A 72,089-nucleotide genomic window follows, 5' to 3' on the forward strand; every position below is an offset into this window, starting at 1 on the left:
TGCCGAGACAGCAGGAAGTGTAGACAGAGTCAATGGATGGGAGGCTGGTTTGTGTGATGGATTGGGCTACATTCACGAGCTTTTGTAGTTCCTTGCGGTCTTGGGCAGAGCAGGAGCCATAGCAAGCTGTGATACAACCAGAAAGAATGCTTTCTATGGTGCATCTGTAAACGTTGGTGAGAGTCGCAGCTGACATGCCAAATTTCCTTAGTCTTCTGAGAAAGTAGAGGCTTTGGTGGGCTTTCTTAACTATAGTGTCGGCATGGGGGGACCAGGTGACCTGGACACCTAAACACTCGAAGCTCTCGACCCTTTCTACTTCGTAGGCAGGGGCATGTTCTCCTTTATGCTTTCTGAAGCCGATGACAATCTCCTTCATTTTGTTGACATTGAGGGAGAGATTATTGTTGTTGTACAAGTTCACCAGATTCTCTATCTCATTCCTATACTCTGTCTCGTCATTGTTTGAGATCCGACCCAATACAGTGGTGTCGTCAGCAACCTTGAAAATCGTATTGGAGGGGAATTTGGCCACACAGTCTTAGGTGTATAAGGAGTATAGAAGGGGGCTGAGAACACAGCCTTGTGAGGCACCGGCGCTGAGTATGATCGTGGAGGAGGTGTTGTTGCCTATTCTTACTGATTGTGGTCTGTGAGTTAGGAAGTTCAGGATCCAGTCGCTGAGGGAGGAGCCGAGGCCCAGGACATGGAGATTGAAGATGAGTTTTGTGGGAATAATAGTGTTGAAGACTGAGCTGTAGTCAATAAATAGGAGTCTGACATAGGTGTCCTTGTTATTTAGGGGTTCAAAGGTTGAGTGCAGGGCCAGGGAGATGGCATCTGCTGTGGACCTGTTGCGGCAGTAGGCAAACTGTAGTGGATCCAGGTAGTCCGAGAGGCTGGAATTGATTCGTGCCATGACTAGGATCTCCAGAAGAGGCCGAGGTGGATCATCCACTTGTCACTTCCGGCTGAAAGTTGTTGCGAATACTTCAGCCTTATCTTTTGCACTGATGTGCTGGGCTCCCACATCAATGAGGACAGGGATATTTGTGGAGCTTCCTCCTCCAGTGAGTTGTTTAATTGCCCACCATCATTCACGGCTGGGTGTGGCAGGACTATAGAGCTTGGATATCATCAGTTGATTATGGGATTGCTTAGCTCTGTCTATCCCCTGCTGCTTATGCTGTCTGGCACACACGTAATCCTGTGTTATATCTCCACTGGGTGGACACCTCATTTTCAGATTTGCCTGGTGCTTCTCCTGACATACCAGTCTGCACTCTCCATTGAACCAGGGATGTTCCCCTGACTTGGTAAAGTAGAAAGGGGGATATTCCTGTGGGCATCACGGTGGCACAGTGGTTAGCACTGCTGCCTCACATTGCCAGGGACCGGGGTTTGATTCCCGGCTTGGGTCTGTGTGGAGTCTGCATGTTCAAAATTTACATCTTATAAAATTACACTTAGCACATCAGATGTCCAAGTTCCAAGTATCATTTCAAACATTATACAAGTTCAAAGGTATCCCAATGCAGTCTACTGTTTTATACTGTGATAGTTACAAGCACTTATACCACGGATGACTTACTCCACTGTTTCTGTTTATTTGATAGAAATGTCCATCAAATACTTATTTGTCTTACGTGTCTGCGTGAGTTTCCTCCGGGTGCTCCGGTTTCCTCCCACAGTCCAAAGATGTGCGGGTTAGGTGGATTAGCCATCCTAAATTGCCCCTTAGTGTCAGGGGGACTAGCGAGGGTAAATACATGGGGTTATGGGTATAGGGTCTGGGTAGGATTGTGGTCAGTGCAGACTCGATGGGCCGAATGCACTGTCAGATTCTATGATTCTATTTTCTTTTTTTATTCATTCGTGGGACATGGGCGTCGCTGGCTGGCCAGCATTTATTGCCCATCCCTAGTTGTTCAGAGGGCAGTTGAGAGTCAACCACATTGCTGTGGCTGTGGAGTCACATGTAGACCAGACCGGGTAAGGACGGCAGATTTCCTTCCCTAAAGGACATTAGTGAACCAGATGGGTTTTTCCGACAATCGACAATGGTTTCATGATCATTAGTAGACTCTTAATTCCATATGTTTTTTATTGGATTCAAATTCCACCATCTGCCAAGGCAGGATTCGAACCTGGGTCCCGAGAATATTAGCTGAGTTTCTGGATTAATAGTCTAGCGATAATACCAGGAGGCCATCGGCGCTCCTTATGATGCCATCAGACTTCATGGGATCCAGAATCGATGTTGAGAATGCTGGTCTTCACCATTACTGAGACGAGCATTCTGATTCTGGATTTATTAACTGAATTTAAGACTGGGCCTCTGGATTACTGGTCGAGTGACTTTACCACTCAGTTTTGGTTTCGTCTGGGACTTGGTTCTAGTCCTTACTATAGCTTTGATACAAACACGGATAGAGAGGTTACATTCCAGAGTTGAGGTGAGAGTGACTGTCCTTGACATGAAGGCAGCACTGGAGCGAGTGCCATTAAAGGGCCCTGGAAGAACTGAAGTCAATTGAGTAAACTGGTGTGACAATCTGGGTAACAACTTGACTCGAGTTTTCATTGGCCCAAACAATCTCACAGACAGTATAATACTTGTTTTCGTAAATAACTATCGCAAAATTGATTTTGTGTGTCAGAACGAGTTCCTCTGACAGGAACGGGAACGCAGGACTCATAGATCAAGATAAAACAAATAAATGACCAACTCCCAATCTGGACTAGCAGATTTGCCGGTGACCCCATGGCGGCTCAGATGAAGATACATCTGCCACGGAATTGGAGCGGGCGAGGGGCGGACAACGGAAATCTCCATTAACCTTGGACGGGAATTTCCAGTCTCGCTTATGAGGCAGGCCGTAAAATCCCGCCCAACTTGGGAACAATTGCTCCTGATAATGAAGCTTTCGATGTTCCTACTCATGTTTCAAACCGTGTTGTTTCAGATTGTCAATCAGAGTCGGGTGAAGATTTGACTCACGGCTTGTGATAAATAGGCTGAATATCAAACAATCAATCCAGAATGAAAATAAATGGAATTTCTGGCAGGCAGTAGATGGTCATCCGTCAACTGGAGGATAATAGAGTTTAAAGCGTCAATAATTTAGTGTTACCCTGACACTTATAATATTTAACCTATTTGTGGCTTGAACTTTCAATGATGATATTACACATACAATTGGAAAATATTGAGGAGAGGTTACCATGACATTTGTTGAAATTAAGTGCCAGTACTTTGTGGTTCCTAATACTAGTTATCATAGATCCATATTCATTAGCATATTAAAAATGCAACAAGGGGCGGCACGGTAGCACAGCGGTTAGCACTGCTGCTTCACAGCTCCAGGGTCCCAGGTTCGATTCCCGGCTCGGGTCACTGTCTGTGTGGAGTTTGCACATTCTCCTCGTGTCTGCGTGGGTTTCCTCCGGGTGCTCCGGTTTCCTCCCACAGTCCAAAGATGTGCGGGTTAGGTTGATTGGCCATGTTAAATTGCCCCTTAGTGTCCTGGGATGCGTAGGTTAGAGGGATTAGCGGGTAAAATATGTAGGGGTAGGGCCTGGGTGGGATTGTGGTCGGTGCAGACTCGATGGGCCGAATGGCCTCCTTCTGCACTGTAGGGTTTCTATGATTTCTATGATTCTATGAAGTCATTTTGCATGTACTTTTAGTTATCACTTTCGTTATCAAATCATGGACAGCGCAGTCGCATAGTTGTTAGCACTGCTGCCTCACAGTGTCAGGGACCCGGGTTCGATTCCCGGTTTGGGTCACTGTCTGTGTGGAGTTTGCACGTTCTCCCCGTGTCTGCGTGGGTTTCCTCCAGGTGCTCCGGTTTCCTCCCACACTCCAAAGATGTCGGGTTAAGTGCATTGGTCATGCTAAATTGCCCCTCAGTGTCAGGGGGACTAGCTAGGGTAAATGCATAGGGTTATGGGGATAGGACCTGGGTGGGAGTGTGGTCGTGACAGACTCAATGGGCCGAATAGCCTCCTTCTGCACTGTAGGGATTGTAGGATTCTAGAAACAAGAATGCCTTTCTGACCAATTATGAACTCTTATATAAACACAAAATACTGCGGATGCTGGAACCGGAAACAAAAACAGAAAATGCTGGAAAATCTCCGCGGGTCTGACAGCATCTGTGGGGAGAGAATAGAGCCAACGTTTCGAGTCTGGATGACCCTTTGTCGGAGCTCTTATTCTTCGGCAGTCCCTCAGGGTTGAGGATGATTTGCTTCCACTCCGGGGAGGTGGGTTCTGGGGTGGCTGAATAGTCCAATCCTGGAGCCGCGGACTCTGCCACAGGTGGGGCAGGTGGTGTTTGATGAGGTGGGTGGGTGGGAAGCTCTGGATTCTGCGCCCCCTTTCCGCTGTTTACGCTTGGCCTTCGCGTGCTCCACCCGAAGATGCTCAAGGTGGTTGGCGCCTTCATGGATGCTTCTTCTCCAGTTTGTGCATTCTAGGGCAAGCGATTTCCATGTGTCATCGGGGATGTTACACTTCGGGAGGGAGGCTTTCAGAGTGTCCCTGCAGCGTCTCCTCTGCCCTCCTAGTGATTGCTTACCGTTGCAGAGCTCGGAATAGAGCTTTGGCTTCGGGAGTCTTGTGTTCAGCATGCGGACAATGTGGCCAGCCCTTTGCAGCTGCTCTAGGGTGACCAGTGCCTCGAAACTGCGGATATTGCCCTGGGAGAGGACACTCACCCTTATCCTGCCGGTGGATTTGCAGGATTTTCCGGACGCAACATTGGTGATATCTCTCCAGGGATTTAAAGTGTCTGCTGTGTGTATTTCTTTTCCTCATTTTTTAAGGGAACAATCATCACAAAATAATGAACATGGTGTAGCTTTTCTCAGTCACTAAAAGGAGGCAAAGTAGCTGCAAGGGTCACAATTGGCAGATGGAACACAATGTGGAAAAGTGTGAGGTTATGCACTTTGGAAGGAGGAATGGAGGCATAGACTATTTTCTAAATAGGAAAATGCTTAGGAAATCAGAAACACAAAGGAACTTGGGAGACATTGTTCAAGATTCTCTTAAGGTTAATGTGCAGATTCAGTCGGCAGTTAGGAAGGTGATGCGCGATATAACCTCACGAGGCTAGAGGTGCTCGAGGAAATAGAGGCTTTTATTGACTACTACAATAGAGCTACCATATATAATACACGATCCCAGACTGAGGGGTCCCAGACAGAGCAGTGACCTTTATACCTCTCCCAGGAGGCGGAGCCCGACTGGGATGTACCATAATAACTATATTACAGGTAGAACAGCCCAACCCTAACCCCAACAGTAACATGTAGAACAGCCCAACCCTAACCCCAACAGTAACATATATACAGACTCATAGTACTGGCCAGACCCTGGCTCAGCACTACCTGGTGGGAACCAACGATGGTTCACCACAGAAGGCAAATGCAATATTAGCATTCATGTCGAGAGGTCGAGAATACAAGAGCAGGGATGTACTTCTGAGTCTGTATAAAGCTCTGGTCAGACCCTATTTGGAGTATTGTGAGCAGTTTTGGGCTCCATATCTAAGGAAGGATGTGCTGGCCTTGGAAAGGGTCCAGAGGAGGTTCACAAGAATGATCCCTGGAGTGAAGAGCTTGGTGTATGGGGAACGGTTGAGGACTCTGGGTCTGTACTCGTTGGGGTTTAGGAGGATGAGGGGGGATCTTATTGAAACTTACAGGATACTGCGAGGCCTGGATAGAGTGGATGTGGAGAGGATGTTTCCACTAGTGGGAAAAACTAGACCCAGAGGGCACAACCTCAGGCTAAAGGGACAATTCCATTCTCCCAGTTTCTCTGTCTCTATCTATCCTAATGATCCTACCTACCATGATGGACTCCTGACATGCCTTCCTCATCCCTTAACTGAGGGCTCTCTGCTGTCGTGGTTGACAGAGTCCACAACCATCTCCGACCCATTTTCCACATTCCAAAAATGTGCAGATTTAAATGCTAAATTGACCCTAGTGTAAGGGATTAGCAGGGCAAATATGCGGGGTTACTGGAATAGGGCCTGGGTGGGATTGTGGTCAGTGCAGACTCGATGGGCCAAATGCCCTCCTTCTGCACTGTAGGGATTCTATGATTCTATGATTCTTCTCTCTCCCCTTCCCCTCTTTCTCAGTACTGCCATAGTGGTCACCTTCCCCCCCCCCCCCCCCCCCCCCCACCGCCCCTCCCCACCACCACCCCCCCAACAACCTCTGCATCCAGTGGATCATCTTTTGCCATCCACGACATGTTCCAGCATCACGCCACAATCAAACATGTCTTCCCCACTCCTTTCAGAACTCTAAAGGGTCTGTCCCCTCTGTTACAACGCAGGTCACTCCTCAGTAACCCTCAACACCTCCTTCCCACCCCCTGGCACCTTCCCAGACAAACATCTTCCCTTTTACCTCCTCACTCTTCACCATCCAAAGCCACAAACACTGCTTCCAGGTGAGGCAGCAATTTAATGTCTATTTCTTTCTATTTATCATAACGTATTCTCAGCTCACAATGCAGCCTTCTCTCCAATGTGAAGACAAAATGCTGATTAGATAGATAGAATTTCATAGAATCCCTACAGTGCAGAAGAAGGCCATTCGGCCCATCGAGTCTGCACCGACAGCAATCCCACCCAGACCCTATCCCCATAAACCCCCGTATTTACCCTGCTAATCCCCCTCACACTAAGAGGCAATTTAGCGTGGCCTTGGGGACATTTCATTATGTTGAAGGTGTTGACACAGATATAAGTTATTTTTGTTGGTGTTGGTCCCTTGCAGAGTGATCAGTTCCGAGGGTAATGTGATCTGAGATTCCTGAGGCCGTCAGCAACATTTGAACCTATGCTTTTGGAGCAGGAGTAGGCCACTCGGCCCCTCGAGCATCCTCCGCCATTCAATCAGATCATCATAGAAACCATACGGTGCAGAAGGAGGCCATTAAGCCCATCAAGTCTGTACCGACCACAATCCCACCCTCAGCCTATCCCCATAACCTCACACATTAATCTCTCTAACCTCCACAGCTTGAGACACTAAGGGACAATTTAGCATGGCCCATCAACCTAACCCGCGCATCTTTGGAGTGTGGGAGGAAACCGGAGCACCCGGAGGAAACCCATGCAGATACGGGGAGAACGTGCAAACTCCACACAGACAGTGACCCAAGGCTGGAATCGAACCCAGGTCCTGGGTGTTGAGAGGCATCAGTGCTAACCACTGTGCCCCTGTGCCGCTTTTGTCGAACATCTCCATTCAGTCCTCAAGCACAACCCAATGGTGACTTGCCATTTTAACTCTTTACCTTGTTCTAATGTAGACATCTCTGTCCTCAGCCTGTTGCACTTGTGAATACAGCTCAAGGAGCTGTCCCTTATCTCTCGATTACACACTTTATAGCCTTCTGGACATAACTTTGAGTTCAGCGATTTCAGACCATAAACTCTGTCTTGTCTTTCCCTCTTTATTTCAGGATTTTGCTTTTGGATGTGGCTGTTGGTTATTTTGCCATTCACATCCACTGTGGACAAATCTTTTGTGTCCTTACTACAATCATTACCATTTCCTTTGCCTTTTGTACCAGTGTGGTGAACCATAGATGGTTACCACTATGGGTACTTGTACATATGTTACTCTGCTTGCTGTTGGGGTTAGGATTGGGGTGTTCTACCTGTTGGTATTGTTCTGTGGTACACTCTGGTTGGCTCCGCCTTCCTATAGGGGTATAAAGGTCACTGCACTTCCTAGTGACCCTTTAGTCTAGGATTGTATGGTTAAACAGTATGCTCTATTCTTGTTGCTAATAAAAGCCTTTCGTTCCCGAGTACGATCGAGCATCTCGAGTGAATTAATCGCGCATCAACCAGCTAATCAGTTAATCTCATCTTAAACAAACTTTTGTTCTTACCCCCCCCCCCACTTTAATTTGCTTAAATTTAATTGTGTTTTTATCACCGTTCATCTGTGAAGAAAAGGTCCGTGAGCTGGAATTTTAACTCCGTTTCTTTCTCCACAGATGCTGCCTTACCTGCTGAGCACTTCCAGCATTTTCTGTTTTTGTTTCCGATCATAGTAGGATCATATGAGGAACAGTTGAGGCGTCAGGGTCTATACTCAATGGAGTTTAGAAGAATGAGAAGGGGATCTAATTGAAATTTACAGACTACTGAGAGGCCCAGATAGAGTGGACGTGGAGAGGATGTTTCCACTAGTGGGAGAGACTAGAACTCGAGGGCACAACCTCAGAGTGAAGGGACGCGCCTTTAAAACTGAGATCAGGAGGAATTTCTACAGCCAGAGGATGGTGTATAGAACATAGAACAGTACAGCACAGAACAGGCCCTTCGGCCCACGATGTTGTGCCGAGCTTTATCTGAAACCAAGATCAAGCTATCCCACTCCCTATCATCCTGGTGTGCTCCATGTGCCTATCCAATAACCGCTTAAATGTTCCTAAAGTGTCTGACTCCGCTATCACTGCAGGCAGTCCATTCCACACCCCAAACACTCTCTGCGTAAAGAACCTACCTCTGATATCCTTCCTGTATCTCCCACCACGAACCCTATAGTTATGCCCCCTTGTAATAGCTCCATCCACCCGAGGAAATAGTCTTTCAATGTTCACTCTATCTAGCCCCTTCATCATTTTATAAACCTCTATTAAGTCTCCCCTCAGCCTCATCCGCTCCAGAGAGAACAGCCCTAGCTCCCGCAACCTTTCCTCATAAGACCTACCCTCCAAACCAGGCAGCATCCTGGTAAATCTCCTCTGCACTCTTTCCAGCGCTTCCACATCCTTCTTATAGTGAGGTGACCAGAACTGCACACAATACTCCAAATGTGGTCTCACCAAGGTCCTGTACAGTTGCAGCATAACCCCACGGCTCTTAAACTCCAACCCCCTGTTAATAAAAGCTAACATACTATAAGCCTTCTTCACAGCTCTATCCACTTGACTGGCAACCTTTAGAGATCTGTGGATATGGACCCAAGATCTCTCTGTTCCTCTACAGTCTTCAGAACCCTACCTTTGACCCTGTAATGCACATTTAAATTAGTCCTACCAAAATGAATCACCTCACATTTATCAGGGTTAAACTCCATTTGCCATTTTTCAGCCCAGCTTTGCATCCTATCTATGTCTCTTTGCAGCCTACAACAGCCCTCCACCTCATCCACTACTCCACCAATCTTGGTGTCATCAGCAAATTTACTGATCCACCCTTCCTCTAAGTCATTAATAAAAATCACAAAGAGCAGAGGACCAAGCACTGATCCCTGCGGCACTCCGCTAGCAACCTGCCTCCAATCCAAAAATTTTCCATCGACCACCACCCTCTGTCTTCAATCAGACAGCCAGTTACCTATCCAATCGGCCAACTTTCCCTCTATCCCACACCTCCTCACTTTCATCATAAGCCGACCATGGGGGACCTTATCAAACGCCTTACTAAAATCCATGTATATGACATCAACTGCCCTACCTTCATCAACACACTTAGTTACCTCCTCAAAAAATTCTATCAAATTTGTGAGGCACGACATGCCCTTCACGAATCCATGCTGACTATCCCGGATTAATCCGCATCTTTCTAAATGGTCGTAAATCCCATCTCGAAGGACCTTTTCCATCAATTTACCAACCACCGAAGTAAGACTAACCGGTCTATAATTACCAGGGTCATTTCTATTCCCTTTCTTAAACAGAGGAACAACATTCGCCATTCTCCAGTCCTCTGGCACCATCCCCGTGGACAGCGAGGACCCAAAGATCAAAGCCAAAGGCTCTGCAATCTCATCCCTTGCCTCCCAAAGAATCCTAGGATACATTTCATCAGGCCCAGGGGACTTATCGACCTTCAGTTTATTCAAAACTGCCAGGACATCCTCCCTCCGAACATCTATTTCCTCCAGCCTATTAGCCTGTAACACCTTCTCTTCCTCAAAAACATGGCCCCTCTCCTTGGTGAACACTGAAGAAAAGTATTCATTCATCACCTCGCCTACCTCTACTGACTCCATACACAAGTTCCCACTACTGTCCTTGACCGGCTCTAACCTCACCCTGGTCATTCTTTTATTCCTCACATAAGAGTAAAAAGCCTTGGGGTTTTCCTTGATCCGACCCGCCAAGGACTTCTCGTGTCCCCTCCTAGCTCTGCTAAGCCCCTTTTTCAGCTCATTCCTTGCTAACTTGTAACCCTCAATCGAGCCATCTGAACCTTGTTTCCTCATCCCTACATAAGCTTCCCTCTTCCTTTTCACAAGACATTCCACCTCTTCCGTGAACCATGGTTCCCTCACTTGGCCATTTCCTCCCTGCCTGACAGGGACATACCTATCAAGGACATCCAGTATTTGTTCCTTGAAAAGGTTCCACTTTTCATTAGTTCCTTTCCCTGACAGTTTCTGTTCCCAACTTATGCCCCCTAATTCTTGCCTAATCGCATCATAATTACCTCTCCCCCAATTGTAAACCTTGCCCTGCCATACGGCCCTATCCCTCTCCATTGCAATAACAAAAGACACCGAATTGTGGTCACTATCTCCAAAGTGCTCTCCTACAACCAAATCTAACACTTGGCCCGGTTCATTTCCCAGTACCAAATCCAATGTGGCCTCACCTCTTGTCGGCCTATCCACATATTGTGTCAGGAAACCCTCCTGTACACACTGCACAAAAACTGCCCCATCCGAGCTATTTGACCTACAAAGGTTCCAATCAATATTTGGAAAGTTAAAGTCCCCCATGACAATTACCCTGTGACCCCCACACATATCCATAATCTGCTTAGCAATTTCTTTCTCCACATCTCTATTACTATTTGGGGGCCTATAGTAAACTCCTAACAACGTGACCGCTCCTTTCCTATTTCTAACCTCAGCCCATATTACCTCAGTGTGCAGATCCCCCTCGAAGTGCCTTTCCGCAGCCGTTAAACTATCCTTGATTAACAATGCCACTCCTCCACCTCTTTTACCAGCTTCCCTACACTTAGTGAAACATCTATACCCCGGAACGTCCAACAACCATTCCTGTCCTTGTTCTACCCACGTCTCCGTAATGGCCACAACATCGTAGTCCCAAGTACCAATCCACGCCCCTCTGTATCTGTATCTGTGGAACTCATTGCCACAGAGGGCTGTGGAGGCTAGGTCATTGAATGCCTCTAAGTCAGAGATAGATAGCTTAACAGGTAGAAGGTGGGAGAATGGGGGTGAGAATCATATCAGCCATGTTTGAATGGCGGAGCAGATTTGATGGGCCAAATGGCCTAATTCTGCTCCTATATCTTATGGCCTTATAGTAGATGCATTGGTGTTAATTTTCCAAAATTCACAAGATTCTGGAAAGGTTCCATTAGACTGGAAAGTAGCAAATGTAACCTATTAACCTGTAACCTATTAAGGCAGCACAGTGGCACAGTGGTTAGCACTGCTGCTTCACAGTGCTACGGACCCGGGTTCGATTCCCGCTTGGGTCACTGTCTGTGTGGAGTTTCCACATTCTTCTCATATCTGCATGGGTTTCCTTCGGGTGTTCCAATTTCCTCCCACATTCCGAAAGACGTGCTGGTTAGGTGCATTGACCCGAACAGGCGCCGGAGTGTGGTGACTAGGGGATTTTCACAGTAACTTCATTGCAGTGTTAATGTAAGCCTACTTGTGACACAAATCAATAAACTTCAACTATTCAAGAAGGGGAGGAGGCAGAAAACTGTCGGTCAGTTCTTCCGTGCAGGTTGCTGCTTTTCCATTCGCGTTTTAACAATTATTTTCTGGCACATAATCTCAGTTCCTTTAAAGCAAAGTTAAAGTTTATTTTTTAGGCTTACATTAACACTGCAATGAAGTTACTGTGAAAATCCCCTAGTCGCCACACTCCGGCGCCTGTTTGGGTACACTGAGGGAGAATTTATCATGGCCAATGCACCTAACCTGCACATCTTTTGACTGTGGGAAGAAACCGGAGCACCCGGAGGAAACCCACGCAGACACGGGGAGAATGTGCAGACTTCACACAGACAGTGTATTGCTGATTCTACTGTCAATGTCACTGTTTTACTTCTTCAGTTAATTTCTCATTGTCAAGCTTCCTTTCTTCAAGCTCTTATCCCAATTCAATTCTTCACTGGACTGGTTCTTATTTTCTAATTGCTTTTTCATGGAGTTCAGCTTATTTTACATTGTCTCATTAAATTCTCCTTCTGAACTTCATTTTGTAAATTTTTGCAACTTTTGTTCAAGTTTGCTGGCATCTTGTTGCTTTAATGTCTCTTTTAATTCTTTTGGCTGATTCCTCTTCATGTTCAATAGATCCTAGTTTCTTTTGAAGTCTTTAATTTCTTTTATTTATTTATATATTAGTGTCACAAGTAGGCTTACATTAACACTGCAATGAAGTTGCTGTGAAAATCCCCTCGTCGCCACACTCCGGTACCTGTTCGGGTACACTGAGGGAGAATTTAGCTTGGCCAATGCATCTAACCAGCATTTTCTCTGAGGAAAATTCATCATGTTTTTAGGGGACATGTAGATGTCACAAATGGAACCGTCATTTCTACTTCTCTTAATTTCAGCTAAACCATTTGGCTTCACTGTAGGTTGGGTCTGTTTCTGACGAAGTGTTGACTTGTTTCTATTCTGCAATTCTCTCATTACCCTTCATTTGGTCACTCAGTGCCTTTTGATGCCCTCCTGCGAGGGGCTTTTGTTCCTGCCTTTTGGGGTCTTTCAGTGCCATCTTCCGTGAGGTCTTCATTACCCCCTCTGAGGTCTTACGTCGGTCGCCTCTTCCTTGAGGTCTTTGTTACTTATGGACCTTTTTTGCAGAGTTGCCCTCTATCTGGGGTCTTCTCCAATCTTCCTGTCCATTGCCCCCTGTTTTTTCTGGTGGTTGCTGCTTTAAGTGCATTGGCACATTAAATGCATTACCACTTTAAATGCATTACCTCTTTAAGTGCATCACCGCTTTAAGACTGTCAACTTTTTTTAAAAGCTGTTAGCAGCTGCTGACTCTCTCTTTGTGCTTTTCCTGTATTTTTGAAGTTTTGGTTGAATCCCGGTTGCTCCTTTTTGAACCTTTTACAACTTCTCTTCCACTGCCAGAAAGCCCTTCTAATGACCTCTGCAGTTTTTTCTTTGACTGCATGGAGAGTCCGTCCATCCTTCCCTCCCCGATGTGCCGGTTGGCTTCCCCCTGTTGATTTCAACAGGAGATCCAGCATGTTCCATCTGGGGACGTTTTTAAAAAAACTTTTCAACTTCTATTTTTGAAGAATAGTTTGGGGCCTTCTACTCAAAACTTCAGAACTTTGCTGCCTGCAGTCCCTCAGTGCAGGGATCGCTACGCGTACCCCCTCCAGGCTCTGCTCAGATTGGCAGCCTCAGCACCTTCAGTCTCCTGCACTTCTTAAGAACTTGCTGCAGGTCCTTGGGACATTTTTCCCTTTACAGTTTCAACACTGCTCTCTGCCCGCTCCTCTCGTCTTTCCTTCAAAAAACTCTGCAGCGACTCTTCTGTCTTTTTTTTAACTTAACTTCCACTTTTCCTTCAACTCAAAATCAAAGCTCTTACTTCTGAAGATTATTTTCTTCCAATTTTGTTTTCTTTTATACATCTCTAAACTTTTGACTGCATCGGCCAATTCAGTTCATCCTGACTCGAAACGTTGGCTCTATTCTCTCTCCACAGGTGCTAAAAGTAAGGATGATATACTTCACTTATACAGGACTTTGGTGAAACAATGTGGGGCAGGATTTTACAACCTTGCTTGTCCAGAAACTGTAAATTCCTGCCCCAGGTCCATTGTCCGCCCCTCACCTGCTCCGATTCCCATTGCGGGGCAGGATGATAGAATTTCAGCCCACATCTCAAAAATTGCATGCAGTTTTGACCTCCCTCTTAAAGGAAGAATGTAAATGCGTTGGCGGTGGTTTAGAGGACATTTATTGGATGGATATGTGCAATGCGTTGGTTGTCTTATGAGGAAAGGTTGGACAGGCTGAGTTTGTTTCCAATGGAGTGTTTCCACAGTGCCGGAGTTCCAGGTTCAATTCCTACCTTGGGTCACTGTCTGTGCAGAGTCTGTATGTTCTCCCCGTGTCTGCGTGGGTTTCCTCTGGGTGCTCCGGTTTCCTCCCAGAGTACGAAAGACATGTTGATTAGGTGGATTGACGATGATAAATGCCCGGGATTACAGGGATAGAGCAGGAGTTGGGAATGGGCAAGATGCTGTTTCGGAGAGTTAGGGCAGACTCGATGGGCTGAATGACCTCCTTCTGTAGGAATTCTATGGTCCTAAAGGCAGATCACAAAATTCAATTGCCTCCTCCGAGGTGTATGATGATCTGACCTTTAGACCTTCTTCATTTCTACTCACTAGGAAGGCTTATCATCCCTTGGTTTAGTGTGAGCTGCAATTACATTCTCTCCCTTTGTCTTTACCTGATTTTCCTTTAGCTTTTCATGATTGCCTCAGTTAAAAATAAACCAATATTTCTCATTGCATAATTCACATATCATAGAATCATAGATTGTGCAGAAGAAGACCAATTGGCCTATCGGGTGTGCACCGACTCTCTGACAGAGCGTCCTACCCAGGCCTTCTCCCCTGCCCTATCCCTGTAACACAATACATTTAGCATGACCAATCCACCTAACTTAGACATCTTGGGACACTAAGGAACAATTTAGCATGGCCAATCCGCCTAACCTGCAAATCTTTGGCCACTAATGGGGCAATTTAGCATGGCCAATCCACCTAACCTACACATCATGGGAGTGTAGGAAGAAATCGGAACACCCAGAGCAAACACATGCAGAAACGGGGAGAACGTGCAAACTTCACATAGACAGTCATCCAAATCGGGAATCGAACCTGGGTCCATGGCGCTGTGAGGCAGCAGTGCTAACCACCGTGCCATCCTGCTAGCAAGGAGTTAAATTTGTATTTGGAGTGGGGTAATCCCGCTGTATAATTTACCTGGTGTTTAACAGTCCCTACATATAGTAGGTTATTCTCTGCTAGATTCCTGGAGAATTTGTGATTTGCTTTATTAGCCTTCCTCTACAAATGACAGATTAATCAGCAACTTCTCCTTTTTCCTCAGTTCTCCACTTTCCATAAAACGATACTTCCTGTTCTGCAATTAAACTGTGCAATTACCAATCTAGACTTATTGCCCCATTCTCAAAAAAAGAATCGCCTTCTGGCAGATTCCATTATTAAAATCATTTGCTTTCCGCATGTTTTAATGGACTAAGAAAGGGTAATTCAGCGTCTATTATTATTGAAATAAACTGAAGATGGTTAGATGGGCACACTTTATGCTATTTTGCGTTCCAACTAAATTACAGATTTATTTTTTATTATGTAAACATGTAACGTAACTATTTAGCTCTCAGTCTCCTTCCCATATGATAGTTTAAGTTTCTAATGTTCATTTATTAGTGTCACAAGTAGGCTTACATTAACACTGCAGTGAAGTTACCATGAAAATCCCATAGTCACCACACTCCAGCGCCTGTTCGGGTACACTGAGCGAGAATTTAGCATGGCCAATGCACCTAACCAGTTATTCGGACTGTGGGAGTGCACCGGAGGACCCAGAGGAAACCCACGCGGACATGGGGTGAATATGTAGACTCCGCACAGACAGTGGACAAGCCGGGAATCGAACCCAGGTCCCAGGCATTGTGAAGCAGCAGTGCTAACCACTGTGCCACCGTGCCACCCCTATGGCCTCTTTGAGGGAGGGAGTACCGAATTAAAATGCTCGCTGCCACCAAAACGTTCTAACCTGCTGCAATGACTTCAATCAGGCCATTGAGGTTGGCCTATTGGTGCATGAACTCTCTGATTAAGGATCCAACTGATGGGCTAATCAGGGAGTCTTTGCCTTGTATTTAACAGGGAGTGTCGGTTCATCTGACAGCCTGGAGGTAGACTGCTGACTGATAGCACTCTGTGTACTGCTGTTGGAATTGTAAATAAAGGGATTTTGGTGAAGGGACTTCTACCTCTGCAGACTTATTACACCTGCCTGCTGACCTGGCTTACATGAAGTCAGCTTTTGTCAATAGATCCATCAGTTTCGCAAATCCTTTTTTATCTCGACCTGACATTTTGGATGACATTTTCTTGCTTCATTCACTTACCATTCCAGGCCCGATCTGCGGAGCTGAGTTACAGAAAACTAACCGAATGTAGGATAGGTCAACACTGAGGCGATATCATTTGAGAACAAGCTCTTTGATCAAGGGAGCTTTTCTTTGAAGGGAAGCTCAAAGTGACAAGAATCTGAAATTCAGATTAAGGAGGTGCAGAGATCTTTTTGAACTGATGTTTAGTTATAAGCTGGATAATCATAAATTGAGAGTGGGAGGAGAATTATATAAAGCGGGGAGCAATTGGTTTGAATGTCCCTTTTCTGTCCTGTACATAGTATATAATTCCACCTACAATTCTACCCACTTTAAAAGTAAGTTCTATTGTTTCTTCTTCCATTCCCGTGATATCATTCCCTTCACTTTATATTATTGTTATGTGAGTTCCTCAGCTGCCATTTTATAAATTTTTGCCTTTGCCTTTGAGAGCACATTTAAATTCTCCTCGTGTCTGCCTGGGTTTCCTCCGGGTGCTCCGGTTTCCTCCCACAGTCCAAAGATGTGCGGGTTAGATGGATTGGCCATGTTAAATTGCCCCTTAGTGTCCCCATGTGTGTAGGAGGATCAGTCATGGTAAATACATGGGGTTACATGGATAGGGGGTTGGGTAAGGTGCCCTGTCAGAGAGTTGGTGCAGACTCGATGGGCTGAATGGCCTTTTTCTCACTGGAGGATTCTACGAAATCTGAAGACTGTTGGCAATGTTCCTTATTCTCAGTAGGATATTCATTTCATAGAATCTTAGAATCATAGAACACCTACAGTGCAGAAAGAAACCATTCGGTCCATCGAGCCTGCACTGACATCAATCCCACCCAGGCCCTGTCTCCGTGTTTACCCTGCTAGTCCCCCTGACACTAAGGGGCAATTTAGCATGGCCAATCAACCTAACCCGCACATCTTTGGACTGTGGGAGGAAACCGGAGCACCCGGAGGAAACCCACGCAGACACGGGGAGAACGTGCAAACTCCACTCAGACAGTGACCCAAGCCGGGAATCGAACCCGGGTCACTGGCGGTGTGAGGCAGCAGTGACAATCACTGTGCCACCGTGCCGCCCACTGACTTCTACTCTTCTGGAAAATCATGAATGATTGAGTTAATTAGGTAACTAATTAATTTTCTCACATTGTAACAAGATACCTGTGATTCCAAAGGGTCATTTTGGAGAATGGATTTAATTGTCAACTTTCTGTGATCTTCTCAACTGGACGTTGCTGTATGCATCATCGGGTTCTGTTCCAACATTTCCTTTTATTGAACAGTTTTGGATAAGCAATCTGACTTCAGTTTTGGCTTCAACTAAACTGGAGCAAACATGGAGAACTCATTGAGGAAGATTTGACTCAAAACTCTGTTTTTCTCTCCACAGATGCTACCAGATCTGCTGAGTATTTCTTGACTTTCTGCTTTTTAAAATTATATAACTCATTGCTGGAACTTAATGAATGGAACGGTCCCTTAGAATCATAGACTCCCTACAGTGCTGTGGGAGGTCATTTGGCCCAACGAGCCTGCACTGACAACAGTCCCACCCAGGCCATATCCCCGTAACCCCACATATTTAAAGTTTATTTATGAGTCACAAGTTGGCTCACATTCACACTGTAATGAAGTTACTGTGAAAATCCCCTAGTCACCACACTCCGGAGCCTGTTCGGGTACACTGAGGGAGAATTTAACATGGTCAGTTCACCTAACCTACACAACTTTGGAGTGTGGGAGGAAACTGGAGCACCCGGAGGAAACCCACGCAGACATGGGGAGAATGTGCAAACTCCACACAGTCACCCGAGGCCGGAATTGAACCCGGGTCCCTGGCATTGTGAGGCAGCAGTGCTAACCACTGTGCCACCTTCTACTCATGTGGTTTACACACAGAAATGAGTTGCTCCACACTCAGACTGGAATGCAAAGGTAACTCCCAGCTCCTCTTCGGCATGATGTACTCTTTCAACACTTCTGCTTTGCCCCTCATCACCCCCACCTCCAATGTCAGGTGTGAGACCTGCCTTCTTTCTAAGGTTTTTTCTAAGATGAGGGCGTAGAAGGATGGGTTAGTAAATTTGTGGATGACACTAAAGTCGGTGGAGTTGTAGACAGTGCAGAAGGATGTTGCAGGTTACAGAGGGACATAGATAAACTGCAGTGCTGGGCTGAGAGGTGGCAAATGGAGTTCAATGCGGAAAAGTATGAGGTGATTCACTTTGGAAGGAGTAACAGGAATTCAGATACTTGGTAGTGTGGATGAACAGAGAGATCTCAGTGTCCATGTGCATAGATCCCAGGTTGGCACCCAGGTCGATAGGGTTGTTAAGAAGGCGTACGGAGTGTGAGCTTTTATTGGTAGAGGGATTGAGTTTCAGAGCCAGGAGGTCATGTTGCAGCTGTACAAAACTCTGGTGCGGCCGCACTTGGAGTATTGCGTACAGTTCTGGTCATCACATTATAGGAAGGATGTGGATGCATTGGAAAGAGTGCAGAGGAGATTTACCAGGATGTTGCCTGGTATGGTGGGAAGGTCTTATGAGGAAAGGCTGAGGGACTTGAGGTTGTTTTCGTTAGAGAGAAGAAGGTTAAGAGGCGGCTTAATAGAGGCATTCAAGATGATCAGAGGATTGGATAGGGTGGATAGTGAGAGCCTTTTTCCTCGGATGGTGATGGCTAGCACGAGGGGACATAGCTTTAAATTGAGGGGTGACAGATATAGGACAGATGTTAGAGGTAGGTTCTTCACTCAGAGAGTAGTAAGGGTGTGGAATGTCCTGCCTGCAGCAGTAGTGGACTCGCCAACATTAAGGGCATTTAAATGGTCATTGGATAAACATATGGATGATATTGGAATAGTGCTGGTTAGATGGGCTGGTTCCACAGGTCGGCGCAACATCGAGGGCCGAAGGGCCTGTACTGCGCTGTAATGTTCTATGTTCTAAGGTCGAGACCTTTCTTGAGGTCTAGGGGATTTTCACAGTAACTTGCAGTGTTAATGTAAGCCTGCTTGTGATGCTAATAAATAAATTTAAACTTTCTTTCCTATCTCTTGGGCGTTTCCCTTGCTCATCAGGTCAAACTTTCCCGAGGTTTCTAGCTGTCTCAGCCTTGGGCACATATATTTTCTTCCTCTTTCCATCTGTCCATCCCTTCTGCTATCTCCATGCTTGTTCTGTGTATGAAAACCATCTCATGCACTCTCAACCCCACTCCTCTTGTTTCATGTATAAGGACAGCAGTCTTTTTCACTGTGTGTTTCTGTGAGAGGCTTTATTGAACTGACCTTAAGATGTCAGTCCCCCCGAGACTGCCCCATGGCATTGTCACATGACTACAGAAAGCAAGGAGTGTCAGTCAGACTCGTTATAATTCAAAACCCAACACCCACAGTACAGCTGACCACCCAAAGTTCTTTGCTGGTTCCAACGCTAAGTAATGTTATAAATTCTCCCTTGCCTTCAGGTACTGGCCCCATTCTTTCTGAAGCTGCTGTCATAATCCATCCTCAAAAAACCCACTCTTGGCCCATCTGCCCTTGCAAACTATTGCCCAGTTCCCAACATCCATTTTCCTTTTCAAGTTCCTAAAACATATCCAAAGATAGAATAGAATCATAGAACCTCTACAGCACAGAATGAGGCCATTCAACCCATCGAGTCTGCACCGACCACAATCCCATCCAGGCTCTATCCCCGTAACCTCAAGCATTTACCTTAGCTAGTCCCTCTGACACTAAGCAGCAATTTAGCATGGCCAATCCGCCTAACCAGCACATCTTTGGAGTGTGGGAGGAAACCGGAGCACCCGGAAGAAACCCATGCAGACACGGGGAGAACGTGCAAACTCCACACAGACAGTGACCCAAGCCAGGAATTGAACCCGGGTCCCTGGCGCATTGAGGCAGCAGTGCTAACCACTGTGTCAATGTGCCCGTCCCTGCAGGTTAAGTGGGCTGGCCATGCTAAATTGCCCCTTAGTGTCCCAAGATGTGTATGTTAGGGGTAATTAGTGGGGTATATGCATGGGATTACGGAGGTAGGGCCAGTGTAAGATGCTCTGTCGTAGAGTCAGTGCAAACCCGATGAGCCGCATGGCCTCCTTCTTCTGCACAGTAGTGATTTTATGATTCTATCTCCCGTCACCTCCAGAATTCAAGCCCTCTTTTTCTGTTGGTAAACCACATGTGAGTTGCTGCAAGTAGCTTCCAGCCCTTGTCACTGCACTGAAATAATCTGAATCAAAGTCACAATTGATATGGTCTGTGACTGCGACTATGGTTCTTCAACATCTTCTTCACCTCTGTAGTTAAAACCTTTACTGACATCTCTTCAGCGGCAGTGGTTACCATAGAACCATAGAATATTACAGCTCAGAAACAGGCCTTTTGGCCCTTCTTGTCTGTGCCGGACCATTTTTTGCCTCGTCCCACTGACCTGCACTTGGACCATATCCCTCCACACCCCTCTCATCCACGAACCTGTCCAAGTTTTTCTTAAATGTTAAAAGTGACCCCGCATTCACCACTTTATCCGGCAGCTCATTCTACACTCCCACCTCTCTCTGCATGAAGAAGCCCCCCCTAATATTCCCTTTAAACTTTTCTCCTTTCACCCTTAACCCATGCCCTCTGGTTTTTTTCTCCCCTAGCCTCAGTGGAAAAGCTGTGAGTTAGCACTCACAGCTCCGGGGACCTGGGTTCGATTCCCGGCTTGGGTCATTGTCTGTGTGGAGTTTGCACGTTCTCCCCATGTCTGCGTGGGTTTCCTCCGGGTGCTCCGGTTTCTTCCCACAGTCCAAAGGTGTGTGGATTAGATGCATTGGCCATGCTCAAATGTCCTGGGATGCGTTCATTGGAGAGATTAGTGGGGTAAATATGAGGGATTACAGGGATAAAGCCTGGGTGGGATTGTTGTGGGTGCGGACTCAATGGGCTGAATGGCCTCCTTCTGCACTGTAGGGATTCTGTGATTCTATGAATTCAGACAGAGAAAGAAACTGAGATTACATGCCCAAACAAGATTGCTGCAATGTGAATGGAATGATTCTATGATTAACTTTGTTTCTCTGTCCAAGGATGCTGCTTAGCCTTTCTTCTCCTTTATTCTTCCACGGTCATGTCTGTATCACTGGCATTTGTTGCCCACTCCTTATTGCCTTTGAACTGGGTGACTTGCTAGGCCATTTCAGAGGGCAGTTAGGAGTCAATCGGATTGCTGGAGATGTGCTGACGGATTCCCTTCCCTAAAGGACATTAGTGAAGCAGATGGGTTTTTAACAATCAATGATGGTTTTGTGGTCACTGTTACTGAGGCTAGCTTTCAATTTCAGATTTTATTAATTGGCTGAATTCAAATTCCCTTGTCTCCCAATTATTAGTCTGGCCTTCTGGATGACGAGACCAGTGACATTACTGCTCTGTTACCTTCTCCACACATTATCCACTCAACATTTCCAATATTTTCTCGTTTTATATCAAAATACAGTAAAAGGAGTTAACTTCACAGAATTATCATAAAATCTACAGCGCAGAAGGAGGACATTCAGCCCATCGAACCTGCACCGACAACAATCCCACCCACCGACAAACACTCCGTACGCCACCACGCTCCTCATCAATCCTGGCATTTGAATGCCCACCTGAAGATCCAACACGTCCTTTGGCAATGGTCCTTGTTCAGCGAAAGCCATCACTGCAGCTTTCCTGCAAAGAATAATCTGGCCCCGGGTTTGGCTGAAGCACATGACCTTGGAGAGGACATCACTTTTCCTCAGCCTCTCAGCAAGAAGCCGGCAAATCGACGGGTGGTCCGACAGGTAGGTTTCTGGGAGAAATGCAGGTACACGTTCCGGGAGGATGGAGACCTCCAACCCACTGGCCACCTTCGCGAACACTTCCACTTCCACCATCTTTCCAGTTGGGTACATTGAAGACCGTCCTATCCCCATAAACCCATATATTTACCCTGCTAATCCCCCTGACACGAAGAGGCAATTCATGGTGGCCAATCAACCTAACCCGCACATCTTTGGACTGTGGGAGGAAACCGGAGCAACCGGAGGAAACTCACGCAGACACAGGGAGAACGTGCAGACTCCACACAGACAGTGACAGGAATTGAATCAAGGTCCCTGGCTCTGTGAGGCAGCAGTGCCAACTACTGAGCCACCATGCCACCCATTAACTTACATTCTCAACAGCTAGTAGCCTGCAAATAGCTTCTAGAATATTCACAGGAGGGGATAATATTTGAGGAGTCAGTGGAATGATGAATAATGATGGACTGCATGTTTGGAGGTAAAATGCAATGATATTCTTGTGTCTATGACTTGTATTGAACTTTGTCAAGCAGTAAATGATTAATGGGTGATTGGAGGAAGGTGTTTAAAATTGTAGAGGAATGGTGCAGGATGGAAATAGATCAGCCCCAAGCTATGGAAAGCTCTGGGACAAACTGGGCATGAGATCAACAGTAAGAGATTCAGAACAGATCGCTGGAAAAAGGTTTTACAGAGGGTGTGGAATTCTAACAGGGTTAGACAGGGTAGATTCAGAAAGAACGTTCCCAATGGTGGGGGAGTCCAGAAGGGGTAAACCTTTTAGAATTGAGTTGAGGAGAAATTTCTTCACCCCAGAGGGTGGTGAATGTGTGGAATTCACTCCCACAGAATGTAGTTGAGGCCAAAACATTGTCTGATTTCAGGAAGAAATTAGATATAGCTCTTGGGTCTAAAGGAGTGAAGGGATATGGGGGGAAGAGGGGATCAGAATATGGAATTCGATGATCAGCCATGATCAAGGTGAATGACGGAGCAGACTCAAAGGGCCGAATGGCCTACTCCCACTTCTAGTTTCTAAGTTTCTATGTTTCTATGACTATCAGTGTTAGTGATAGGATAGATGTCATGGGTAGAAAATAAAATTGGGCAGCTCATAAAAGGGGGGTTTCCCACCAGGAGGATTAAGTTAAAATTGTTGACCGTATTAATATTTGAGAAAAGGTTAGCGAGGTGGTTATGGAAGAGATATATGGGAGCAGAGCAAACATTGTGAATGACTGACACTTCACTACGGTACTAAGGGACTGTTGCACTGTTGGGGGTGCTGTCTTTTAGGCAAGATGTTAAACCGAGGCCCCATTTGCCCTTCGGTGAACATAGATCTCATGGTATTATCTGAAGAAAAGCAGGAGGTCCTGATCAGCATTTAGCCTTCAATCAAAAACTGAAAGAGGTGATTTGGTTCTTTATTTCATTGATGTTTGTGGTCTGTCTGCAAATTGGCTGCAGTCTTCCCTTTATTAGACTCAATGACAACACTTTGGAAGGACTTCAATGGCTTTGTGGTAAAAAAAGACCAACGTCGCCATAGTTCCAGATGACCAGAGGTTGCTCTCTGCTTTCAGGGGGAGAGCTGACTGGTGGTGATTTAACCTGAGGATCACCACACCTGAGGCGAGGGGATAAGGTTGAGAAGACGAGGCCTTCATGAATAACCTCAGCAGATTCGGGGAATTGGACCCACACTGTTGGTGTCACTCTGCATCATGTATCAGCTGTCCAAGTTAAAGCACTTTGGGCTGTCTTAATGCCAGAAAGTGGATGTAGAAATGCTTAGAACAACAAAGAACAGTACAGCACAAGAACTGGCCCTTCGGCTCTCCAAGCCGGTTAGCTTAACGTCTGTAGTTGGGAAAATGCTGGAATCCATCATTAAAGAAGAAATAGCAGACCATCTGGATAAGAATGGTTCGATTAAGCAGACGCAGCATGGATTCATGAGGGGAAAGTCGTGCTTGACGAACTTGTTGGATTTTTATGAAGATGTGACTAGTGCGGTTGATGGAGGGGAATCGGTGGATGCAGTGTTTTTGGATTTCCAAAAGGCATTTGATAAGGTGCCTCACAAAAGGTTGCTGAAGAAGACTGGGTCACACGGAGTTGGGGGTAGGGTGTTAGTGTGGATTGGGGATTGGCTATCCGACAGGAAGCAGATAGTCGGAACAAATGGGTGCTTTTCTGGTTGGCGGATGGTAACTAGTGGCGTGCCGCAGGGATCGGTACTGGGGCTTCAACCAGTTACCATTTATATAGACGATCTGGAGGAGGGGACTGAATGTAGGGTAACAAAGTTTGCAGACGACACAAAGATAAGTGGAAAAGTGAATCGTGTGGAGGGCGTAGAAGGTCTGCAGAGAGATTCGGACAGGCTGAGTGAGTGGGCGAGGATCTGGCAGATGGAGTATAATGTTGACAAATGCGAGGTTATTCACTTTGGAAAAAATAATAGCAAATTGGATTATTATCTAAATGGAAAGAAATTACAACATGCTGCTGTGCAAAGGGACCTGGGGGTCCTTGTGCATGAGACGCAAAAACCCAGTCTGCAGGTGCAACAGGTGATCAAGAAGGCAAATGGGATGTTGGCCTATATCGCAAGGGGGATAGAATATAAAAGCAGAGATGTCTTGCTGCATCTGTACAGGGCATTGGTGAGGCCGCAGCTGGAATACTATGTGCAGTATTGGTCCCCTTATTTGCGGAAGGATATATTGGCCTTGGAGAGAGTCCAGAGAAGGTTCACCAGGTTGATACCAGAGATGAGGGGTGTTGATTATGAGGAGAGACTGAGCAGATTGGGTTTGTACTCGTTGGAATTTAGAAGGCTGAGGGGGGATCTTATGGAGACCTATAAGATAATGAAGGGGCTGGATAGGGTAGAGGTGGAGAGATTCTTTCCACTTAGAAAGGAAGCTAGAACTAGAGGGCACAGCCTCAAAATAAAGGGGGGTCAGTTTAGGACAGAGTTGAGAAGGAACTTCTTCTCTCAGAGGGTGGTGAATCTCTGGAATTCTCTGCCCACTGAAGTGGTGGAGGCTACCTCGTTGAATATGTTTAAATAACAGATAGATAGATTCCTGATCAGTAAGGGAATTAGGGGTTAAAGGGATCAGGCGGGTAAGTGGAACTGATCCACTTCAGATCAGCCATGATCTTATTGAATGGCGGGGCAGGCTCGAGGGGCTAGATGGCCAACTCCTGCTCCTATTTCTTATGTTCTTATGTTCTTTAGCCTGCGCCGATCATGATGCCTGCCTAAGCGAAAACCATATGCACTTATGGAGTCTGTATCCTTCCAATCCCATCGTATTCATGTATTCATCTAGTTGCCTCTTAAATTCTGCTATCGTACCTGCTCCCACCACTTCCCCGGGCAGCGGGTTCCAGACATTCACCACCCTCTGTGTAAAAAACTTGCCTCGCACATCTCCTCTAAACTTTTCCCCACGCACCTTAAACCTATATCCCCTAGTACTTGACTTTTCTACCCTAGAAAAGAGCCTCTGACTGTCCTCTCTGTCCATGCCCCTCATAATCTTGTAAACCTCTATCAGGTCATCCCTCAACCTCCATCGTCCACAGTGAGAACAAACTGAGTTCCTCCAACCTCTCCTCATAGCTTGTCTGTATGCTGTTCCCTCTTATTATTTAATTTGATTTGATTTGATATATTATTGTCACATGTATTGGGATATAGTGAAAAGTATTGTTTCTTGCATGCTATACAGACAAAACATACTGTTCACAGAGTACATAGGGGAGAAGGAAAGGGGAGGGTATATAATATAGTGTTGCAGTCATAGCTAGGATGTAGAGAAAGATCAACTTCATATAAGGTAGGTCCATTCAAAAGTCTGATGGCAGCAGGGAAGAAGCTGTTTTTGAGTCGGTTGGTACATGATCTCAGACTTTTTTATCTGTTTCCCGAAGGAAGAAGGTGGAAGAAAGTATGTCCAGAATGCGTGGGGTCCTCGATTATGCTGGCTGCTTTCCCAAGGCAGCGGGAAGTGTAGACGGAGTCAATGGATGGGAGGCTAGTTTGCGTGATGGGCTGGGCTTCGTTCGCAACCTTTGTAGTCTCTTGCGGTATTGGTCAGAGCAGGAGCCAGACCAATCTGTGATACATCTAGAAAGGATGCTTTCTATGGTGCATCGGTAAAACGTGGTGAGAGTTGTCGCGGACATGCTGTATTTCTTTCGCCTCCTGAGAAAGTAGAGGCTTTATTAGTCTTATGAGACGTTATAACCTTATGGTGTGGAACTGAGGCTAATTTTCAGTATATTTCTAAACATGCATAAGTATTTGTAAGAAAGTTTGCAACTATGACTCAAGTTTTTAGCACTTTTACTTTCTCTTCAAGGGGAGTAGTCTTGATAGAAATTCTCATTATCGCTAATAATTATATAACCTCCATGCTGACCTACCATATATTAAGTTACGTTGTGAAATTCATTATCAGCAATAATGAGATTTTATGGTTGATTATCTGCAGACAGCAGTCCTATCAGTCTCCCAGCTTCCTTGTCATATATTTCCTGTGATTTCAGATAGTATCTTTGGTATGTTGACCTTTCGCCAATCTGCTGATGTAAAATACAAGAACAAAACTTGTAAAATGTTTGAATCCGATCCTATCTGGAACGTCAGCTCATCTTGTTCAATAAAGTTAAGGTTCTCACTCTATTGACTGCTTATCAGACTTTTCAGATTGCTATCAAAATAATGAGTAGGAAATTTCACGCAGTGTCTTGGCACCAAATGACAAGAGAGAGAAGAAATATTTTCATTTTTATGTTGACTTTTATAAGCTCAGAAGGTCCGAAAGTAGAACTCACCAAGAACTTTGTGGCGTAATCGATTTATAGAATCCCTACAGTGCAGAAGGAGGCCATGCAGCCCATCGAGCCTGCACTGACAACAATCCCACCCAGGCCCTATCCCCCAACCCAATATATTTACCTTGCTAGTCCCCCTGACACTAAGGGGCAATTTTTTAGCATAGCCAAACCACCTAACCTGCAGCAGGGGCTTGATAGGGTAGATGATGAGAGGTTGCTTCCTCTTGTCGGCCTAGGACAAGAGGACATAATCTCAGAGGAAGGGGTTGCCCTTTTAAGACAGAAAGGAGGAGGAATCTCTTCTCTTAGATGGTGGTGAATCTGTGGAATTCTTTACCGCAGAGGCTGGGTCATTAAGTATGTTCAAGGCTGTGTGGTTAAGTATGTTCAATACTCTTGCACCATCCCTGATTTATATCACTCCAATATTGGCAGCTATGCCCTGGCCCTGCCTAACCTCTGGAATTCTCTCCATTAAACCCACTGCCTTGCTACCTCTTGTTTGGTTAAGTCCCTTGAACTGTCTTGGGACACTTTACTCCCTTAAAGATGTTATGTAATGACAGCATGTAGCCTTACTGTTGTTGTTGTGGCTGTTAATGCGCCGAGACTTTCAGGACAAGTGAATCATAGAATCCCTACTGTGCAGAAAGAGACCATTCGGCCCATTGAGTCTGCACTGATCACAATCCCACCCAGGTCCTATTCCCATAGCTCCACGCATTTACCCTAGCTAGTCCCCCTGATACTAAGGAGCAATTTAGCATGGCCAATCCACCTAACCCGCACAACTTTGGAGTGTTGGAGGAAACCGGAGGAAACCCATGCAAACACGGAGAGAATGTGCAAACTCCACACATACAGAGAGTTGGAATAAATGGATGCTTTTCCGGTTGGCAATCATTGACTAGTGGCGTGCCGCAGGGATCGGTGCTGGGGCCTCAACTATTTACCATATACATAGACGATCTGGAGGAGGGGACCGAGTGTAGGCTAACAAAGTTTGCGGATGACACAAAGATGAGTGGGAAAGCGAATTGCGTGGAGGACACAGAGAGTCTGCAGAAAGATTTGGATAGGCTAAGTGAGTGGGCAAGGATCTGGCAGATGGAGTATAATGTTGGTAAATGTGAGGTTATCCACTTTGGAAGGAATAATAGTAAAATGGACTATTGTTTAAACGGTGAAAAATTACAAAACGCTACTGTGCAGAGAGACCTGGGGGTCCTTGTGCATGAATCACAAAAACTCGGTTTGCAGGTGTAGCAGGTGATCAAGAAGGCAAATGGAATGTTGGCCTTTATCGCGAGAGGGATGGAGTATAAAAGCAGGGAGGTCATGCTGCAACTGTATAGGGTACTGGTGAGGCTGCATCTAGAGTACTGTGTACAATTTTGGTCCCCTTATTTAAGAAAGGATATATTAGTTTTGGAGGGAGTACGGAGAAGGTTCACCAGGTTGATTCCGGAGATGAGGGGGTTAGCTTATGAGGAGAGATTGAGTAGACTGGGCCTGTACTCATTGGAGTTTAGAAGGTTGAAGTGAGATCTTATAGAGACATATAAGATAATGAAGGGGCTAGACAGGGTAGAAGCAGCGAGGTTATTTCCACTTACAATGGAAACAAGAACTAGGGCGCATAGCCTCAAAATACGGGGGAGTCAATTTAGAACTGAGTTGAGGGGGAACTTCTTCTCCCAGAGGGTAGTGAATCTTTGGAATTCTCTGCCCAATGAAGCAGTAGAGGCTACCTCGTTAAATGTGTTTAAGTCACAGATAGATAGATTTTTAACCATTAAGGGAATTAAGGGTTATGGAGAGCAGGCGGGTAAATGGAGCTGAACCCACTATCAGATCAGCCATGATCTTATTGAATGGCGGAGCAGGCTTGAGGGGCTAGATGGCCTACTCCTGCTCCTATTTCTTATGTTCTTATGTTCTTACAGTGACCCCAGCTGGGAATCGAACCCAGGTCCCTGACGTTGTGAGGCAGCAGTGCTAACCACTGTGCCACGATGCCACCCCGAAGCATGGAGGAGAGGAAATCTTTCCCCATTTTCCCTGCATTAAAATAAGTGAAAAGTATTGTTCCTTGCGCGTTATACAGACAAAGCATACCATTCAGAGAGAAGGAAAGGAGAGAATGCAGAATGTAGCGTTACACTCACAGCTAGGGTGCAGAGAAAGATCAACTTAATGCAAGGTAGGTCCATTCAAAAGTCTCATGGCAGCAGGGAAGCAACTGTTCTTGAGTCGGTTGGTATGTGATCTCAGACTTTTGTATCTTTTTCCCGATGGAAGAAGGTGGAAGAGAGAATGCCTGGGATGCGTGGGGTCCTTAATTATGCTGGCTGCTTTGCCAAGGCAGTGGGAAGTGTAAACAGTGCCAATGGATGGAGGCTGGTTTGCATGATGCATTGGGCTAAATTCACGACCTTTTGTAGTTCCTTGCGGTCTTGGGCAGAGCAGGAGCCATACCAAGCTGTGATACAACCAGAAAGAATGTTTTCTGTGGTGCATCTGTAAAAGTTGGTGAGAGTCGTAGCTGACATGTCAAATTTCCTTTGTCTTCTGAGAAAATAGAGGCATCGGTGGGTTTTCTTAACTATAGTGTCGGCATGGGGGGAACCAGGATAGGTTGTGGGTGATCTGGACACCTTAAAACCTGAAGCTCTCGACCTTTTCTACTTCGTTCCTGTTGATGTAGACAGGGGCATGTTCTCCTTTACGCTTCCTAAAGTCGATGACAATCTCCTTCATTTTGTTGACATTGGGAGAGAGATTATTGTTGCTGCACCAGTTCACCTGATTCTCTATCTCATCCCTATACTCTGTCTTGTCATTGTTTGAGATCTGTCCACTACGGTGGTGTCGTCAGCAAACTTGAAAATCGAATTGGAGGGGAATTTGGCCGCACAGTCCTGGGTGTATAAGGAGTAAAATAGGGGGCTGAGAACACAGCTTTGTGGGGCACCGGTGTTGAGGATGATCGTGGAGGAGGTGTTGTTGCCTATCCTTACTGATTGTGGTTACTGACTTTCACAGTAACTTCATTACAGTGTTAATGGAAGCCTGCTTGTGACAGTAATAAATAAATAAAATCTTTGGACTGTGGGAGGAAACCCAGTAAGAAGTTTAACAACACCAGGTTAAAGTCCAACAGGTTTATGTGGTAGCAAAAGCCACACAAGCTTTCGGAGCTGCAAGCCCCTTCTTCAGGTGAGTGGGAATTCTGTTCACAAACAGAGTTCCCACTCACCTGAAGAAGGGGCTTGCAGCTCCGAAAGCTTGTGTGGCTTTTGCTACCAAATAAACCTGTTGGACTTTAACCTGGTGTTGTTAAACTTCTTACTGTGTTTACCCCAGTCCAACGCCGGCATCTCCACAGGAGGAAACCCACGCAGACTCGGGGAGAATGTGCAAACTCCACACGGGTGCCAGAATTTTACCACATCGCCTGCCTGAGGCTCACAAGATCCCGCCTGAGGCCAACGGAGAATGCTGTTCTACGAGCTGCGTCTGCCCCGATTTCAGGATAAAACTCCAGCAAGGACCAGTCAGCCAGTTACCCAAACTGGGAATCAAACCTGGGTCCCTGGTGCTGTGAGGCAGCAGTGCCAGCCACTGTGCCACCGTGTCACCCTCAATAATCTGAAGAGAAAAGATTCTCTGGGATGTGGCAGGGGTGTTGGGCCAGATGAACTGCTTTATCAGTGAGCAGGCAGGAACACAATGGGCTGAATGGCCTCCTTCTGTGGTCTAACCGTTTTGCGATTCTATTTATTAATAACCACCCATCTCACAAGCTAACTTTAAATGCCTAGCAGCTTCAAAAATATATATTTTATTCCCAATTATGTACATTTTCATTAGTTCAAGGAACAACTTTAACGCATCTAAATGTATTGTGTAAAGGTTTGGGCAAGAGATGTAGGGATATTTATTGTGTATATACTTATCAAAGTAAGGTGCAGAAAGAAGCACAAAGTAGGCTTCTTAGCTGAGACCATGGGGAACACTTTATTCTCGGTGTGCACTGTCCCACAGTCGCAACCTAGCCTACTTAACCAGGGTCCACCCTGGGAGGCGCGAGTCCCGCCTCAGGGCTCACAATGACCCACACTTTTAAAGGGGCTCCCCAACCCCGCCCCCTTCCCTCCCCCACCCCACCCTGCCTCCAACATACATATATGTCACAATTTTGGAATAGCTTTTTTATGCACCAATGACTTGGGACTCGCTGCCCACAAGGCTGGTGAAATTGGATGGGTCCTTTAGGAAAATAAAGCTGTGGGACAACGGGAAAAGAGTGAGGGAATGGGACAAACTGGATAACTCCACAGAGAGCTAGAATGGACTATATGGGCTGAATGGCCTCCTTCAGTACCACAATAAATCTACGAGGCTGATAAATATTTAGGGACCATGGGCGGGATTTCATGGCCTCGCTCGAGCGAGACCGGAGATTTTCGCCTGAGGTGAACAGACATTTCTGATGTCCGCCCCTCACCCACTCCGATTCCGTGATGGGCGTGGCGGTAGAATTCCGGCGCACATCTCACAACTACTTTCTGCTCATTTAAGTGAAGTTTGAAGTTTATTTATTAGTGTCACAAGTCGGCTTACATTAACACTGCAGTGAAGCTACTGTGAAAATTCCCTCGTTGCCACACTCCGGCCCCTGTTCGGATACACCGAGGGAGAATTTAGCATGGCCAATGCACCTAACCAGCACGTCTTTCGGACTGTGGAAGGAAACCGGGGCACCCGGAGGAAACCCACGCAGACACGGGGAGAATGTGCAAAATCCAAACAGACAGTGACCCAAGCCGGGAATGGAACTCGAGTCCCTGGCGTTGCGAGGCAGCAGTGCTAACCACTGTGCTACCCGTCAAGAGGCCCATTAAAAGAACGTTGTCATTATTGCCGTATAACTGCATGCAGCCACCTCTTACACACCCACCGGTGCAAATAAATCTCACGTTAAGCAGGGCGGATCTGTGCTTTGATTGGTGCTTTGCGTAACTATCTTCTGAATCAATTGAGTCTTCACAGGTTAAATAAACCCATTGCTCTTAATCTGTCATCATTCGCTGAGCAGGCCGCAAGCAACTGGAATAATTATTAACATATTAAAGTTTACAGCCAATTTTCCGTCCTATTTATCAGCTGCCTGGAGCATGTTCCTGAATATTAAAAGATTTTACCGGGTGTCTTCAGGTTAGCACTCTACGCTGGCACAGGATTTTAGCCACAAGATTTCTTGGCTATTCTTTCCTCGATGCAGCGACCGTTTCGCTGCCCTGACTTCACTAGGTTTCATGTCGCTGGATTAGGATGTCTATTGACACTGCTGATGACAGCACCATGTCAGGCAATGGATTGCAGTTAATGAGTCGGAGATGAGCTAAAGCAAGCAAAACATTGACACAGTAAACAGCAAAGCAAACAAAGTCTGTTTGCCAAGTCTTTTTAAATCGAGTCTACACAACTGAGAGAGCAGCAACCTCTCCACCTGAAAGCAGTGCGATACAGAACAATACAGCACAGGAACAGGCCCTTCGGCCCACTATGTTGCGCCAAACATGACGCCAAATTAAACTAATCCCTTCTCCCTACCCTTGGTCGATATCTAAAGTTTATTTATTAGTATCGAAAGTAGGCTTACATTAACACCTCAATGAAGTTGCTGTGAAAATCCCCGAGTTGCCACACTCCGGGGCCTGTTCGGGTACACTGAGGGAGAATAAGGGTCAATGCACCTAACCAGCACATCTTTCAGACTGTGGGAGGAAACTGGAGCACCCGGAGAAAACCCACGCCGACACGGGAAGAAGGTGCAGACTCCGCACAGTGACCCAAGCTGGGAACCGGTCCCTGGCACTGTGAGGCAGCAGTGCTAACCACTGTGCCACCGTGCCACCCTGGAATATCCCTCTATCCCTTGCATATTTATATGCTTATCTAAAAGCTCCTGTTGTATCTGCCTCCACCACCACCCCTGGCAGCGTGTTCCAGACACCTGGCACTCTCTGTGTAAAAAACCTCACATCTCCTTTGAAATTTCCCCCTCTCACCTTATTAGACAATTCAGCTCTGGGAAAAAAGATTCCGTCAACCTTATCTGTGCCTTTCATAATATTATAGATTTCTATCAGGTCTCCCCTCAGCATCCGCCGCTCCAGAGAAAACAACCCGAGTTTGTCCAGCCTCTCCTTATAGCTCACACCCTCTAATCCAGGCAGCATCCTGGTAAACCAGCAAAATACAGTGCATGGTAGAAAATGCCAATAAGGTACTTTAAAAACAGTGCCAGTCAGTTGCCGTGTAGGAACAGGTGTAGGCCATTTAACCCCTCGAGTCTTTGTTGATATTGTGAGGGCAATGGTGGCATAGAGGCAATGTCACTGATCTTTTAATCTAGAGGGTGAGGCTAATGTTCATAGAGTCATAGAATCCCTACAGTGCAGAAGGAGGCCATTCAGCCCATCGGGTCTACACCAACCACAACCCCACCCAGGCCCTATCCCCATAACTCCATGCATTTACCCTGGCTGGTCCCCCGACACCATGGTGAGTGGTAGAAGTTAAAATTCAATGAATAGAAATCTGGAATTAAAAGTTAATCTCAGTGATCATAGAATCCCTACAGTGCAGGAGGAGGCCATTCAGCCCATCGAGTGTGCACTGAATCTCTGATTGAGCATCTTACCCAGCCTTAACCCCATCACACCACACACTCGCTAATGTACACATTTCGGTACACTAAGGGGGAATTTACCATGGCCAAAAAACCTAAAAGAAAAGAGAAGCACGCTGCCAAAGCTTTTCATCTTGCAATCATAGAATCCTATAGTGCAGAATGAAGCCATTCGAGTCTGCACGGACCACAATCCCACCCAGGCACTATTCCCATGACCCCATGCATTTAGCCTTGCTAGTCCCCCTGACACTAAGTGGCAATTTAGCATGGCCAGTCCACCTAACCCTCACACCTTTGGAGTGTGGGAGGAAACTGGAGCACCCGGAGGAAACCCACGCAGACACGGGGAGAATGTGCAAACTCCACAAAGACAGTGACCCAAGCCGGGAATCGAACCCAGGTCCCTGGCGCTGTGAGGTAGCAGTGCTAGTCACTGTGCCACTGTGTCACTCCAGGACTCATCAGGATAAATGCAAGAATGCCAAATTTCAAACAATCACGACAATTTATACTCCAAGAGAAAGGACAAGTCAATTCTGATTGACCAAGGCTGTGGAGAAAGCAACCAGAAATGATATGCTCCCAGAGGGGTCCCGTGTCTGCTTAGCCCTGTTTGCTTCAGTCTATGCAAAGACTTCATTGTAAGATATTTCTGCCTATGCACAATTACATTTAAATGCCAGACTGTAGGTGTTAACTAACTCCACAAAGCTGAACAATTGCAGCTAGCTTGACTACCTGTAGAATGAGAAGGCAAGATGTGTTAGCTAAAAACTGACTGCATTCCTGAAGGGTACACAATGCAGGCAAACAACAGTTTCCCATAACAGCAGCTGCGAGGATTGTTTTTCTAGATGGAGACAGCATGCGAAAAACACTTCCAATAACAAGATAAGGGTTGAAATATATTTTGGATTTTGGAGTGTGTGGTTCCAGTGTTTTTTCAGTGCAGTTCAAGTTCAGTTCAGTTCAGGGCCTGCCTGAGAAGCCAATCCCCAAGTTCGCTTTTTTGCTTCTGTCATGTTAATTCTTTCAGTTTCTCTTCAATAAAAGAAAACCATTTTAAAACTCGTACCAGTGCTGTCCTCTCGTCTCTTCATTCCCAAGCAATTGGATAATTCAAAGAAGGTGCAAAGCTTGGACATATTCCTCTTGTTTGCAGAGAATGGGCACATGAATGTATGTCATTTCTAGGAATAGTAATCCAACCACATTTCAAGCTCAACAGATTATTCTTAAATTGGTTGTTAGTGTAGCTATTAACACACTCAGGGTTGACCAGCAAGTGCCTCTCAATTGCAGAATGACATTGTTTCGGCTTTCATAAGTGCAGGTTGGTTGAGTAAATGTCCGTTGCCTATTATGAACAATAGAGGGAGCAAACTGTTTGATTTGATCATCCAATTGTTGGGATATATGTCCTTCATACTTGGCACTGCGCTGACAGTGAAATTCATTCATAGTGTTGCTCAGTTGTATGGTAGACAGAATGCCATTTTGGGCTGGCAGCAGCAGCTTGTTAGTGGAAGACTTACAGCGCATTTATTTTTATTCATTCGTGGGACATGGGCATCGCTGGCTGGCCAGCATTTATTGCCCATCTTTCATTGCCCATGGAGGGCAGTTGAGAGTCAACCACATTGCTGTGGCTCTGGAGCCACATGTAGGCCAGACCGGCTAAGGACGGCAGATTTCCTTCCCTAAAGGACATTAGTGAACCAGATGGGTTTATACCAACAATCGACAATGGTTTCATGGTCATCAGTAGATTCTTAATTCCAGATATTTTTTATTGAATTCAAATTCCACCATCTGCCCGAGCGGGATTCGAACCCGAACCCCCAGAATGTTAGCTGAGTTTCTGGATGAATCGTCTAGCGATAATACCACAAGGCCATCACCTCCCCCAGATCTATAGATCTACATGTATCCCAATATGTACATTGACCGGTCAAGTTGGGTTTGTGGTAAACAGTATTGGAGAACCGATTGGTGGATTTTTCAATGAGCACATTAAGAAAAGGGAGTGAGTAAGTCTGCTTCATCTCAGAAGATTTGATTTGATTTGATTTATTATTGTCACATGTTTTGGTCCACAGTGAAAAGTATTGTTTCTTACGCGCGAGACAGACAAAGCATACCATTCATAGAATACATGGAGGAGAAGGAAAGGAGAGGATGCAGAATGTTTCAGTTATAGCTAAGGTGTAGAGAAAGATCAACTTAATATAAGGTAGGTCCATTCAAAAGTCTACTGGCAGCAGGGAAGAAACTATTCTTTTGAGTCAGTTGGTACGTGACCTCAGACTTTTGTATCCTTTTCTCGACGGAAGAAGGTGGAAGAAAGTATGTCAGGGCGCGTGGAGTCCTTGATTATGACTAGGATGGGATGAAACATAAGGAATCTTTTAAAAAATTAATTGTGGGATGTGGGCGTCGCTGGCTGGGCCAACATTTATTACCCATTCCTAGTTGCCCTTGAAGGCAAGCATATGGTATGCTTGCCTTTATAGGACGGGGTATAGAGTATAAAAGCTGGAGTCTGATGATGCAGCTGTATAGAACGCTGGTTAGGCCACATTTGGAGTACTGCGTCCAGTTCTGGTCGCCGCACTACCAGAAGGACGTGGAGGCGTTAGAGAGAGTGCAGAGAAGGTTTACCAGGATGTTGCCTGGTATGGAGGGTCTTAGCTATGAGGAGAGATTGGGTAAACTGGGGTTGTTCTCCCTGGAAAGACGGAGAATGAGGGGAGATCTAATAGAGGTGTACAAGATTATGAAGGGGATAGATAGGGTGAACAGTGGGAAGCTTTTTCCCAGGTCGGAGGTGACGATCACGCGGGGTCACGGGCTCAAGGTGAGAGGGACGAAGTATAACTCAGATATCAGAGAGATGTTTTTTACACAGAGGGTGGTGGGGGCCTGGAATGCGCTGCCAAGTAGGGTGGTGGAGGCAGGCACGCTGACATCGTTTAAGACTTACCTGGATAGTCACATGAGCAGCCTGGGAATGGAGGGATACAAACGATTGGTCTAGTTGGACCAAGGAGCGGCACAGGCTTGGAGGGCCGAATGGCCTGTTTCCTGTGCTGTACTGTTCTTTGTTCTTTGTTCTTTGAAAGGTGGTAGTGAGCTGCCTTTTTCAACCGTAGCTGTCCCTGTTGTGTAGGTACACCCACAATGCTGTTAGGGAGTGAATTCCAAGATATTGACCCAGGACAGTGAAGGATATATATTTCTAAGTCAGGATGGTGATTGACTTGGAGGAGAAGTTACAGGTGGTGGTGTTCCCAGGTATCTGCTACCTTTGTCTTACTAGATGGTAGTGGTTGTAGCTTTGGAAGGTTCTGCTTAAGGAGCCATGGTGAATTCTTATAGTGCATCTTTTAGGTGGTACACATGGCTGCCACTGTTCATCAATGGTGGAGGGATTGAATGGGGTGCCAATCAAGTGGGGTTCTTTGTCCTGGATGGTGTCGAGCTTCTTGAGTGTTGTGGGAGGTGCACCCATCCAGGCAATTGGGGAGTATTCCATCACACTCCTGACTTGTGTTGTCTAGATGGTGGACAGGCTTCGGGAGTCAGGGGGCGAGTTATTCTCTGCAGAACTCCCAGCCTCAGAGCTGCTCTTGTGGCCTCAGTATTTATATGGCTGGTCCAGTTCAGTTCCAGGTCAAAGGACAATGTCAGCAATGTGATATCCAGGCACAATCAACACGGGAAATTTCCAGTCACCTGCATTCTCCCCAGGAATAACACTGATGCCGCATTGGAGTATTCCATCACATATACAAACAGAAATACCTCCCACTTGTCGGTAGCAAGCTCCTATTTATTCCACCACTCTAGATAATAATTACACTTCAAAAATTATTCGAGCAGAAGCTTGGATAGTGAAATCGTTGGCTATAATTATCCGGAACTTTCTGATACCAAAGGGCAAAATTAAAATAACTCTGAATAAATACAGTAATAACATTTCCAACTTCAATAAGCCACACTCAGTAATTCATGGCCCTATCTCTGCAAACCAGAAAATATAATGGATTTTCAAGTGCTTCTTCAGTAAGTCAGAATTCTATTTATTTGTGAGACATATTTTCTGCACTGTATATTTTTTATTTATTCATTTACATTTTCATGCAGTCCCTACAGTGCAGAAGGAGCCATTCGGCCCATTGAGTCTGCACAATCCCCTGCAGGCCCTATTCCCGTAACCCCTCACGGCTAATCCCCCTGACCTTAGGGTCACTTTAGAGTGGCCAATCAACCTGAAGCACATGTCTTTTGGACTGTGGGAGGAAACCGGAGCACCCAGAGGAAACCCACGCAGACACGGGGAGAACGTGCAGACTCCACACAGACACTAACAGTGATCTGAGGCCAGAATTGAACCCGGGCCCCTGGCGCTGTGAGGCAGCCGTGTTTAACCACTGTGTCACTGTGCCGCCCGGAATGTGGATATCACTGGCTCGGTCAGAATTTATTGCCCAACGCTCATTGCCCTTCTCAAGGTGGTGATAAGCTGTCATTGTGCACTGCTGTAATCCATGTCGGTACACCCACAGTGCTGTTAGGGAGGGAGTTCCAGGATTTTGACCCAGCGAGTGTGAAGGAACGGCGATATATTTCCAAGTCAGGATGGTGAGTGGCTTGGAGGGGAACCTGCAGGTGACGGTGTTCCCATGTATCTGCTGCCCTTATCCTTTGATGTGGTAGAGCTCGCATGTTTGGAAGGTGTTGTCAAAGGAACCTTGGTGAATTGCTGCAGTGCATCTTTTAGATGGTACGCACTGCTGCTACTGTTCATCAGTAGTGGAGGGAGTGCATGTTTAAGCTGGTGGATGAGCGTCATTCAAATACTTTGTCCTGGATGGTGTCAAGCTTATTGAGTGTTGTTGGAGCTGCACCCATCCAGGCAAGTGGAGAGTTTCCCATCACACTCCTGACTTGTGCCTTGAAGATGGTGAACAAGTTTTTGGGAATCAGGAGGTGAATTACTCGTCACAGGATTCCCAACCTCTGATCTGCTCTTGTAGCCACAGTATTTATATGGCTAGTCCAGTTCAGTTTCTGGTCAATGGTAACCCCCAGGATGTTGATAGTGGGGGATTCAGTAATGGTAATGTAATTGAATGGCAAAGGGAGGTGGTGCATCCATCACTGGCCCATTTTCCATAGATCAAACACACACTCTGCCAAAGCCTGGACCTCTAGTGCTCACTTCCCACCTCCCCTGCAAATCAAGAATCCCAATGTCCTTACCATCCCCACCATTACCCATGCTTCCTCCCTGCCGTGGGATTCCTGGACTTGCCTGGTCCTGGGGCTCAAGTACTTTGACAGGCTGCTTAATTGCTCTGGTTTAGTTTGCTATCCCCTTCTCAACCATGATCTCGATGTAGGAGCCAGGGTGTTGCCACGTCTCGAGGGTGTTGACTATGAGGAGGTGTTGAATAAACCAGGATTGTTTTCACTGGAAAGATGGGGGCTGAGGGGAGGCCTGATAGAGGTCAACAAAATTATGAGGGGCATAGACAGGGTGGATAGTCAGAGGCTTTTTCCCAGGGTGGAAGTGTCAGTTACAAGGGGGCACAGGTTCCAGGTGAGAGGGGGAAAGTTTAAGGGCGATGTGCGGGGGAAGTTTTACATGCAGAGTGTGGTGGGTGCCTGGAACGCGCTGCCAGAGGAAGTGGAGGAAGAGGCACTGTAGCAATATTTAAGAGGCATCTGGATGGATACATGAGTAGGGAGGGAATAAAGGGATATGCACCGAGTCAGAGCAGAAGGCTTTTGTTTAGTTTAGTTAGGGCATCATGATCGACATAGACTTGGAGGGCTGAAGGGCCTGTTCCTGTGCTGTACTTTTCTTTGTTCTTTGTTCTTTGGGCACACCTTCTTTTCCGGACAAGATGGGCAAGCTCTTCAATCTGCAAGAACCTCAAGATTCACACAGAGCTCAAAGAACGTCTATTGAGCAAACCTGTTTGCTGATGACTGTTTTCTCACATCACGGTGGCACAGTGGTTAGCATTGCTGCCTCACAGAGCCAGAGACCCGGGTTCAATTCCCAGCTTGGGTCACTCTTTGTGCGGAGTCTGCACGTTCTCCCTGTGTCTGCGTGGGTTTCCTCCGGGTGCTCCGGTTTCCTCCCACAGTCTGAAAGACGTGTTCTGGTTAGGTGCATTGGCCATGCTAAATTCTCCCTCAGTGTACCCAAACAGGCGCCGGACTGTCAACTCGGGGATTCTCACTGTAACTTCATTGCTGTGTTAATGTAAGCCAACTTGTGACATTAATAAATAAACTTTAAACGTACTCCAGAGGACATCCAAATGCCTTGTTGACCACTTTGCACAAGCGTCAGAATGCTTTGTCTGTACAATAAGCCCTTCCCCTGGCCATGATCTCCAAAACACTATAGTCACAATCAACCATTCCCCTCAGTGGCTCTGCTATCCTGTGAGAATCCTGTCCACCAACACCACACTGGATGATGAAATCATCCATCACCTGGCAAAAGCTAGCGTGGCGTTTCGAAGGCCCACCCACAGGCTTTGGAGAGGGACGGGAAGAATTTGTCGCCAATCAATTATCAAAGTCTACCAGTGGTTCTCATGCCACTATCCTGTGAATCAGAGAATCCATAGAACCCCTACAGTGCAGAATTCAACCATCAAGCCTACACCGACTCTCCAAAGACCATCCTACACAGGCCCATCTCCACTTTATTTCTACAAACCCACGCATTTATTCTGCTTATCCCCCTAACATCTTTGGAACCTGATGTATTTACTCTGCTAGTCCCTCTGACACTAAGGGGCAATTTAGAATGGCCAATTCAACTATCTTGGACATCTGAGACGAAACCAGAGCACCCGGAGGAAACCCATGCAGACACGGGGAGAACGTGCAGACTCTGCACAGACAGTGACCCAAGCACTGTCGAACCCCAGTCCCTGGCACTGTGAGGCAGCAGTGCTAACCACTGTGCCATCATGCCGCTCTGTGAGGCAAGGACAACCTATCAGCATCGTATAAATAAATGAGGTGCATTCAAACTTTGCTAACCTAATGACTTTCTACAAACTCAAATTTGGACGGAAGCAGGACGAAATCTCTGACATCAAAGCTCTTGCGAGATGCCATACAGCTGGTCCAGAGAGCATGCTCATCGGAGCTTAGCTTTGCTAGGCTGGCCACATGGTTTGCACAGAGGTCCCCTCCATACCAAAGGTGCTATCCTATCACCAACTGAGCAGGGGAACCTGGGTCATTCTTAGATATAGGCATTCTGAAAACCAATCTCAGAGCCTGTAGGTGGGACGCGCTACATGGAAGAGCAGGTCAGAAGCTAGGTATACTGCGGCAAGTAACTCACCTCTTGACTTCCCAAAGCCTGGCCACCATCTACAAGGCATAAGTCAGCAGTGTGATGGAATATTCCCCACTTGCCTGGATGGATGCAGCTCCAACAACACTCAAGAAGCTTGATACCATCCAGGATAAAGCAGCCCGCTAGATTGGCACCACATCTACAAACATCCACTCCCTCCACCACCGACACTCAGTAGCAGCAGTGTGTACTATCTATAAGATGCACTGCAGCAATTCACCAAAGATCCTTAGACAGCACCTTCCAAACCCACCACCACTTCCATCTAGGAGGACAAGGGCAGCAGATAAATGGGAACACCACCACCTGCAAACTCCCCTCTAAGCCACTTACCATCCTGACTTGGAAATATATCACCCTTCCTTCACAGTCGCTGGGTCAAAATCCTGGAAATCCCCCCCACAGAACATGGGCTGCAGCGATTCAAGATGGCAGCTCACCACCACCTTCCCAAGGGCAAGTAAGAGTGGGCAATAAATGCTGGCCCAGCTAGCGATGCCCATGTCCCACAAATGAGTACAAAACAAATATAACTCTGGACCAATCCAAATGGAGAAGTCTGGGTTATCAAACAATCTCGACAATTGAGGAAAACAGACTCAGGTCCCTATGGGCCTATGCTATAAAACCAGTGTCTTTAGCCATCACTCTGACACTGACTTCATATCAAGTATCTGCAATCAGATCTGGACACCAAGATTGGGCTTACCACAAATGAGACCACACCAGCCTAAGATGGTGAAGAACCAGTCTCCTTGCTGAACACTCACTCATCAGTGCAAAGAGAAGCCATCATCATGTCACACATTCCAAAAAAATGATATTTAAATACTACTGCTGATTCTGATCTAACAGAACGGCAGTGTTATAATGTTTCTCTTCTATATCAGTTTGCAGACTTGGGCATTCTCCACTGCCCAATGAGTGTAGCTGACAGGTAAAAAATGCCAATTTCTGAAGCAATTTCTGAAGGGAAAAAGTAACAAGGAGCCACAAGGAGCTAAAAGATTGCTGCCTGGATGCCAGTCCGGAAGTGTTAAAAAGCTGAAAATCTGGCATCATGTGAGTTTTTGTTCTGACTAGTTCTGAAGAATGGTGTATGCCTGTGAGATATTGCTTTACATTGGAACAACAGAGAAGGCTAGCTGTTAAGAGTTATACAGTGTCCGGTTTAAATTTTGAAACTGGTAAAAGTTATGCTAATTCTTTTTGTTATATTCTAACTGTGTTGTTAAATAAAATTTGTTTTGATGAAAGCTTCCTAGTGGGTCACTTGAATCATGCCTGGAGTGAAACACATTACGCTCACCCTAATACCAAAATCAAATGTAAAACTTAAAGTCGAGGCTAACTTCACAAAACACCTTGGAATTTCTGGCCTGGGTCTTAACAAGGAAGTGGCCTTGGAAACATTAGATACGTTGGTGGTCATCTTAAAAAATTCTATAGACTCCGGAGCAGTTCCTATAGATTGCAGGTTGACAATGTAACCCCACCATTTTAAAAAGGAGGAAGACAATAAGGGAGAATTGTAGACCAGTTAGCCTGTCATCATAAGAACATAAGAACGAGGAGCAGGAGTCGGCTATTTGGCCCCTCGAGCCTGCTCCGCCATTCAATAAGATCATAGCTGATCTTTTCGTGGACCCAGCTCCACTTACCCGCCCGCTCACCATAACCCTTAATTCCTTTACTGTTCAAAAATTTATCTATCCTTGCCTTGAAAACATTCAATGAGGTAGCCTCAACTGCTTCACTGGGCAGGGAATTCCACAGATTCACAACCCTTTGTGTGAAGAAGTTCCTCCTCAACTCAGTCCTAAATCTGCTCCCCCTTATTTTGAGGTCATCCCCCTAGTTCTAGTTCCATCCGCCAGTGGAAACCACCTCCCTGCTTCTATCTTATCTATTCCATTCATAATTTCATATGTTCCTATAAGGTCGCCCCTCATTCTTCTGAATTCCAATGAGTATAGTCACATATAGTCTGTTCAGTCTCTCCTCATAAGCCAACCTTCTCAACTCCAGAATCAACCTAGTGAACCTCCTCTGCACCCCCTCCAGTGCCATTTTACCCTTTCTCAAGAAAGGAGACCCAAAACTGTGCACAGTACTCCAGGTGTGGCCTCACCAGCACCTTATACAGCTGCAACATAACCTCCCTGTTTTTAAACTCCATCCCTCTAGCAATTCCATTTGCCTTCTTAATTACCTGCTGCGCTTGCAAATCAATTCCTTGTGATTGATCAATAGTGGAGAAGATGCCAGACATGATAACAACATTTGACTTGATTTGATTTGAGCTATTATTTAATGGAATTGGACAAAGCCAGCATGGGTTTATGAAAAGCAAATCATGTTTAACAAATTTACTGGAGATTTTTGAGGATGTAACTAGTAGAATAGATAAGGGAGAACCAGTGGATGTGATGTATTTGGGCTTTCAGAAGGCTTTTAATAAGATCTCTCATAAGAGGTTAGTAAGCAAAATTGAAGCATAGGTTGGGGGTAATTTACTGGTATGGGTCAAGAATTGGTCGAGAGGCAGGAATCACAGTGGGATTGAATGGGTGGCATGGTGGCACAGTGGTTAGCACTGCTGCCTCACAGCTCCAGGGACCTGGGTTCGATTCCCAGCTTGGGTCACTGTCTGTATGGAGTTTGCACATTCTCCCCATGTCTGCATGGGCTTCCTCCGGGTGCTCTGGTTTCCTTCCACATTCCAAAGATGTGCGGATTAGGTGGATTAGCCATGATAAATTGCCCCTTAGTGTCAAGGGGACTAGGAGGGTAAATACGTAGGATTATGGGGTGGGATTGTTGTTGGTGCAGACTCGATGGATTGAATGGCCTTCTTCTGCACTGTTGGGTTTCTGTGATTCTTTTCTTAGTGGCGGGCAGTGACTAGTGGGGTACCGCAGGGATCAGTGCTTGGGCCCCAACTGTTCATGATATATATAAATAATCTATGTGAGAAAACCAAATGTAACATTTCGAAGTTTGTTGATGACTAAAACTGGGCGGAACTGTGAGTTACGAGGAGGATGCAAGGAGATTCAGGGTGATTTAGACAAGGTGAGTGATTGGGCAAACACAAGACAGATGTAGTACAATGTGGCTAAATATAATGTTGTACACTTTCCTGCGAAAAACAGAAAGAAAGAGTATTATTTAAATGGTGATATATTGGGAAGTGTGGATGTACAAGTGGATGTGGGTGTCCTTGCACACCAGTCAATGAAAGTAGAGCGGTAATGAAGCAAGCAATTAGGGAGGCAAATGGTATGTTGGTCTTCATTGCAAGAGGATTTGAATTCAGAAGTAGGAATGCCTCGCTGCAAATATACAGGGCCTTGATGAGGCCACACCTGGAGTATTGAGTGCATACTTGGTCACCCTACCGAAGAAAGGATATACTTGCCAGAGAGTGAGGTTCACTGGGCTGATTCCAGGGTTGGCGGGACTGTCCACTGAGAAGACATTTGTTTGACTCGCCCTGTATTCACTAGAGTTCAGAAGGATGGGAGGAGATCTGTTGAAACATATAAAATTCTAACAGGGCTGGACAGACTAGATGCAGGGAGGATGTTTTCCCTGGTTGAGGAATCTAGAACCAGGGACACAGTCTCAAGATATGGGGTAGATCATTTAGGGCCGAGATGAAGAAACACTTCTTCACTCTAAGGGTTGTGAACCTGTGGAATGCTCTGCCACAGAAAGCTGTGGAGGTCAGGTCACTGAATGTATTCAGGAAAGAGATCGACATATCTTTATTTATCGATATTTTTAGATTTTAATGGCATCAAGGGATATGGGGAGATAGAGGATCAGCCCGTGATCATAATGAATGGTGAAGCAGGCTCGAAGGGTCAAATGGCCTACTCCAGCTCCTAGTTTCTGTCTGGCTAGTTCTCTAATAATTATTCTTAACATCTCAAAGTAAAAGCTTTAGTCAGGGATCTGAGAGATGATTAGATTACCACGGAAAGTATTTAATAATGTTCTCAATTACAATATCTAGATTTTTGTCATTCATTTATGGGACGTGGGCGTTGCTGGCAAGGATGGCATTTATTGCCTATCCCTAATTGTCCTCAAGAAAGCATCACAGCCATCAGAGATGATTGTGTTGCAAATTGTGTTATTGTGTAATAATACTTTGCAGGCAGTAAATGAAGTCTGGCATTACAATTATGTAATGAAAGGACACAGAGGCCCTTGTTATGTAGATGTAAATATGGGGAAATTAAGTGAGTCATCTTATAATTAAACCTTGATGTAACTCTTCATATTTCATTTTGAATTTAGACAGGTGACAGAGGAAGGGGAGCTGGCTGTTTAAAAGGAAAAAACTACATATGGGATGCTAGTGTTATAATCCAGGTCAGAAACTCCAAGGTATTTTATGAAATCAGCCTTGACCATGTGTTTTGAATTTGTATTTGGCGTGGGTAAGCATAAGATAAGTAAGCACTTCAGGTATGATTCAAGTGACCCACTGGGGAGCTTTTATCAAACAAAGTTTATTTGAAGAATACAGTTAGCATATACTAACACAAATAGCAATAACTTTAACCAATTGCAAACAAGAAAAAAATAACCATGATATTGCATAAACTTTAACAGCTAACTATACTGTTCCAATACCAACATTCTTACAAACATACATCCAGTTTCAGTTTAGCACAGAAAATACGTATACTCACATGATGCTGGATTTTGCTTCCCCTTACTGCCCATTTTAGTGACCTCCCTGGTAAAATGCGGCCCAAGTCAACTAGCCTTTAAGAGCTGCTTGTTTCGCTCCTAAACCCCCTAGTTTTTTAACATGTGTCCCCTGTTGATTGGCCCATAGTTAGGCTGGACAAGGTGCTGCAGTGGTTTGCTGTTGCCATCTGCATACTGAAATGTTCAACTAGCAGCGGCCTGAATCTGCTGCCATTGCACCCATCGAACCAGGTTTCCACCAGCTGAGGACATAGGAACATAGGAATTAGGAGCAGAAGCATGCAAATTCAGCCCCTCGAGCCTGCTCTTATGAGGAAAGGTTGAGGGAGCTAGGGCTGTTCTCTCTGGAGCGGAGGAGGCTGAGGGGAGACTTAATAGAGGTTTATAAAATGATGAAGGGGATGGATAGAGTGAACGTTGAAAGACTATTTCCTCGGGTGGATGGAGCTATTACAAGGGGGCATAACTATAGGGTTCATGGTGGGAGATATAGGAAGGATATCAGGTTCTTTACGCAGAGAGTGGTTGGGGTGTGGAATGGACTGCCTGCAGTGATAGTGGAATCAGACACTTTAGGAACATTTAAGCGGTTATTGGATAGGCACATAGAGCACACCAGGATGATAGGGAGTGGGATAGCTTGATCCTGGTTTCAGATAAAGCTCGGCACAACATCATGGGCTGAAGGGCCTGTTCTGTGCTGTACTGTTCTATGTTCTATGCTCTGCCATACAATCAGATCATGGCAGATGTCTCCCTGGCTTCAACTCCACCTCCACCCACCACCTGTTCCGCATATCTCTTTATCCTGTTTTTTTAATTAGGTCCCAAGAATATCTTGGACAAGCCTCACGACCAATGAAGAGGCACCAGTAAAATCTGAGAGCAAAAGAACTTGTTGACTAAGGTCAGGATGGGACAGCCGGAATTTTTTGGGTGATCAGAAAATGGCGATTTAGAAAGTCTGATGGGAAAGATCAATGGGAAAAGAGATCCAGGTGCACAAAGAACCATCTTTTTAAAGATACTCACAAACTGGTTAAATGTACCACCAACAAAGATGATTCATGCTTCAAGAGCAAGATTAACATGGAGGTCCTGATCGCCAATGCCCCCTTAAGGCATGGTACCTGAAGAGAGAGAGAAAGAGAGTCCCTTGTTCCAGAACACAATTTCGAAATTTGCAGATCAGCATAAAGCTTGGAAATGTAGTAAAGAATGGGGAAGATAATGTTAGACTTCAAGAGGACATGGATAGGCTGCTGCAATGGACAAATATGATGTGGAGTTGCCGGTGTTGGACTGGGGTAAACACAGTAAATAGTCTCACAATACCAGGTTAAAGTCCAACAGGTTTATTTGGTAGCATGAGCTTTCGGAGTGCCGCTCCTTCATCAGGTGAGTGCAGGATTTGTTTCACAAACAGGGCATATATAGACACAAACTCAATTTCAAGATAATGGTTGGAATGTGAGTCCTTACAGGTAGTCAAGTCTTTACAGATGCAGACAATGTGAGTGGAGAGAGGGTTAAGCACAGGTTAAAGAGGTGTGAATTGTCTCCAGCTAGGACGGTTAGTGAGATTTTGCAAGCCCAGGCAAATCGTGGGGGTTACAGATAGTGTGACATGAACCCAAGATCCCGGTTGAGGTTGTCCTCATGTGTGTGGAACTTGGCTATCAGTCTCTGCTCAGCGATTCTGCGTTGTCATGTGTCATGAAGGTCGCCTTGGAGAATGCTTACTCGAAGATCAGAGGCTGAATGCCCGTGACTGCTTAAGTGTCCCCCAACAGGAAGAGAACAGTCTTGCCTGGTGATTATTGAGCGGTGTCCATTCATCCGTTGTCATAGCGTCTGCATGGTCTCCCCAATGTACCATGCCTCGGGACAGTCTTTCCTGCAGCGTATCAGGTAGATAACATTGGCCGAGTTGCAGGAGTATGTACCATCTACCTGGTGGATGGTGTCCCACGTGAGATGATGGTATCCGTGTCGATGATCCGACACGTCTTGCAGAGGTTGCTGTGGCAGGGTTGTGTGGTGTCGTGGTCACTGTTCTCCTGAAGGCTGGGTAGTTTGCTGCAGACAATGGTCTGTTTGAGGTTGCGCAGTTGTTTGAAGGCAAATAGTGGGGCTGTGGGGATGGCTTTGGCGAGATGTCCGTCTTCATTGATGGCATGTTAAAGGCTCCGGAGAAGATGTCGTAGCTTCTCCGCTCTGGGGAAGTACTGGACGACGAAGGGTACTCTGCCCACTGTGTCCCGTGTTTGTCTTCTGAGCAGGTCGGTGAGATTTTTCACTGTAGTGCATCACTGGGCAGGGAATTTCACAAATTCACAACCTTTTGTGTGAAGTTCCTCCTCAACTCAGTCCTCAATCTGCTCCCCCTTATTTTGAGGCCATGCCTTCTAGTTCTAGTTTCACCGGTCAGTGAAAACAACTTCCCTGCTTCTGTCTTATCTATTCCTTTCATAATCTTATATGTTTCTCCCCTCGTTCTTCTGAATTCCAATGAGTATAGCCCCAGACTCACCTCATAAGCCAACCCTCTCAACTCCGGAATCAATGAATCTCCTCTGCACCCCCTCCAGTGCCAGTATATCCTTTCTCAAGTAAGGAGACCAAAACTGTACACAGTACTCCAGGTGTGGCCTCACCAGCACCTTATACAGCTGCAACATAACCTCGCTGTTTTTAAACTCCATCCCCCTAGCAATGTAGGACAAAATTCCATTTGCCGCCTTAATTACCTGCTGCACCTGCAAACCAACTCCTTGTGATTCTTGCACAAGGACACCCAGGTCCCTCTGCATAGCAGCATGCTGCAAATTTTTATCATTTAAATAACAGTCCATTTTGCTGTTATTCCTACCAAAATGGATGACCTCACATTTACCAACATTGTACTCCATTTGCCAGACCCTCGCCCACTCACTTAGACTATCTATATCCCTTTGCAGACTTTCAGCATCCTCTGCACACTTTGCTCTGCCACCCACCTTAGTGTCACCTGCGAATTTTGACACACTACACTTGGTCCCCAACTCCAAATCATCTATGTAAATCGTAAACAATTGTGGTCCCAACACTGATCCCTGAGGCACACGACTAGTCACTGATCGCCAACCAGAAAAACACCCATTTACCCCCACTCTTTGCTTTCTGTTAGTTAACCAATCCTCTATCCATGCTAATATATTACCCGTAACACCGTGCACCTTTATCTTATGTAGCAGTCTTTGGTGTGGCACCTTGTCAAATGCCTTCTGGAAATCCAGATACATCACATCCACAGGTTCCCCATTGTCCACTGCACATGTAATGTTCTCAAAGAATTCCACCAAATTAGTCAAACATGACCTGCCCTTCATGAATCCATGCTGCGTCTTACCAATGGGACAATTTAAATCCAGTTGTCTCGCTATTACTTCCTTGATAATAGATTCAAGCATTTTCCCTACTACAAAAGTTAAGCTAACCGGCCTATAGTTACCCGCCTTTTGTCTACCTCCTTTTTTAAACAGTGACGTCACATTTGCTGTTTTCCAATCTGTGGGAACCACCCCAGAGTCCAGCGAATTTTGGTAAATTACCACTGGTGCATTTGCTATTTCCCCACCATCTCTTTTAGTACCCTGGGATGCATTCCATGAGGACCAGGAGACTTGTCTACCTTTAGTCCCATTAGCTTGCCCAACGCTACCTCGTTCGTGATAATGATAGTTTCTAGGTTCTCACCTGCCATAGCCTTCCTGTCATCAATTTTTGGCATGTTATTTGTGTCTTCCACTGTGAAGACCGACACAAAATACCTGTTCAATGCCTCGGCCATTTTCTCATTTCCAGTTATTACATCCCCCTTCTCGTCCTCTAAAGGACCAATGTTTACTTTAGTCACTCTTTTTCATTTTATATCTTTGTAGAAACCTTTGCTATCTTCTTATATTCTGAGCTAGTTTACTCTCATAATCCTTCTTACTTTTCTTTATAGCTTTTTTCATGGCTTTCTGCTGACCTTTAAAGATTTCCCAATCCTCTAGTTTCCCACTAATCTTTGCCACTTTGTATGCATTTTCTTTCAATTTGATACCCTCCTTTATTTCCTTGGATATCCATGGCTGATTATCTCTTCTTCTACAGTCCTTCCTTATCACTGGTATATACTTTTGCTGAGCACTGTGAAAGATCGCTTTGAAAGTTCCTCCTCCTCAATTGTCCCACCGTAAAGTTTTTGCTCCCAATCTACCTTAACCAACGCTTCCCTCATCCCTTTGTAGTCTCCTTTGTTTAAGCACAAGACATTGTCCATGTGACCATGAAACTACGATGTTCTCATTAAAAAAAACATCTGGTTGACTTATTTCTTTTCAGGATGTTCACGAAAGCATGGATTTTAGGGAACTTGGGGAAATACAAATACATAAAATGGACACGATAGGTATAGAGGGATATGGGCCCAATGAGGGCAATTGGGATTAGCCTTGAGGATTTAAAAACAAAAGGGTGGCATGGACAAGTTGGGCCGAACGGCCTGTTTCCATGCTGTAAACCTCTATGACTCTATGAGTCTAGGAAGAAAATCTCCCGGCCTTACTTAGTCTGGCTTATATATGACACCAAAGTCCACAGTATTGTGGTTGATTCTGAGCTTGCATCCTGAAATGGCCCAGCAAGACACCCATTTGTATCCAAACTAGTGGCTTTAAGAAGAGGAAGAGAGATAAAGAGACTTGAGGGGAGAATTTGGAACCTAGAAGCCTGAAGGCAGGGTTGCTCAGCTGGAGGCAAAGGCAGTGGGAGATGGACCAGGAGCCACAGTTGTTGGGCTGGTGGTAGCTATAGAATTTGAGTTAGGAAGGAAGTTGTTTACGAGGGATTTGAATATGAGGAGCCTATGCAGTTCAAGCACAAGGTGGATGAATGGGACTTGTTGCAAGTTAGGATGCAGGCAAATGAAGTTTAGATGAGTTCCAGTTTACGGAAGATGGGAAGTATGCCAGAAGAACATTGGAATAGTTGGGTCTTAGATTAACCAAAGCATGGATGAGGATTGAAGTAACAATGGACTGAGACAGAAGTAGATTATATTACAGAAGTGTATGTGAGCAGCCTTTGGAAAGAATCAGAGATCAGAACCTCAGCTCTGGCTCAAATAAAACATCAGGGTCATGAACATTTTCTGATGGAAGACAATATCTGTCCATTCCCATATTACTGATGGTATCACAGCTTGGTATGGCTCCTGCTATGCCCAAGACAGCAAGAAACTACAAAGGGTTATGAATGCAGCCCACTCCATCACTCAAGTCATCCATTGACTCTGCCTACACTTCCCGCTGCCTCGGCAAAGCAGCCAGCATAATTAAGGACCTCATGCACCCCGGACATTCTCTCTTCCACCTTCTTCCATTGGGAAAATAATACTAAAGTCTGAGGAAACATACCGACCGACTCAAGAACAGCTTCTTCCTTGCTGCCATCAGACTTTTGAATAGACCTACCTTGCACCAAGTTGGTTTTTCTCTACACCCTAAACTGTAACACTACATTCTGCACTCTCTCCTTTCAGTCTATATGAACGGTATGCTTTGTATAGCGTGCAAGGAACAATACTTTTCACTGTATCCCAATACATGTGACAATAATAAATCAAATCAAATATCTGTGCTCAAGTTTTAGGTTGATGTGGTGTAAGTTTTTAAAAAATTCATTCATGGGGCATGAGTGTCGCTGGCTGGCCAGCATTTATTGCCCATCCCTGGTTGCCTGAGGGCAGTTGAGAGTCAACCACATTGCTGTGACTCTGGGGTCACAGGTAGGCCAGATCAGTAAGGACGGCAAATCTCCTTCCCTAAAGGACATTAGTTTCATGGTCATCAGTCGATTCTTAATTCCAGATATTTTTATTGAATTCGAATTCCACCATCTGGTTCCCCAGAACGTCAGGTGAGTTTCTGAATTAGTAGTCTAGTGATAATACCACCAGGCCATCACCCAGGGAAACACTTAACTTCTGCAATTGTCTTAGTTGTTAAAAGTGCGGCAACGTTAATATATCTTGCAGTTCTGGGCACCACCCTTTAGGAAAGGCACGAGAAAGTGATTTGCTGGAATTGGGACTGCAGAAATGTTGAGAGATTGGAGAAAGTCCGCTTGTCCTCCCCAGAGCAGCAGATTACGAGGACATCTAAAGGGGTGTTCAAAAGTGTGTTTATAGGGTAAGTGAGGAAAAACTGTTTCCAGTTGCAAAATAGGCAACAACCAGAGGCCACAGATTTAAAGTGATTGGCCAAGAACCAGAAGAGACAGGAGGAAGCATTTACTTTCTACACAGTGACCTGGGATGCGCTGTCTGACAGGGTCTCTGAAGCAGGCTCAATTCCAACACTGAAGAGGGAATGAGATTAATTTTGTGAAGGGTAGGTCGTGCCTCACAAACCTTATTGAGTTCTTTGAGAAGGTGACCAAAGAGGTGGATAAGGGTAAAGCAGTTGATGTGGTGTATATGGATTTCAGTAAAGCGTTTGATAAGGTTCCCCACGCTAAGCTATTGCAGAAGATACGGAGGCATGGGATTGAGGGTGATTTAGTGGTTTGGATCAGGAATTGGCGAGCTGTAAGAAGACAGAGGGTGGTGGTTGATGGGAAATGTTCATCCTGGAGTTCAGTTACTAGTGGTGTACCGCAAGCATCTGTTTTGGGGCCACTGCTGTTTGTCATTTTTATAAATGACCCTGCATGAGGGCGTAGAAGGATGGGTTAGTAAATTTGCAGATGACACTAAAGTCGGTGGAGTTGTGAACAGTGCGGAAGGATGTTGCAGGTTCACTTTGGAAGGAGTAACAGGAATACAGAGTACAGGAATACAGGAATACAGAGTACTGATACAGAGTAAGATACTTGGTAGTGTGGATGAACAGTGGGATCTCGGTGTCCATGTGCATAGATCCCTGAAAGTTGGCACCCAGGTTGATAGGGTTGTTAAGAAGGCGTACGGAGTGTTAGCTTTTATTGGTAGAGGGATTGAGTTTCAGAGCCAGGAGGTCATGCTGCAACTGGACAAAACTCTGGTGCGGCCGCACTTGGAGCATTGCATACAGTTCTGGTCGCCGTATTATAGGAAGGATGTGGAAGCATTGGAAAGGGTGCAGAGGAGATTTACCAGGATGTTGACTGGTATGGTGGGAAGGTCTTATGAGGAAAGGCTGAGGGACTTGAGGCTGTTTTCGTTCGAGAGAAGAACGTTAAGAGGTGACTTAATAGAGGCATATAAGATGGTCAGAGGATTAGACAGGGTGGACAGTGAGAGCCTTTTTCCTCGGATGGTGATGGCTCGCATGAGGGGACATAGCTTTAAATTGAGGGGTGATAGTTATAGGACAGATGTCAGAGGTAGGTTCTTCACTCAGAGAGTAGTAAGGGCGTGGAAAGCTCTGCCTGCAACAGTAGTGGACTCGCCAACATTAAGGGCATTGAAATGGTCATTGGATAAACATATGGATGATATTGGAATAGTGTAGGTTAGATGGGCTTTAGATTAGTTTCACAGGTCGGCGCAACATCGAGGGCCGAAGGGTCTGTACTGCGCTGTAATGTTCTATGTTCTAAAAAGAATGAGGAAAAATCTATAGGGCTGTGGTAGAAGCAAGGGAGTGGGACTAGAGTCATACAGGTTTACAACATGGAAACAGGCCCTTCAGCCCAACTTGTCCATGCCACCCAGTTTTTAACCATTAAGCTAGTCCCACTTGCCTGCATTTGGCCCATATCCCTCTGTACCTATCTGACCCATGTAGCTGTCTAAATGCTTTTTAAAATACAAAATTGTACCCACCTCTACTACTACCTCTGGCAGCTTGTTCCAGACACAGAGTGTCTGGAACAAGCCTTTTTCACACCCTCTGTGTGAAAAATATTGCCCCTCTGGACCCTTTTGTATCTCTCCCCTCTCACCTTAAACCTATGCCCTCTAATTTTATATTCCCCTACCTATGGAAAAAGATGTTGACTATCTAGCTGATACATGCCCCTCATTCTTTTAGAGATCTCTATAAGGTCATCCCTAAGCCTCCTATGCTCCAGGAAAAAAGTCCCAGTCTATCGAACCTCTCCTTGTAACTCAAACAATCAAGTCCCAGTAGCATCCTAGTAAATCTTTTCTGCACTCTTTCTAGTTTGATAATATCCTTTCTATAATAGGGTGGCCAGAACTGTATACAGTATTCCAAGTGTGGCCTTATCAATGTCTTGTACAACTTCAACAAGACGCCCCAACTCCTGTATTCAATGTTCTGACCAATGAAACCAAACATTCTGAATGCCTTCTTCACCACTCTGTCCACCTGTGACTCCACTTTCAAGGAGCAATGAACCTGCACCCCTAGATCTCTTTGTTCTTTAACTCTCCCCAACGCCCTACCATTAACTGAGTAAGGCCTGCCCTGGTTTGATCTCCCGAAATGTATCGCCTAATTGGATGCCTCTTACCAAAGAGCTATCACGGACTCAATGAGCTGAATGGCCTCTTTCAGTATTGTAACATTCTATCATGCATTCCTCACTTCAAGCAGGCAGCTCCCCACCACCTTCTCAAGGGCAGTTGGAGGTAGGCAATAAATGCCGGTCTAGTCAGTGACACCCAGTTCTGATCAATGAATATTGTAATTTTTTAAAAAATCAGTATTTTGTTAAGATGGGTATTAGTAGCTACATGAAAACAATTCGAGAGTAAAACTGGCCGTACAGTTTTTCCTGCAGCATCTCAGACCATTGCCGTCAGGTATTTAACGTGGATAAGACAACTTAGTTGTGCTTCGGCAGTGTTGTCCATCATTCCAATTTTTGGATGCTTTACATTTTCCTCCGCTATCACCGAGTATTGTGTTGCTGCTGTAAAGTGCATCAAACTAGGATGGCAGCGAGAGGTTAATGCATTTTGTTTCTCTTTAAGAAAGGGGTCCATCTCCACTGCCATCTTCAAGTTCCTTTGGCACTCTGCCAGAAGCCTTGACCTCACAAGTGATGGTAAGATGAAGCAATGACAAAGATGTAAGGGATACAAGAGCGTCCTCATTAAACACTTCCAAATCGATACTGTGCTAAATTCAAGATAGGCCAAGCGAGGTAAAAATAAACCTTCTCCAGCACATCAAAAGGAACCAGGCTAAAAATAAAGCCTACAGTTGACGAAGAGTCTGTGCTCGTGAGTCAGTTCCTGTAAGGTGAGAGGGGAGACAGCAGTCTGGTGAGTTATTACTTGACGATGAAAAGTGCAGTGCTGCGCAATGTGGCTGAGTGGATTGTGTACGGTACAGGATAACTCAACAATATCGGCGAAGCACTTATAGATTGAGACAACTCCTAATGTATTCAGTCCCAGTCCTTCATTCTGTGTTTCCCTGGAGAGGCAGGTGCAGTTGCTTTATGGGAATGGTCCCAGTGATCATCAAAGCAATTCCTTATGGAGCCACATCCGTGAAATACCTCAAAAGCAAAATATTGCACCATGCTGTCAAAAATCTGAAGTATGAACTAAAAATGTTGGAAATAGCCAGTAGGATCCGGCCACAGAGAAAGAAATAGGGTAGAGCTGTCACATCTAGCAGAGATGGTTTGAAGTTTATTTATTAGTCTCACAAGTAGGCTGACATTAACACTGCAATGAAGTTACTGTGAAAATCCTCTAGTTGCCACACTCCGGTGACTGTTTGGGTACACTAAGGGAGAATTTAGCATGGCCAATGCATCTAACCAGCACATCTTTCAGACTGTGGGAGGAAACCGGAACACCCGGAGGAAACCCACGCAGACACGGGGAGAACATGCAGACTCCGCATAGACAGTGACCCAAGCCGGGAATCGAACCCTGGCACTGTGAGGCAGCCGTGCTAACCACTGTGCCACCGTGCCGCTCACCGTGCCTGTGCAGAGCAGGATGGGAAAGTTCCGGCAATTGCCGTTGGGTAACAGAGGTACGATGCAATTTTGCCTCTTGCAGCTTTCCCGCAGCGGGATGGGAGAACCGCCCTCCCTAACTTTACACCAGGGAAGGCGCTGGCCTAGTGGTATTATCGCTAGACTATTAATCCAGAAACTCAGCTAATGTTCTGGGGACCTGGGTTTGAATCCCGCCACGGCAGCTGGTGGAATTTGAATTCAACAAAAAAAATCTGGAATTAAGAATCTACTGGACCATGAAGCCATTGTCGATTGTCGGAAAAACCTATCTGGTTCACTAATGTCCTTTAGGGAAGGAAATCTGCCATCCTTACCTGGCCTACATGTGACTCCAGAGCCATAGCAATGTGGTTGGCTGTCAACTGCCCTCAGGCTACTAGGGATGGGCAATAAATGCTGGCCAGCCAGCGACGCCCATGTCCCATGAATGAATAAAACAAAACTGCCTATATGTTTGGCACATTCACGTCCATAACACATTGTGAGAAAAGCTACACTCTTTGGCCAACATGTGGCTCACGCAAAATTTCTGTTCATACCTCTGCTACCTCCTCAACAACTTCCTTCAATAGGGCAATTTTTCTACTTTTAATCAGTTGGAGCACAGAGTATAAAAATTGGCAAGTCATGTTGCAGTTGTATAGAACTTGATTTCGGCCACATTTGGAATAGTGCGTACAGTTCTGGTCACCACACTGCCAGAAGGATGTGGAGGCTTTGGAGAGGGTACAGAAAAGATTATGAGCTATGAAAAGGGTATTAGCTCTGAGGAAAAATTGGAAAAACTTGGTTTGTTTTCACTTGAATGTCAGAGACTGACGGGCGACCTGATAAAAGTTTGCAAAATTAGGAGAGGCATGGATGGAATGGACAGTCGGAGTCTTTTTCCCAAGGTAGAAATGTCAATTACTCAGGGACACAGGTTTAAGGTAAAAGGGGGAGAGTTTAAGGGAGGTGTGAAAGGCAAGTTTTTTACACGGAGGGTGGTAAGTGCCTGGAATGCACTGTCAGAGGAGGTGGTAGAAGCAGATGCAATAGAAATGCTTAAGTAGCATCTTGACAGATACATGAATAGGCAGGAAATAGAGGGGTACGGATTGTGTCGAGGCAAAATGCTTTTAGTTTATGATGCGCTATCAATAAGGCGAAAGACTACCGATATGCCAATATAAGTGTAGGCTTTTATTCACAACAGAATCAGGAGCAGATCCCAACATATAACCAACCTGGACTGAACAAGGGGGAGGAGACAGCCACCTTTATACTAGGTGCCAAGGGGAGGAACCAAACTGGAAGGGGATGTGTCCAGGTATGACAAGCACACACAACGGTGGTCCATATAGGACAAAGGCACAACTGAGGTCCACCACAGTTTAGAAAGGCGTTATGTGTCGGCGCAGGCTTCGTGGGCCGAAAGGCCTGTTCCTGTGCTGTACTGGTCTTTGTTCTTTGTTCTAAACCTGTTCATTTTCTCAAAATAATGTCTATTTGAATATTGTATTTTCCATGCAGTAGGCTTCTCAGGGTAGACTTACACTCTGAAAAGCCGAGGCAAATTACTTTTCACTCACCTCCTCCATCCTCTCACTATTGGACACAAGATTAGGGTTAGATAGGATAGATTCAGAAAGAATGTTCTCAGTGGTGGGGGAGTCCAGACCTAGGGGTCTTTGTTTGAAGATAAGGGGTAAACTTTTAGAACTGAGGTGAGGAGAAATTTCTTCACCCAGAGGGCGGTGAATGTGTGGAATTCACGATCACAGAAAGTAGTTGAGGCCAAAACATTGTCTGAGTGGCACAGTGGTTAGCACTGCTAACATACAGCGCCAGGGACCTGGATTCAATTTCAGCCTCCTCGGGTCACTGTCTGTGTGGAGTTTGCATGTTCTGCCCGTGTCTTCATGGGTTTCCTCCGGGTGCTCCGGTTTTTCCCAGAGTCCAAAGATGTGTGGGTTAGATTGATTGGCCATGCTAAATTGTCAGGGGGATTAGCAGGGTAAATATGTGGGGTTACGGGGATAGGGCCTGGGTGGGATTGTGGTCTGTGTAGTCTCGATGGGCCAAATGGCCTCTTTCTGCACTGTAGGGATTCTATGATTCTATGATTTCAAGAAGAAATTAGATATAGCTCTTGGAGTTAAAGGGATCAAGGGGAATGGGGGGAAGGGGGGATCAGGATATCGAATTCAATGATTAGCCATGATCAAGATGAATGGCGGAGCAGGCTCGAAGGGCCGAATGACCTCCTCCTGCTTCTAGTTTCTTTGTTTCTATGTGATGTGCGATTAATTCACTCGGGAGGCTGGATCGTACCCGGGAAATAATGGCTTTTATTAGCAACAAGAATGGAGCATACTGCTTAACAATACAATCCCAGACTAAAGGGTCACTAGGAAGTGCAGTGACCTTTATACTCCTATAGGAAGGCGGAGCCAACCGGAGTGTACCACAGAACAATACCAACAGGTGGAACACCCCAACCCTAACCCCAACAGTAACAAGAGTAACATATGTACAAGTACCCATAGTGATAACCATCTATGGTTCAGTACCCATAGTGGTAACCATCTATGGTTCACCACACTATGTTAAGATGCACCTTTATTTTTAATTAGTTCCACAATTATTTGACTCACTTTATTCCTTATGTGCTTGTGAAAAGCCTTTGTAATTTCCACCAATAATCTTACAATGTTTCCTCTTAACCTTGGCTTTGCCTTTGTGCTGTGTTAACATGCTCAGGTGTCATTGCTTTTAGGAAATGGCATGGTTTGATGTCTTTATTCTTTCTGTGTGTGGAGCTTTTAAACAGTGGGTGAAACTGTCCCAGAATGGCCCTGTTTTAGACAGCAGTACATTCAAGCCTTGAATGCTGACAAAGTGGACAAAGAGTATAAAGAAAAATTGCATCAGATAATACTCTAACTGATTGCTACAATTACCCTAGTTACTGAAAAGCCTGTACTATTGCTGCTGGACTGAATAGGATGGCATCTTATGAAAAGAGTTGTAAAGACAGCAATCCTCGGAGTGTCCTTGCACTGTGCTATGTGCGACCGTCAAACAGAGGGATCCTCAACAACCAGCCATTACAATTAAAATCCATCTCAAGACTTCAGAATATAATTTACTGGAAGGTAATTATTACCTCTCGCTGCCACTTCTTCCTTGATTCAGAGCATGTTAATGCACAGCAGGGGAGAGACGAGAGATACAAAAGGGTCCAGAGGGGCAATTCTTTCTCACAGAGGGTGGTGATTGCCTGGAACAAGCTGCCAGAGGTAGTAGTCGAGGCGGGTACAAATTTTCTTTTAAAATGCATTTAGACAGGAACATGGGTAAGACGGGTACAGAGGGATATGGGCCAAATGCGGGCAACTGGGACTAGCTTAGTGGTTAAAAATAAAGGGCAGCATGGACAAGTTGGAGCAAAGGGTCTGTTCGCATGCTGTAAACCTCGATGACAACAGAATAGTGGTGCATCAAATTCCATTAGGCACGATCGAATAGACTCAGGGCGGCACGGTAGCACAGTGGTTAGCACCGCTGCTTCACAGCTCCAGGGTCCCGGGTTCGATTCCCGGCTCGGGTCACTGTCTGTGTGGAGTTTACACATTCTCCTTGTGTCTGCGTGGGTTTCCTCCGGGTGCTCCGGTTTCCTCCCACAGTCCAAAGATGTGCGGGTTAGGTTGATTGGCCAGGTTAAAAATTGCCCCTTATGCATAGGTTAGCGGGATTAGCGGGTACAATATGTGGGGGTAGGGCCTGGGTGGGATTGTGGTCGGTGCAGACTCGATGGGCCGAATGGCCTCCTTCTGTACTGTAGGGTTTCTATTTCTATTTCTATAGGACAAATATTTGTGTCAGCGAATGCTCTCGATGTATGCTCACAGCAATAGTAAAACATGCAAGTCCTTTTGGACTAAAATAAACAATGTCTTGAAGAAGCAAGATCCTGCAGTACATTATGTTTAGCAGAACAAACTTCATGCCTAACTTAACATGGGATTATCTACTTGTCTAAGGACTTAATGGTTATCGTACCGTGCTGTTAACCCAGAGCTGTGAATTCAAAAACCTACCATATTCATGTTGTGAAAATTGAATTCAATGGATCTGATAACTGAGAACCCTAGTTAGAAAAATAGTGATGCATTACTATAATAATTCCAGGAGACAGCTGTAAAGGAACTTTATTGCACAAAATAAAGTGAAGCAAAACCACAAGGCTGTGGTGAACACAAACAGATCCCAACCGGAATAATACATCAATGGACCCACTTAGGGGCCTGCTTTATACAGCTGGTAAGGTAATTACCAATCAGCAGGGAGCTCGTACTCTATGGGTCAAAGAACAAAGAAAAGTACAGCACAGGAACAGGGCCCTTCAGCCCTCCAAGCCCGTGCCGATCATGGTGCCCAGGCTGAGCTAAAAAAAAACCTTCTGCTCTTACTCAGTCCGTATCCCTCTATTCCCTCCCTATTCATGTACCCATCCAGATGCCTCTTAAATGTTGCTAATGTGCCTGCTTCCACCACATCTTCTAGCAGTGCATTCCAAGCATCCACCATTCTGCGTGAAAAACCTCCCCCGCACATTTCCCTTAAACTTTCTCCCTCTCACCTTGAACCTGTGCCTCCTTGTATTTGACACTTCCACCCTGTCTATGCCTTTCATAATTTTGTAGACCTCTATCAGATTTCCTCTCAGCCTCTGTATTTCCAGTGAAAACAATCCTAATTTATTGAACCACTCCTCATAGTCAACACCGTCGAGACCAGGCAACATCCTGGTGAACCTGCTTTACAATCTCTTCAAAGCTTCCACGTCCTTCTGATAGTGTGGTGACCAGAACTAGAATGAAGAACAAAGAACAGTACAGCACAGGAAACAGGCCCTTCGGCCCTCCAAGCCTGTGCCGTTCATTGGTCCAACTAGGCCATTCGTTTGTATCCCTCCATTCCCAGACTGTTCATGTGACTATCCAGGTAAGTCTTAAACGATGTCAGCGTGTCTGCCTCCACCACCCTACTTGGCAGCGCATTCCAGGCCCCCACCACTCTCTGTGTAAAAAACGTCCCTCTGATATCTGAGTTATACTTCGCCCCTCTCACCTTGAGCCCGTGACCCCTCGTGATCGTCACCTCCGACCTGGGAAAAAGCTTCCCACTGTTCACCCTATCTATACCCTTCATAATTTTGTACACCTCTATTAGGTCTCCCCTCATTCTCCGCCTTTCCAGGGAGATCAAGCCCAGTTTACCCAATCTCTCCTCATAGCTACGACCCTCCATACCAGGCAACATCCTGGTAAACCTTCTCTGCACTCTCTCTAAAGCCTCCATGTCCTTCTGGTAGTGCAGCGACCAGAACTGGACGCAGTACTCCAAATGTGACCTAACCAGCGTTCTATACAGCTGCAACATCAGACTCCAGCTTTTATACTCTATACCCCGTCCTATAAAGGCAAGCATACCATATGCCTTCTTCACCACCTTCTCCACCTGTGCTGCCACCTTCAAGGATTTGTGGACTTGCACACCTAGGTCCCTCTGTGTTTCTATACTCATGATAGCTCTGCCATTTATTGTACAACTCCTCCCAACATTAGTTCTTCCAAAATGCATCTCTCACCCTTTCACTCGAGCCACCAGTCGCTCCTCTCTCTCTTGCTCCAGTTGAACAATGAGAACGCTCCCCCCAGGTAAGTAGCTTTTATTAAAGAAAACTACAAAAAAACCTTCCCAGGTCACCCCGCAGTGAACTGCACGTAATACTCCAAATGCGACCTAACCAAGGTTTTATATAGCTGCCACATGATTTCCCAACTCTTGTACTAAATGCTCCGGCTGATGAAGGCAAGCATGCCATATGCCTTCTTAATCACCTTGGCCACCTGTGTTGCCATTTGTAGGGAATTGTGGACCTGCATGCCCAGATCCCTCTGTATGTTAATGGTCCTACAGGGAGGTCAATCAGTGATTCCCCATGCAAGTCCTGGGGGTTATCATAGAATCATAGAATCCTACAATTCCGAAGGAGGCCATTCGGCCCATCAAGTCTGCACCGACCACAATCCCACCTAGGCCCTATCCCCATAACCCTATGCATTTACCCTAGCTAGTCCCCCTGACACTAAGGGGCAATTTAGCCTGGCCAATTCACCTAACACGCACAACTTTGGACTGTAGGAGGAAACCGGAGCACCCGGAGGAAACCCACGCAGACACAGGGAGAACGTGCAAACTCCACACAGACAGTGACCCAAGCTGGGAATCGAATCTGGGACCCTGGCGCTGTGAGGCAGCAGTGCTAACCACTGTGCCACCGGGCTGCACAATTATGTTCAACAGCTCAGCTGGCAAGGGATTCTGCCAACCCTAACCAACTCAATCTACATCTGATTCCAATGCCCACTGCAGTGCTTGCCAATGGACATACAACTCCAAAGTCATTTGCTGTATCCATAACAAAAAGTGAAAGGGTAAGAGATTGGCTTTATTTTACTTTATTTTACTTACTTTTTCGCGGGGTTTCTTAGTCTAGTAGTTTTAAGGGAAAAACGGAAGTAGGCCGACCGCGGGGTGACCTGGGAAGGTTTTTTTGTAGTTTTTTTTATAAAAGCTACTTACCTGGGGGGAGCGCTCTCATTGTTCGACCGGAGCAAGAGAGAGAGGAGCGACTGGTGGCTAGAGTGAAAGGGTAAGAGATTGGCTTTATTTTACTTTATTTTATTTACTTTTTCGCGGGGTTTCTTAGTCGAGTAGTTTTAAGGGAAAAACGGAAGTAGGCCGACCGCGGGGTGACCTGGGAAGCTTTTTTTGTAGTTTTTTTTAGCGCGCGGGAGGTTTAAAAAGCAGGCCGCACTATCCAGCAGCGTTGAGAGCGGGCGGTGGAGCGAGCAGGTAGCAGAGTGAGGGCTGAAGGGCTTTGGCTCAAAACGGGCTTCGACGAGAACAGGCAGAGGTGAGAGTAGGTTTTTTTTTGTCAGAAAGTTTATTTTTGTTTTTCCCCAGAGTAAAAAAAAATGCCAGGCAAGATGTTGGAATGCTCCTCTTGCAGGATGTGGGAGGTCAGGGAGACCTCCGGTATCCCTGATGACAACACCTGCAAAAGGTGCATCTAGCTGCAGCTGCTAGCAAAGCGTGTTAGGGAACTGGAGAAGGAGCTTGATGACCTCCATCTAATTCGGGAGAATGAGGAGTTTATAGACAGTAGCTTTAGGGAGGTAGTTACACCTAAGCAGCAGAGCACAGGAAATTGGGTTACTGTAAGGAGAGGAAATGGAAATGTGAAAGGACAGGCAGAGCAGGGTTCTCCTGTGGCCATACCCCTCCACAACAGGTATACTGAATTGGATACTGTTGTGGGAGATGCTTTACCTGGGACAAGCTGCGACAGCCGGAACTCTGATACTGAGTCTGGTTCTACAGCGCAAAAGGGTGGGATGAAGAAGAGGAGAGCAGTAGTGATAGGGGACTCAATGGTCAGAGGTACGGACAGGAGGTTCTGTGGTCGGGACAGAGACTCCCGCATGGTTTGTTGCCTCCCAGGTGCCAAGGTCAGGGATGTCTCTGATCGCGTGCACAGCGTTCTAAAGTGGGAAGGTGATCAGCCAGATGTCGTGGTACACACCGGTACAAATGACGTAGGTAGGAAGAGTGAGGAGGTCCTAAAGAGTGAGTACAAAGAGCTTGTAAGGAAGTTAAAAAGCAGGACCCCGAGGGTAGTAATCTCAGGATTGCTACCTGAGCCACATGCCAGTGAGGGCAGGAGTAGGATGCTTGGGCGGATGAACACGTGGCTGAGGAACTGGTGTAGAGGGCAGGGTTTCTGATTCTTGGATCATTGGGACCTCTTCTGGGGCAGGTGGGACCTGTACAAGAGAGACGGGTTACACCTAAACTACCAGGGGACAAATATACTTGCAGGGAGGTTTGCTAGTGTTATTGGGGAGCGTTTAAATTAGATTTGCAGGGGGATGAGAACCAGAGTGCCAGAGCAGATAGTGGAGCAGGGGTAAAAAGACAGGTTAGTTCAAGCAAAATCACAAATGGAAGGGTTGAGTGTGGTGGAAATAACCTTTTGAGGTGTGTCTATTTCAATGCCAGGAGTATTGTGGGGAAGGCAGATGAGCTGAAGGCGTGGATAGACACATGGAAATATGACATTATAGCCATTAGTGAAACTTGGCTACAGGAGGGGCAGGACTGGCAGCTCAATATTTCAGGGTTCCCATGTTTCAGGCGGGATAGAGGCAGAGGGATAAAAGGTGGGGCGGGGGGGGGGGGGGTGGCATTGTTGGTCAGGGAAAATGTTACAGCGGTACTCAGGCAGGATAGATTAGGGAGCTTGTCTACAGAGGCCCTATGGGTGGAGCTGAGAAACAGGAAAGGTATGACCACATTAATGGGCTTGTATTATAGACCACCCAATAGTCAGCAAGAATTGGAGGAGCAAATCAGCAGAGAGATAGCTGACAACTGCAAGAAACACAAAGTTGTGATAGTAGGGGATTTTAATTTTCCACATATAGATTGGGACTCGCATACTGTTAAAGGTTTAGACGGGGTAGAGTTTGTAAAATGTGTTCAGGAGAAATTTCTATATCACTATATAGAGGTGCCAACTAGAGAGGATGCGATATTGGATCTCCGATTGGGAAATGAGTTAGGGCAGGTGATGGATGTGAGTGTGAGGGAACACTTTGGATTCAGTGATCATAATGCCATTAGTTTCAACCTGATCATGGATAAGGATAGATCTGGTCCTCGGGTTGAAGTTCTGAACTGGAAAAAGGCCAAATTTGATGAAATGAGAAGGGATCTGGGAAGTGTGGATTGGCACAGGCTGTTCTCTGGTAAGGATGTAAATGGAAAGTGGGAGGCCTTCAAAGGAGAAATTTTGAGAGTGCAGAGTTTGTATGTTCCTGTCAGGATTAAAGGCAAAGTAAATAGGAATAAGGAACCTTGGTTCTCAAGGGAGATTGTAACACTGATTAAGAGGAAGAGAGAGTTGTATGAAATGTACAGGCAGCAAGGAACAGATCAGATGCTCGAGGAGTATAAAAAGTGCAAGAAGCTACTTAAGAGGGAAATCAGGAGGGCTAAAAGAAGACATGAGGTTGCTTTGGCAGACAGAGTGAAGGAAAATCCAAAGAGCTTCTTTTGGTATGTTAGGAGCAAAAGGATAGTGAGGGATAAAATTGGTCCTCTTGAAGACCAGAGTGGTACACTGTGTATGGAACCAAAAGAGATGGGGGGAGATACTAAATGTTTTTTTTGCGTCCGTATTTACTGAGGAAACGGGCATGGAGTCTACGGAAATAGGGCAAACAGGTAGGGAGGTCATGGAACCTTTACAGATTAAAGGGGAGGAGGTGCTTGCTGTCTTGAGGCAAATCAGAGTGGATAAATCCCCAGGACCGGACAGGGTATTCCCACGGACCTTGAGGGAAGCTAGTGTTGAACTAGTGTAGATGAGTTACAGAGAGAGATTGAATAGGTTGGGACTTTATTCCCTGGAGTGCAGAAGATTGAGGGGAGATTTGATAGAGGTGTATAAGATTTTGATGGGTATAGATAGAGTGAATGCAAGCAGGCTTTTTCCGCTGAGGCTAGGGGAGAAAAAACCAGAGGGCATGGGTTAAGGGTGAAAGGAGAAAAGTTTAAAGGGAATATTAGGGGGGGAGCTTCTTCACGCAGAGAGTGGTGGGAGTGTGGAATGAGCTGCTGGCTAAAGTGGTAGGTCATGTAACATTTAAGAAAAACTTGGACGGGTTCATGGATGAGAGGGGTGTGGAGGGATATGGTCCAAGTGCAGGTCAGTGGGACGAGGCAAAAAATGGTTCGGCACAGACAAGAAGGGCCAAAAGGCCTGTTTCTCAGCTGTAATTTTCTATGGTTTCTATGGTTTCTATAACACTTTGACATGTTTCTGAGAAATGTATTGAGGCACTATAAGAGGGGAATTCTTTGTTCGCCTGTATGTAATGATGATGTCTTTATTGTCTCCTTAGAGACCCGCTGGTGGATGCATGTAATCGACTCCAACAGCTTACAGCAGTGTTTACATTGCCAAATTCCAAACCTGGACCTCTGGTGACCTTGCACTACCCTTCGCCACCCCCCCGCCCCCCCCCCACCCCCGCCCCTCGGCCCATGACAGGGAAGAAGACGGTGAATTATTTATCTCAGCGTGATGCATGCTGAAAACTGAGGATGTTCCCTGCTGATCACTGGCTCGAGTTAATGGAAGACTGTTGCTGCGGCTATTTCAGTGAGCCTTTTAAGCTTTATAAAATAGGTTACAAGAGGAGTGAGATTATCTATTTATTCATTCATGGGATGTGGGTGTCATTGGCTGGGCCAGCATTCATTGTCCATCCCTGAGGGCATATTGAGTAGATTGGGCCTGTACTCGTTGGAGTTTAGAAGGCTGAGGGGAGATCTTATAGAGGCATATAAGATGATGAAGGGGCTAGACAGGGTAGAGGCAGAGAGATTCTTTCCACTTAGAAAGGAAACAAGAACTAGAGGACACAGCCTCAAAATAAGGGGGAGTCAGTTTAGAACAGAGTTGAGGAGGAACTTCTTCTCTCAGAGGGTAGTGAATCTCTGGAATTCTCTGCCCATTGAAGCAGTGGAGGCTATCTCGTTAAATATGTTTAAGACACAGGTAGATAGATTTCTGATCAATAAGGCAATTAAGGGTTATGGGGAGCGGGCAGGTAAGTGGAACTAAACCACTATCAGATCAGCCATGATCTTATTGAATGGCGGGGCAGGCTCGAGGGGCTAGATGGCCTACTCCTGCTCCTATTTCTTATGTACTTATGTACATTTAAGAATCAACCACATTGCTGTAGATCTGGAGTCACATGTAGGCCAGACCAGGTAATGATGGCAGATTTCCTTCCCAGGTAATTTGCTTTTATCCAGTGTTTAACTCACTGCCACTTCTCTTCCAGGAATGCCTACCCTGAAGAAATAATGCTCTTCTCTCTGTCAGGATTTCCATATGTCACTCCCCCCCCCCCATCCACCTTCACTGCTTTCCATTCCTTAGTGTTGGACAAGGTATTTACCAAGACTCACTTCCACAGCCACATTTCCTTCCCCAGTGACTGTCTTCATCTCCGACTGTGGATTTCAACTCAAATTCCACCCTGCAAGTAACCTCCAGGATTACAGGTACCTCCAGGATATACAACATTCTTCGAACTGCGGTTCTCGCTGCATCCTGAAAGCCACACTCAGTGCCATGCTCTGCCACATGAAGACACTCGACATCTCTCTCCAGCAACACCGTCTCACTCTCTCTCAAAGCTGTCCCTGTCCCCAGTTTCATTTCATCCTCCGCGTCATTCGACGTCTTAACAAAAAAACTTTTCCTGTTTCTTGCAGATGTAAAGGAGCGCAACTTCAACAACTTATCAACACCACTGTCCATCCCAGGCCCTCCACCAGTCCCAATCCCTCGAATTCCATCTCTTCTAGCCCCAGCCCTTGCCATGTCTTCACCATACCCTCCGACCTTCCCCTCTCTGAGACTGAGCGTGCTGCTCTCAATAAAGGACTCAGCTTTGTACCCTTACGTCCAGCTTTGACAAACGGTTGTCTGGACTCGAAACGGCAGCTCTTTTTTCTCCTTACAGATGCTGCCAGACCTGCTGAGATTTTCCAGCATTTTCTCTTTTGGTTACTGTTCCACCATTGCCGCCCTCACATATTCAATTTGAAAATTGTGTCTCAAGGCTCCCAACTCAGCTTGGAAACAACCATTTTCTGTCTTCTCTTTCTCTGTCTGCAGCAGTCTTCTTCCGCGATCTTCATTTTGGTTTCACTGTTGGCCAGGTCTGCCCTCAGTAAGGGCTTAACTTATTTTAGTTCTGCAATCATGTTATTCATGTCTTCAATATCCACTCGGAACGCTCTATGACTTTCCCTTCAATCAGAGCCAACTGGCTCAGTACTGCCACTCCCTACTGCAGTTTGGGTAAGGTGTTGTCAGTTCCAAAAAAGATCAATATTTAAGCTCTATGGTTCGTTCTCAGCCTCCTCTTTCCTCTGCAGTAACTCTTTGGCTCACACACTTCATTCCAGCTACATGGTCTGCTGCCATCATGTGATTTGCTTGAGTATTGTCTTTGCCCTATTGTTGCTTTATTGTGTCATTCTATCACTATTTTAAAGCTCTGTATGCTCCACCGTTTGAAGATGAAAATACTTGTCAAAGGCTTTTAACATTTCATCAAAGCTGGCTAAGGATTCATCAATGATTTGTGTTAGGATTACTTACTTCGCGAGTCCACTAAATAAGTTTTTTTAAAAATTAACTTTGACTCCCTATAATTTTGTACTTAATCCTGTTATGCTCCAGTTGTACTGAAACATTTTCTTCTTCATGACATCCAATTTTATATCTGGTTTGATCCTTGTATCAGCCTAAATTGACCTGGTGGGATTGATTGTTTATCTGTGGTTGTCTGTCAGCAAAGGGGGGATACAGTTTGAAATGCTGTTCTATTATTAAAGATGACAATGAAGTAACTCTGTTTTCACTTCAATCCTGTGCTTGTCAGGTTTTGGCATGCTCTCACAGTACTTGCGAAAGGTTTGGGCCTTTTAGAACATTTTAGGATGATTCAAAGTAAATTCCCGGATTCAGTGAGTTTTTAAACTTTTGTTCTTTGACTGAGATGTCGGAGCAGAAGTTAGCAATTCGACCTTCACTAAAACTTGGCCATCATGTGGTATGGCGTCAATTCTGAATCTGAGTTGGCTGCGGTGATTAAAGAGATCGGATTATTCCCCCTGGATCATGCCCAGATTACAAGGTAGATGCAGGGAGGATGCTCCCGATGGTGGGGGTGTCCAGAACCAGGGGTCACAGTCTGAGGATTCGGGGTAGACAATTTAGAACGGAGATGAGAAGACATTTCTTCACCCAAAGAGTGGTGAGCCTATGGCATTCATTAACACAGGAAATAGTTGATGCCAAAACACTGAATGTATTCAAGAGGCGGCTGGATACAGCACTTGGGGCGAATGGGATCAAAGGTTATGGGGAGAAAGCAGATTAGGCTATTGAGTTGGATGATCAGCCATGATTGTGATGAATGGCGGGGCAGGCTCAAAGGGCCAAATGATTAAATGAACATGATTAACAAACAATTGGACCTATTCGCAGGGTGCATTTGTCAATTACTATGCACTATGTTAATGCCAAACCACTATGAGAGCTCACATTGCTTACCACAATGGGTTATGTTAGACTTGTAGATATTTTTGATGGGGTCCTATGAGTGCATATCTGGTTATCATGGTACATTTATTTGTTTATTTATTATTCTCACGAGTAGGCTTACAGCAGTGAAGTTACTGTGAAAACCCCCTAGTCGCCACACTCCAGTGCCTGTTCGGGTACACTGAGGGAGAATTTAGCATGGCCAATGCAACTAACCAACATGTCTTTCGGACTGTGGTAGGAAACCGGAGCACCCGGGGAAACCCACGCAGACACGGGGAGAATGTGCAGACTCCACACAGACAGTGATCCAAGACGGGCATCAAAAGTGGGTCGGAGTTGCCATTTTGAGTCCAAGTGACCCTTCGACAGAACTGAAGAGGGTTAGAAATGTATGAATTATATTGTTGGGAGTTGGGTGGAGAAGATGGTGCAGAATACAGGGAAGGGGATAGGTCACAGCAAAAGACAGATTGCCAAAAGTGCCCTGGACATAAGACAAAGGTTAATGGTGACATTAAGGGCAGAAGAGTGCAAATAGTGGCAAAAGGTAAGATTTCCAGCATCTGCAGTATTTTGCTTCTAGGAGGGAATTTTATGCATTAACTTGGCATCTCTCAGCAATGAGAGAGAAGGAAAACCAGAATCTGATCCCTTAGGAGCCTCAGGCTCATTCATCTCACTCTTGAGAGATCCCAGAGGAATCACCCCAGTCACCCTGCCCTCTACCTTGCATTTTTCAATAGAAATAGATCAGGAGCTCGAAGAAGCAAGGTAGCTGGAAGAAGGGTAGAAACAAAATGATAAGAGTTGCAGTTAGAATGTAGAGAATATTTTATTTTTTGGTGAATCTTGTTCCGGGAAGTAAAAATTGTTTGACATGTAAATTTCAGTGTTCAGAATTAGGGCTCATAGTTTGAGGATAAGGGGTAAACCTTTTAGGACTGAGGTGAGGAGAACTTTCTTCACCCAGAGGGTGGTGAATGTGTGGAATTCACTGCCACAGAATGTAGTTGAGGCCAAAACGTTGTGTGATTTCAAGAAGAAATTAGATATTGCTCTTGGGACTAAAGGGATCAAAGGATATGGGGGGAAGGGGGAATCAGGATATTGAATTTGATGATCAGCCATGATCAAAATGAATGGCGAAGGGCCGAATGGTTTACTCCTGCTTCTAGTTTCCAAGTTTCTATTTCGTGTTGGTACTTGCGATTGAGAGGACTCAAATGGTGTCATGCGTGAGTGTGACTGTTGCATGATGGAGGCAAGTTAATGCAGATCTTTGCATGTTGGTTGGGTTGGCAGAAATACAGTGAGGAGCAAGAGGCAATTTGATTCAGTTCCCCAACCTTTGCTCACCGAAAGCCCCCAGTTGTAGGTCCTTTCTTGGGCAGCAGGGGTGGCCCTCTTGCTCCACCTCTTCCTCTTCCTGTACACCCCGGTCCCCCCTCCCCCCTTCTTCCCCCCTCCCCCCTTCTTCCCCCCACCCCCCTCCGCCTGAATATCTCATCATCTCTTTTAGTTTCAGGATGTTGCAACACTTTGTGCGCGGTAACATATAAAGGATGCTGCAAACGGCAAAGATTTGGACTGGATTCCAAGAAGTTTATCAAGCAGCCTTAACAAAAAACTTCAAAGCACTATTAAAATTCTGACAGTCCCACGGGCCTCATTACATTTCATCTCCCCTTCCGCCTGCCTCTGTGAAATTATATTCCATCACCGCAGGGGATCTGCCTGATTAGCAATCGACCAGCCAGATAAACAGTACTGAGGCATCAATCCCAGTATAGTGGGCTGTTGTTCAAAAAAGCTTCCCGGATAACACACATCAACATGTATGATAAGGTCATTTGCACCACATACTAGCTGGAGAGCACACGACTCACACTACTGAGAGAAAATCAATGACCTTCCAATGCCATGACATGGCTTTCATCATAGAATCATAGAATCTCTGCATTGCAGAAGGAGGCCATTTGACCCATAGAGTCTGTACCAACCACAATCCCACCCAGGCACTATCCCTGTAACCTCACATAATTACCCTACGAATCTCCCTGACACAAAGGAGCAGTTTAGCATGGCCAATCAACCTAAACCGCACATCTTTGGAGTGTGGGAGGAAACCAGAGCATCCGGAGGAAACCCACACAGACATGGGGAGAAAGTGCAAACTCCACACAGAGGGCGGAATTTTCCCGGCACGTCTGCCTGAGGTTCGTACGGTCTCGCCTGAGGCCAAAGGAGAATGCTATTCTCCGAGCCTCGCCTGCCCCTGGAATCGGAGCAGGCTTGCCGGTAAAATCCCGGCCAGACAGTCACCCGAGGCCGGAAATGAATGCGGCTCTCTGGATCTATGAGGCAGCAGTGCTAACCACTGTGCAGCTGCGTTCATTACAATTGCTCTTGACACGTGTAGGGACCCGGCTAGTTCTATAGGAGTGGTTCAAGTGGCGCTCGTTATTCTTGCTGGTTCCATTGAGAACTCAATCAACTGCCAGGGCCACTTAAATAGACGGTCAGTGACCTCTTCCATACTGTAGCGTTCTGCTGCCTGATGAATGTGACACAAGTTATCCAAGGCTGGCCATTTATCTCATTGCTGTTTTGCAGAACATTACACCAGATAAATCAATTGCTGTATTTCCCCACATAAAAAAAAGCGACTAGACTTCACAAGGACTTCTTTTGCTGTGAACTCCTTGGAATGCTCTGTAGTTGTCAAAGGCATCAATAAAGGTAAATTATTTATTTACTGCGTGCGTTGACCAGAACAGCTCTCCACATCACTTAGCATTTTTATAAAACTGGCACATCGAGAGGTAGGCAATTATGTGATGATCCAGTGGAGAATTATTGGACAGGACAAGGTATTGGTTTAAGTTTTTGTCTGGAAGCTGGCACTCCTCACAGTAAGAGTTTTAACAACACCAGGTTAAAGTCCAACAGGTTTATTTGGTAGCAAATACCATTAGTTTTCAGCATAGAGTATGTTCTTCAGTCTTTCGGATCTGAACTTCGACCCACAATCTTCTGACTGAGACAAAATTTCCATAGAATAGAATCCCTACAAAGCAGAAGGAGGTCATTTTGGTCATCGAGTCTGCACTGACAACAATCCCACCCAGCCCCTATCCCCACAGCCCCACATATTTACCCTGATAATTCCCCTGACACTAAGGGGCAATTT

Source organism: Mustelus asterias, chromosome 2, assembly GCF_964213995.1.
Source record: "Mustelus asterias chromosome 2, sMusAst1.hap1.1, whole genome shotgun sequence".
Classification (NCBI taxonomy): Eukaryota; Metazoa; Chordata; class Chondrichthyes; order Carcharhiniformes; family Triakidae; genus Mustelus; species Mustelus asterias.